General features: G+C 45.2%; 1 protein-coding gene across 1 annotated transcript; it reads right to left on the bottom strand.

The window, feature by feature from the left end:
- Positions 1–14,719: 14,719 nt before the first annotated feature.
- Positions 14,720–60,020, bottom strand: SLC25A37 (solute carrier family 25 member 37). Its single transcript, XM_082252721.1, has 4 exons — positions 59,711–60,020; positions 28,099–28,327; positions 27,733–27,789; positions 14,720–15,604 (listed from the first exon to the last, which is right to left on the bottom strand). The coding sequence occupies exons 1-4, from the start codon at positions 59,888–59,890 to the stop codon at positions 15,108–15,110; spliced, it is 963 nt and encodes a 320-aa protein (XP_082108847.1). The 5' UTR covers positions 59,891–60,020; the 3' UTR covers positions 14,720–15,107.
- Positions 60,021–72,089: the final 12,069 nt, after the last annotated feature.

The raw sequence follows: 72,089 nt of genomic DNA, 5'->3' as shown, positions 1-72,089 counted from the left end.
TGTCCCATGAAGGTACTGGCATAATGACTTCTTGGGCGAGAAGATCTTGTACCGCCCCCATGAGATCTCTGAAACGGTCGGGAGTCAGATGGATATTTGATGGAAAGAACCTGTCTGCAGGGTGTGGTCGAAACTCAATCTTGTACTCTGAATGAATCAGTTCGTGAACGCACCTGTCCTGAATTCTGGACAGACAGGGTTCCCAAAAACTGAAAGGGGTGAGGGCGTCCTTTCAGGAAGAGGTGGACTGGGCCGCCGAAACGGCCTGACCGGCCTTGAGCTTACCTTACCACGGCTTCTTGTGACCCCCGAGGTCATGAAGGATTTTCCTTTATCCTGTGCCCCGAAGGTACAAAAGGACCCACGATGAGCTTTAAAAGAAGGGCCCGGCCTAGCGCAGGGGGATTTTCCCTTAGAGGCCTGGGGCAAAAGGGTACTCCCCCGTAATCCCCTTGATCAACTCATCCAGAGTGTTGGGAAGAAATGGACTTTAAAGGCACCGTAATAAAAAACAACACTTTATTGTTAATAAGTATAAAAACAAAAAAATAGTACGTCGACCGACCAAAGGGGGCGGAGACCATTAATCAGAAAATACAGGTGGTCCGGTATACGAAAGAACCTCGCCACTTGGGACATACAATACAACATGAAAGTACAAGATTACAGTGGGGTATCAATAAACATAAATAAGGGCGCTATACGCTGCAGACAACCAGCACCAAGGGTGCAGGCAACGCAGAGCGTCCTACAAAGTACAATTACAACTTCCACAAGGAAATAAACTGATATATCCAATTGCTCTACATGTTTCGCCTGGTGTTCAGACTTCTTCCGGAGCTGTTTGGAATACAGATTCTGTGTGACAGGATACATCAAAGTTAATACAGTAACATAACATCAAAAATGGCATTCACATCACGAGTTGAGTATGTCCAGCTAGTTTACATGTGTACACCACATCAAACACACTGACAAACAATTGCCAGAGTGTTCACACATATTATAATCTATACTGGTCCAGCTGGCATAAAGGGAAGGAGAAGGGAAGGGAGATGATGTAACCCTCCACTCCAGTCATGGTCAGGCTGGATGGACCAGGAGTCACTAAATCGGGGGTCACAGGAGTAAAGGGGTCGCTGTGGGGAACAAAAGAGAAAATAGCAACACAGGGGAAAAAACATCAAAAGAGCAAGGTAACAATACCAACCCATAAGGAGGTGTCGCTGGGGCCAACCAGAGGGCACCAGAGGGGTAACCACACCGTAAAAGATAATTAGTAATCACGAGGGGTGACCTGCTGAAGCAACTAAAGGAGCACGCACTGCTTATGGCCGGTTAGGAGAGTATCAGGTAATCAAAGTGGAAAAACCACAATGAAATACACGCCTGTAGTAAGGGATAAAGTGTAGAATAACCAATTAAAATGCCAGGTAGCGCCACCTAGGCAATATGACACGTAGATAGCCACACCAAGATGTAGGGAGGACGACCGAACAACGGTGCAACCAAGCCAGGAAGATCCCGCAAGAAAGTACATTACATAAGGCATACATAGAGGCATAATCAAGAACCAACACCCAGAGAATTAACATGCCCTGATCAGGAGAGTTGGAGAAACGAGATAAAGGAAAAACAACACCTAGGAAGTGAAGCCAAGGAAAGAGTGCCAGAATCTATAGACAGAGGCCGTGGATACTGGCCAGTCTGAGTTTAAAGACAATGCATACTCACCTGTTGAATAGATAGCCGGGCATATGGCGCAGGGGTAAATCGTAGGCACTTCCTCCAATAGAAGGCAACTAGCAATGAATAAACAGTTTAGCAACTAAGTAGAGAGTTAAGTCACTAAGGAGTTGAGTAAGAGAGTGGAAGTTACCGTGCAGCGCGTGCTCCGAATGTTCCTCACAACCGCAGATCTGTACCCCCGGATGGGGAATGAACACTCGAGTGAGCCGCCGGCAGCGAGACAGCGCCACCCAGTGAGGCCAAGCGAGGTATACTGTGCGGCCGGGGAGCCACACGTGACGTCTCCCATCGGTGACGTTGCGTGTGGCAATGTGAGCCCATTGAACCTTCGGGTCCCCAGTGAGCTCCTCCCCTCCCGCGTCCTGTCAGCCCGGCGGATCCTGCCCCTGTGCGCACGGTTGGCTGGCGCATGCGCGGGGTGGACGGCCGGGGTCAGATTGAAGTCACATCCTGGTGACTCACTGACCCGGGAACATTTGAGCTATAAAGGAGGCGGCTACCTAGCCTCCTTTATGGTGGTCATTCCCCATCCGGGGGTACAGATCTGCGATTGTGAGGAACATTCGGAGCACGCGCTGCACGGTAACTTCCACTCTTTTACTCAACTCCTTAGTGACTTAGCTCTCTACTTAGTTGCTAAACTGTTTATTCATTGCTAGTTGCCTTCTATTGGAGGAAGTGCCTACGATTTACCCCTGCGCCATATGCCCGGCTATCTATTCAACAGGTGAGTATGCATTGTCTTTAAACTCAGACTGGCCAGTATCCACGGCCTCTGTCTATAGATTCTGGCACTCCTTCCTTGGCTTCACTTCCTAGGTGTTGTTTTTCCTTTATCTCGTTTCTCCAACTCTCCTGATCAGGGCATGTTAATTCTCTGGGTGTTGGTTCTTGATTATGCCTCTATGTATGCCTTATGTAATGTACTTTCTTGCGGGATCTTCCTGGCTTGGTTGCACCGTTGTTCGGTCGTCCTCCCTACATCTTGGTGTGGCTATCTACGTGTCATATTGCCTAGGTGGCGCTACCTGGCATTTTAATTGGTTATTCTACACTTTATCCCTTACCACAGGCGGGTATTTCATTGTGGTTTTTCCACTTTGATTACCTGATACTCTCCTAACCGGCCATAAGCAGTGCGTGCTCCTTTAGTTGCTTCAGCAGGTCACCCCTCGTGATTACTAATTATCTTTTATGGTGTGGTTACCCCTCTGGTGCCCTCTGGTTCCCTCTGGTTGGCCCCAGCGACACCTCCTTATGGGTAGGTATTGTTACCTTGCTCTTTTGATGTTTTTTCCCCTGTGTTGCTATTTTCTCTTTTGTTCCCCACAGCGACCCCTTTACTCCTGTGACCCCCGATTTAGTGACTCCTGGTCCATCCAGCCTGACCATGACTGGAGTGGAGGGTTACATCATCTCCCTTCCCTTCTCCTTCCCTTTATGCCAGCTGGACCAGTATAGATTATAATATATCAGTTTATTTCCTTGTGGAAGTTGTAATTGTACTTTGTAGGACGCTCTGCGTTGCCTGCACCCTTGGTGCTGGTTGTCTGCAGCGTATAGCGCCCTTATTTATGTTTATTGATACCCCACTGTAATCTTGTACTTTCATGTTGTATTGCATGTCCCAAGTGGCGAGGTTCTTTCCTATACTGGACCACCTGTATTTTCTGATTAATGGTCTCCGCCCCCTTTGGTCGGTCGACGTACTATTTTTTTGTTTTTATACTTATTACCAATAAAGTGTTGTTTTTTATTACGGTGCCTTTAAAGTCCATTTCTTCCCCCCCTTTTTCTCGCATTTATAGACATTTAGGACGTGGCACATGGTCCTTTACTCTACTACGCCCCTGGTTTTTGCTGCATCAGGGTTGGCGTAGTTACCCTATTCAATTGATTATCCAGAGTGTTCCCAAAAAGACGACTACCCACATAAGGGACATCAGACACAGTCTTTTTGGAAGCATGGTCAGCCGACCAGCTTTTCAGTCAAATAATGTGGCGGACCGCAACCCTGACCGCAGACAGCCATGCGACCAAGGGAGCCTCGTCCAAGGCCGCATCACACAGGTACATTACGGCCTGGGTCACTTGATCCACCATGTCAAGGGCAGTCGGAGAGGCACATTCTGCCACCAGGGTGCGCCGAAGCACCTTGGGCCATTTCGTGACAGCCTGAGAGACCATCACTGAAGCAAACACAGGTTTGAGCAGGGAGCCCACCACCAAGTACATGTGGCGGTAAAGCATCTCCACACGCCTATCTGCCGGATCCTTGAACACTGGGGAGTCCCCCACAGGCATCAAGGTGGATTTATTCAACCTAGAAACAGTGTGGTCCACCTTAGGTGACACCTTCCGACGCTTGTCCACAGAATCCGCAAAGGGATAATGGTAGTTGAACCGCTTAGGCACCACCAGCATATGTTTAATGTGACGCCATTGGTCGTTCACTATTTCTTGAAACTTCTCCGGTCAGGTGAAAACCTGACCAGACTTATGGGCTTTGCAGAACCCGAAGGGAGCTCGCTTACTTGAGTGAGAAGGCTCATCGTCAAGATTTAAAGTCTCCTTAAATGGAGCTAATAAGTGCATCCACTGCTGCGCGTTCTCGCGCCACCGTTGAGGAAGACTCTTCCTCCTCCCCATCGGAATGTGAGGACTCGGACCCCTCCAGGGGGATGTTGTCCGTGGCAACCAAATCAGGCTCTACGTCAGAAGACTGGGAGAGCATAGGCCGTTTTTGAGAGGTGCGTTCAAACATCAGCAGATCCACTTTGGATGCCAAAGTCGCAAGAGCAGCAGACAAGGAGGCCATGGAAGAGGATTCAGGGGTTCCTGAAGCACCAACCAGGTCTGTGGGGAATTTGCTATCCTGGGACTCCATTTTTGTGATAAAATTTTTTTTGGGAGTGCTGGCCCTTTAAAACGGGCTCCACTGCAAAACTGCACCACCTGTGGAGACCCCTTAGAAACAGCTATAGCCACAAGACGAAACAGTTTGTGCAGGAAAATGCCAGAGAAAACAGTTAAAATCACCCCACAGTGTCCCAGTGTACTTGCCACACACTGCTGCAGTGAAGAGAAAAGTGGAAGTGACCTCACACACTAGAGGCTTATGCCCGCCCAGAGCCACAAAAAAATGGTGCCTGATAGAAAACATAGGAGAAAGCACTGGCAAAATTGCCGCCGCCCTTACTAAGCGGTTGCCCACACCCAAGATGGCGCCAAAATGAGGAGCTAAAATGGCTGCTGTCCACACAAAGAGGCCAAAACAGCCTGCCCTCACCCAAAATGACGGCCGTGTGAACTGCGCCAAATAAGAGCAAAAAATACATGCGCTGGCCCCCACAGGGAACCCCCGAGAGCACCCCCAGGATGTATTAAGCCCCCACACCCCCCAGTTATGGCAGTATGCACCGCAGAGTGGCCCCAGCAGGGAGGAAGGTGGCCATACCTTACGGCCAGGAGGGAGGATAACACAGAAGCCACCATGTACTGCCATCCCCTAAGAGTGGGCCCACAGAACACCCCCACAGATAATTGCCCCCATTATGGGGACCCAGGGGTAGTAGCACTCACCAGTCCAACGAACGCAGGCACCCCTCTGATACGGAACACCTTCAACCCTGAGTGGGGGTGCCGTCAGCCAGGAAGGATGCTAGCAACTTACAGGCGTTCCAGAGTTTGCACATCCCGGCGAAGAAGACTCTGCAGCCTCGTCCCAATCTCAAAGGAAACTGTCGTTGCGAGGCCAGGGCGCACCAATGACCTGCGATACTCGGTGGCAGGCTGGGAATGCATAAGGATCTATATTATCCAGTGCGAGGCCCAGCTCTGCTGTCGCTTGTAGTCCTCCAGGAAATCCCTGAGTAGCTAGCGATGGTGAGAGAAATAAAAAGCTATTTTCAAAGAAAAAAACATTTTTTAAGAAAAAAAACAAAGAAACAGAGACACTAGGATCCAGCAGGGAAGACCTAGCCTACTCCTGACGCTAGGCAGCATAAAACTGAAGGACAGTGGTAACTGGGTCAGGATAATGGCTGAGGGACAGGCCCCTGGAGGTGTGCCTAAAGCCCCGTACACACGTACCGATCGTCGGCCGAACGATCGGCCGTCTTTTGTCCAAGGGCTGTCTTGTCTGTTGAAAAGTGCAAAAGACTGCACACGAATTTTGTCGGCCAACAACAGCCGACTGCAGAAGTGATGTCATGTGATGGTTAACTTTCCTTGTCTTTTTTCTTTTCTGAGCATGCCCAGTCTTGCTAATCTGCTGTCTGTCGGCCGAAATCTGTACTAACTGGCGAACAATCGGCCCTTCTGGTGTTGGCCAACAAAAATTTTAATGCTTGCACGACAGATTCTGTTCGGCCGAAAATGCGCTGTCGGCAGCATCATACTAACAAGCCTACAATCGGCCAAATCTTTACGGCCGACAATCGGTACGTGTGTACAGGCCTTAAGTGTAGAAAGTTTTTTAACATTTAGAACTGCCTAGCTTGTTCCTGCAGAGGGCGCCATTACCCACTCGTGAAGGCTGTATGAGGGGCGGCGACTGTCAGAGGACGTAAGAGAAATGTTAATAAACAAACATTAACATGTTCAGTAACAGATTTGTGTTGAAAAGTGTGTTCATTTTGCAAAACTTTAAGAGCCCATTCACACTAGCACGACTTGTGAGGTGACTTGTGTAGCCCCAGGTCGCTTGACATAACAAAAGCAATGTTAATCAATCAGTGCCGTCTTAATTGGCACTACTGAAGTTGCTCCGACTTCAGAAAAGGGTCCTGTACTACTTTGAGGCGACCTGTGATCCGACTGTCCCATATACTTCAATGGGAGTCGCCTTCTTATCTTAACTGACACGACTTGTTATCAGACTTTCCAGGAAGAAGAAAGAGATTAGCCAGGCATTCCCCACAGACAAAGTCGCCTGTCTCTTCAAAGTAGTGCACAAGTCTCTTCCAAGTCTCTAAACAAGTCTCTTCAAGTCACGGGGCGACTTTCTGGTCGTGGTAGTGTGAACCGGCTCTAAAAGTTTAAAATATCGGTCCATATCGGCAGATACCGATATGCAATGGCCAAAATATCGGTATTGGCAACGAAAAACCGATATCGGTTGATCCCTATTAGGCAAATGCTGCATCACTTTTAGAAAGCATGTGGGATACTTTCTATCTGGGTACCTGTTTATCTGTATACCAAAGGAGAGTTGGTCTTAAATGGGGCATTTAATGCAGCACAATGTAAAAGCAGCACACTTTAGAACTACCTGACTTTGGTGCACAAGTCATTGTCAGAACCAAAAGTGTCACAGATGCTTCATGAACTTGGCACAATATTTAAAAAAAAAATGCAGCAGCTTTATTCAACCCCCCAGAGTGTTTAATACTAATGGCGCTTTTCCACTGCATGGAACCATACCGGTTCGGCACCCTTTTGTGCTTTTCCACTGCTGGTACCGCATGGTATAGGGTCGGAACGGTTCGGTACAGGTTTGCTTTTCCACTGCATGGAACCGAACGGTACGGTACGGCTCTGAAAAAACAGTACCTACTCGATTGTGGTTCCAACAGGTACCAAACTGGTACCATATCCCACAATCCTTTGCATGCAGTCACTACTAGCCACTGATTGGTCAGAGAATCCCACCCACCCCGTTGTTATCCCACCCACTTAACTTAGTACTACTTTAGTGGAAAAGCAAACCTATACCGTACCGTACCGTACCGAACCGAACCGTTCCGACCCTATACCATGCGGTACCAGCAGTGGAAAAGCAAACCGGGCCAAGCAGGGCCGAGTAGAGCCGAGCCGGTACTTGCAGTGGAAAAGTGCCATATTTTAAACTAATTACGAAACTTTGGAAAATAATTATTGGACAAGAGATGGTTTGGTTGTGTCATATTAGAGGGAGGTGTATACCTATGCAGTCAATCATTTTGTATTTCTTTGTAAATAATTTTGAGATGCATTTTTACTTGACCCTAGCTTTAAGGGAAAGGAGATGCCACTCTTTGTAGGACACTATGTGGTCTACTCCAGACCCAACCTGTGTTTTACCAGTCAGCCATTCAGAAAAATGCAGCCTGTAGTGTTGAAGCTGCTATGTCCTTTGGATGTCCTCTGCATAACACTGGTATAGGAGCAGAGCTCAGTCACATGAGCTTCGCGGGTCTATTTCTGTGCTAGCAGGAGAGCTCAGTCATAGGAATGATAGGTCTATTTCCATTCTTTTCTATTGTTGTGTACATTGATCTTCAGAATAGTGTTTACCCGTGTAAAGTCTATACATTGCATGCTGCGGTCAATGTGCTACTGTCCTCCTCTATCAGAATACAAAGACTCAGCCAGGGTAATTACCCCATCCACACATCTAGGGTGTTAGGTCATTTTTTTTCCTTTAACCACTGGTTGAAAAAGAGGAAAAAAGGAAGGAAGGAGAGAGGGGAGGAGAGAAAAAGACAAAAACAAACAATGTATGGGCTGAAGTTCCAGCTGCCAGATTGGATGTTATTTCAGTATCTTCAGCTGCAGCACCCAGCTCGGTCCCAGTTTGATCATAGGCTTCTCCTACAGACTGATCCCATAGAGCAGGGGGCTCCAAACTATGGCCCTCCAGGTTTTCAGGAACTACAATTCCCATCTTGCCTAGTCATGTCTGTGAATGTCAGAGTTATACAATGGCCCATGGGATGTGTAGTTTCGCAACAGCAGGAGGGCCGTAGTTTAGAGATCCCTGCCTTAGGTGGCTTTTTCGCTAAAAGAAAGTGATCTTTCAAAGCCGCTCTCAGCCCTATATGGATCCCTTCTGTGCATGGACTCCCCTAAAAATGGATTGTGGGGCCTCTCGCCGTTTGATATCCTGTCTTTAGATGGCTGTCTCAAGCAATGTCCCAAATTAGTAATCTCCATTAAAGAGAAGTTAATTTAGACTAAATTCTTGAATAGAGTATATTAAACTCATGTGAGATTCCTTAAAATGTGTCCCGATCGGGACACTATATGCCATACGTTGTCAAATCTACCTAGACACCTACCTTCATGTTTTAGGACCACCCTAGAATGCCAGCTTTCTGGTCCAATGTTTTTGAACTTATTAGTTTTTAGACTAGTTAACTCTCCCAGTCGCCCTGAAATTGGTTTTACATGGGCTATAGAAGGATGTTCAGCAGCGTCACTGTCCCATTATTGATATCCTATTTTCTGTTTTATGCAAAGAAATACATTTTGTGTAAATGGACCTCTACTGCTTCTGCGACATCCTGAGAGTTAATAGTTAATGCTGCTTTGCCACTATACAAATTGACCTATATAAATTCTGGCTGCCCTTGGAAGTATAAGGTTTGGCTCCCATGGACTTCTCAGCAGATGAGTGTGATGGGCAGGGACCAGGTGATATCTTTTACGAAGTAGGAAAGTGGAGGTCCTGTGTGGCCCTCTTTCTCTCCAACACTGGCCCTGTATTTCTGTGTCTTTGCCCTATCCCCACCCCCCATCCTTTTCTCTGTCCTTAATGCCTTTCTTTCCTGAGCCCTACTGGAGGGGAATGTTTCCCCCTCACCCTGAAATTATTGGCAACCTTCCTGTTTGTCTTGAAGCTATTTTGCATGGTTGTGTTTCCTTGTACTGACCTTTTACCATGTCATGTACCATTTTTACTCCTTCAATAAAGCAATCCTGTTAAAAATGTATGGGTTGCATTAGCAATTAAAGAAATACCCGAATTGTGGAAGCTGTGCGATAAAGGACTAGTCATGAGCATTGCCTGTGGTCTCTCTGCAGCTGGTCTTTTACCCATTACCAACTTAGCATGCCTTATTCTGCACTGTCTCTCTAAAGTGGGGATAGGCACCTTGGGAGAGGAATAGTTTTACTTTATGTCAGACCTGACCCCTGCTAAATAGGCATAATAATCAAGATGCAGCCAGAAGGGAGGAGGAAGCGAAGATTCATAGAATAAATAAAAGCTAACTGCATCAACAAAAAGGAACAGGAAACAGGTTGCCAAAGCAAAACTGGTCAAGGCCATTGGCCACAGCATCTTTGTCTATTAAAAGCTTTAAAAAAAAAAAAAAAAAAACCACACACAAAACAGACACAATAATTCGCCATGAAGCACATTTATTATCAAGTGTCATTTTGTTTGGCGTATTCTTTTTATTCAATATTTACCTCCCTCAGGTCACAGCATGTCTTGGATTCTCTAAGGCATAGTAAAGTAACCAGCAGATGGCAGCAGCATCACAAGCAAAAAAATAATCAATAAAATCACACAAATATAAAATAGAAAAGATATAGGGAGGAGTTTACCACTTTTAGTGGAATGGAACTCTGTAACACCACTACTGTACACTGGCAAGTAGGGGCAAGACACTGTTCCCCCTTTACATTGGCATGGAACTGTACATACCAACATTGCAGTGCCCATAGGCATGGGTAGCCCGTTATAGTAGGCTTTAAAAGCCTAAATACTAGCACTACAATCAGCAGCATAGGGGACTTCTGGAAAGGGTGCAGTCCATGTTATTTTCTTAGAGGGGTAAGCTTTATGGATGGTGTGTTAAAAAAAGGAGGAATAAACATTTTTAACTGACGGGTGGGGTTGGGTTCACATGTATTTAAACACAATTCTGTACCTCCTTTTTAGCTCCTGATCTGGGCCAAAAGCTGCCCCATAAACAGGGCTATGGAAGTCAATCCTAAAGACTAGTGTTATCAAGCACGAGAATAGTGCTCAGTGATACAGTGCCTGTCCCTGTACTGCATTTCAAAAATGAACTCTACCCAAAAGCATCCCCCCCATTTTGATGTAATGCGGCTGCTAATCTCCTCCAACTCTCATACCTGCCGTAACAACCAAGTCTCCCTGTTCTACATTGTAGATCTTCTCCCTGCACATTATTCATCTATCCTTAGTACAATAAGGGCTACAGCAAAAGAAGGGGGAAGAGGCCGGGTTGTCATAGAATGCCTAATTGATCATTACCTGACAATTCCTCTCAATAGAGATTTTGGGGTAGTGTTTCAAATGAAAAGTGAACTGATCTGCTATTAAAATGTCCCTAAGCCCCTGTTCACATTGGTGCGACTTGTCATGCGATTGGGAACCATCAGATCATATGACAAGTCGCACCCTATTGTCAGCAATTGAACTGATCAAATCGGTGCAACTCCCACTTTGTGGTATCAGACCGATTTTGAAAAAAAAAAAGTTGCTGCACCATTTGCAATTTCAGGTGCAACTTGCATAGACATCTGTGTGTAAAGTCGCACAGATGTCAGGCAAATCGCACCTGAAACCACACTGACCTGCGGCATTAAAATAGTGCTTCTTCAAGTGAAGTAGCATGATTTTAAAGTCGTGTTCAGTGTGAACAGGAGCTAGGACCGCAGCATCTAGATGTGATCCACATGTCCCCAGAGGAGCTCAAAGTGGTGCACACAGCCTCAGATTTTGCACACCTTGAGGCTGGGTTTATGTATTGGATGCATCTTTTAACCACATCCAATTCTTATAACATGTGAGTGTGACCAGCTTTCAATACAGCCGGTTAACATATATATATCCGGGGCAGCTGAGGTGCGGTTTTGAAAAGGATCTTGTGTTTTTGGGTCAGGATCAGGTACGAATTCAAAAAAGAAAGAAAAAAATTCAGCTGAACCAGTGAACAGAAATGCACTGGACTGCAAACTGCATGCCAGCATTATGTGAACGCAGCCTAATTGTTTTCCAAGCCCCACTTTGTTGAATGCCAGAGCATTCGTTTGCAGTAAAAGCTCCGGCATTTACCCATTAAATGACAAAGGGTATTGTGTAGTTCCAAGAAACAGTGGGAGTTCGGTTCCCTAAGTGGCTCCAGAGACTTTAGACTGATCCAAGTCCATAACAGCGTCCCCTTCAGGCATCACACGCAGTGTTAACAGAAACATGTTAAGCGCACTGTAACACCTGAGACAAAGCAAATGATACACATCTAAAAACCTTTTGTTTCAGTGATATTTGGTGTAAAACATAGAAAGTTTGCAGAATTTGCCCACACTGTTTAAGCCCAAAAATAAATCTACATTGGCAGCGGCTGGAAAAAAAAATAAAAAATCTGGTGTGCGCGTTAAAGGCAAAAACTCAAGACTTTCACATACAAAACTCTTCACGATGTCCAACAAAACTTCCAGATAAAAGCGGAATCACCTTGTCTGCTTAATACGTTCTACATAGAAAAATATGCCATAAAACTATTTACATTCAATCTTCCTAATACATCCAAGTAAATAGAAACATTACAATATGAATATAATATATTATCTAAAATAAAGATTTATTACTTGTGCGTGGTCTTGACTGTTGTCCTGTATAGCAGTGATAATACCATAAATAAATAAAAGAATCTTGGAGAGAGTGACTGGGATCAGTACTTGAGCGAACCTCTCCATAATCATTTATCTATATGCTGCTACAGCAAAACTACTATCCAGCATTGCTGGGCTCCAATATACATTGCTCTCGCTCCAAGCGCTAAAGTCAAGCTCCACTTTGTGAAGCTTCTATAAATGTTCCATTGCAGAACAAATTGAAAAGGAAAGATTTTTTTTTTTTTGTTTTTGTAGTGCAGAGAGGTGTGTTTGCTCACTCCACCTCCTGTGAATGCTTCCCTTAACATCTGAATGGCATTTGATCTACATTGCTCAGTATAAAGACCTAGGGAGGACAGGATAGGAAGGCAGACCTAGTATTGTCAGATACACCCCTTCCTTCCCCCTGAAGACTGCATACAGATATGCCCTGTATATACGACACTAAAAAGTGCATACAAGAAAAAATACACACTTAAAAAATGGTTATCCTACCTAAAAATAGGTACTAAAGAATCAAAGACCTGTCATTTGTCACAAGGCAATATTGCAAGGATGGTAAACACTTTCCATGTTATTCTCAGTTATGAAAGCTTTAATGCGGTAATAAAGTGTGACAGCTAAGCAATGTCCAAGCCCTCTCTGTGCCTTAGGTCTGATACGATAATGATAGCTTACAGCAAAGATCTCCAAACTGCATACAGCAAAGATCTCCAAACTGCAGCCCTTTGGATGCTCTTCCTTCTGATATGAAGTTTTAAAAAGGATGGGAGCACCACACCAGCTTGTACAAAAACTTTTAAAAAAGATTTTTATTTTGGAACAGATAATGCGTTTCAGGGGCTGAGCACTCCCCCCTCATCAGGGATAAAAACAGGATGACGCAGGCACTTAGACTGGAAAGGCTTTTCCAATTCAAGTGCCTGCATCATCCTGTTTTTAGCTCTGATGAATGGGGATTGCTCAGCCCCCAAAAACACATTGGCTGTTCCAAAATAAAATATTTTAAAAGTGTGTGCAAGCTGGTGTGGTGCTCAAAACTTCAACGAACCCCTCTGGGGTCAAGCAGCCCCTAGGACCACAAACCACCTCTCCCATCAAAATGCATGTGCATAAGGTTCAGCGCTCCTACATCACAACAATTCCACTGATATGAGGCACTATTCCTCCCAATCGATTAACAATAAGGCACCATTCCTCCCACTCAAGCCTAGTACACACGTTAAAGTTTTCCTTTCGCTGTGCTAATATGCGATGTTAGTGCAGTAATCTCCCCTGCTGAGCTATTATGTCCCCCCCCCCCCCCCCTCCAGAGCACACTGATCAGCACTTGCAGCCTTCAACTGCAAGCACCGATCGGATGCTGGTTTTACAGCATGCTCGCTCGACAGAAACCAGTAGTGAGGCAAGCTTCTATCGGATGAAGAGCTGTACAAACAGGGCGAAAGTCGGACCGCTTTCGTGTGTACCCAGGATACGAATGAAGGGGAACTACCCCCCCACCCCTCATTAATAGGGCACTATTCTTCCTCCCACTGACCACAGGTGCCATTTAATTTACTTTACTCCCAATGACCTCCAAGCCTGAGACATTGTTCTCTCCCACTGGCCAGTCTGATCTCCTAAAGGCAGTAAACTGGCCATTTGATAAAGTTGGGAGAGACCTGGCTTAGAGGGAAACCATTTTGAGGTAGGGGTTGCTCAAAAGTATGGGTGAAAAAGCACAAACAGGGCCACCATCATCCTGGTGGAAAGGAATACAGCCAGTAAGCAGTTGTCCTAAACCTGCACATAGCATCAGGCCTTCCACAATACACAGCCCACTGACAACCCACAGGTGCCAGGTTAATTAGCTCTGAACGGTCAATTCCAAGGCACTTTGAGGAAGAGCTTGATCATCCACAAGGCAGCCTAGGCAGGACCCTAGGGCTCACTGGATGTCCAACTACAACTTTCATGCTTCTACAATAAACAAGAATAGTACAACTGGTCAAAACTGTGCACCTACCTGTAACTCACAAGGGGGAAAAAATTAACTTGTACTCTAATGGGGCTGGACATGCCAGTACATTCAATGCAAACTGAACAGCTTTTCAGTGCCTATTGCAATCCTTATCAATACCAATTAAAAATATTGTGGAGTGCAAAGAAGCTACCTCACCTACTGCCTGAATCCATCTCTGCTGGGAAAAGGCCAGAACCATCTGCCAAGAACCCAAATTTGCTATCAATCTGTAAAAGCCCTTATTGCAAACTTGAAAAGCTATTTCCTTTTTATACACTTAATGTTCTATCCTTTTAATTCTTTCATTTCATATAGAGATTTTGCATAACTCCTGTAGTTTCCTGTATAGCCAGGAATGTCATTAGCAAAAATGTGCCAATCGGCTGCTGAGATAAGCTTATTTATGTTTTATACAAAAGGGCTTTTTGTGTAATGAGCCCTATAGATTTACAAAGCCATCCTACACACAAAATTAAACACCATTACCCTCACTCAAACAAGGTGTGATGTTTTGCTTGGGAGTGTAGAGCAAGACTAGCTCCGTTATAAATCAGGACGGCTAAAGCTACTACACTTTAAAAACCAAACCTTCATGACTTTAGAAAAAAAAAAAAAAAAGTAAAGCATTTACTTTTTCCCATAGCCTGCTTACAGGAATGCCATTACAAAAGTCATTTAATTCTGTGTAAAAGTGAAACACTTTAAATACTAAAAAGGTAAATAGAAATAATCTCCAGTCAGATGCAATTGGGAAAGTCGATTTCCATGTGGCAACAAGTTTTCCCAAAATGAAAACGGAATTTAAATATGAATGGAATTTTCTGATTAAAAATAAGTTAGGATTTCCATGTAGCTTCAGGTCTTTGGTGAGGTCTCACACATAGCGGATTCCTCATGAGGGTTTACAAGGTGCCATATCATTGTTCTGAGTAACCCTAAGAGTAAAGGCTCTCCAAAGAGAAAGGTGCCACTGCCACAAGATTTGGCAGACTGTACACGCTCAACGATTGGAAAGAAAGTATTTGAAGAATTCATATACAGACCAGGCAATGGCTGTAGAAGGCATCTGATAAATGACTCTGGCCTGCACTCCTTTGAAGTAGCCTCCCAGGCCTCCAATTTGGTATACCGTCCTTATGGCATTGGCCATACCAGACAGGTGTCCACTGATGTTAGCAGAACTGAGAGCAGTGTTTTCTTGAGTGTTCAGTAAGGTTTTGCACACGTCCAGTGGTGTAGTGGCAGCGGCTGCCACTGCTCCAGCAATGGCACCTGAGATGATATGTGAGCCTGGATGATACTGACGCTGTGGGTTCAGCTGCTCCTGTGTGAACTCATAGGTGATGAAGTGAATGGCTTGGAAAGGGATGTTCATGAAAAGCTGAGTGGTGTAGCTGCGGTAGAAAGCGCCAATTCCTTCCGTCCGGCTTATAGTGTTAATGCAATGCAGCATGCTCCTGTAGGGGGAGTTGTACATTTGCATTCGCTGTTTGACCACTGTAGATGGAGAAAAATCAAACAAAGTGATAAGCAATAGTAAAAAAAAAAAATAAAATAAATAATAAGCATGCACTTATACATACATCTAATAAAATGAGAATATCAATAAGTTAAGTTAATTTTGGTAATTCTAGTCAACTAGTGAAGCTCATTTTATATAGATGCGTTAGCGTTACACCTAGAGTTTGCTGGCCAATCAAGCACAATGATACCATGATCATTAAACCAGGTATTGGTACTTTTGGCAGTGTGGGCAGATGCAAAGTCCTACTGGAAAATAAAATCAGCATCTCCATAAAGCTGGTCAGCAGAGGGAAGCATGAAGTGCTCTAGAAAATATCATGGCAGAGGGTTGTGCTGCCTTCTGACTTGATAAAGCACAATGGACCAACACCAGCAGATGACATGGCTCCCCAAAACGTCGCTGACTGTGGAAGCTTCACAAAGGACCTCATTCAACTTGGATTGTGTGCCTCTCCACTCTTCCTCTAAACTCTGGGACCTTGATTTCCAAATGAAATGCAAAATTTTCCACAGTCAGTGATGATTTGGGGAGCCATGTTTTCTGCTGGTATTGATCCACTGTTTTACCAAGTCCAAAGTCAGAGAAGCCCTCTACCAAGGAATTCTAGAGCACTTCATACTTCCCTCTGCTGTCCAGCTTTATGGAGATGCCGATTTCATTTTCCAGCAGGACTTGGCACCTGCCCACACAGCCAAAAGTACCAATACCTGGTTTGATGATCATGGTATCACTGTGCTTGATTGGCCAGCAAAGTCACCTGACCTAAACCCCATATAAAATCTGTAGGATATTGTCAAGAGGAAGAAGAGAGATACCAGACCCAACAATTCAGACAAGCTAAAGGCCGCTATCAAAGAAACCTGGGCTTCCACAACACCTCAGCAGTGTCACAGGCTGATCACCTCCATGCCACGCTGCATTGATGCAAATTAAAATTCAAGCATTAAAAATGTTTTTTTTTTTGGTCTATGTAATATTCCAAGTTTCTGAGATACGGACTTTTGTGTTTTCACTAGCTGTAAGCCACATATTTCAAGCATTTCTATTATTTTAATTTTGATGAATATCACTCCGTGTAACACATCTATATAAAAAATATACGAGTTTCACTTTAATTGAATTACTGAAATATAAATTTGGAATATCATTAAAAAGTTTGAGATTCACACGTGTACACACACACAATGTAAAGTATATGTAAACAACTCGTACAGTTTAAAGTGGTCGAAATTTTAAAAAAACGCTGACAGGCAGGGGTTTTTTAGAAAAAAGAAGAAAAAGAAAAAAAAAAAAAAAAAAAAAAAAAAAAAAAGACCGCAGAGGTCGCTAAAATTACCAGTTTTTAACATTTTGACTTCACTGCCACTTTAAACTGTATGAGTCGTTATACCAGGTGAGGGTTTACATATACCTTATATATACAGTACAGACCAAAAGTTTGGACACACCTTCACATTCAAAGCGTTTTCTTTACTATGAAAATTGTAGAGTCACACTTCAAGAGGAAGTCACCTGAAATGGTTTTCACTTCACAGGTGTGCCCTGTCAGGTTTAATAAGTGTGATTTCTTGCCTTATAAATGGGGTTGGGACCATCAGTTGTGTTGTGCAGAAGTCAGGTGGATACACAGCTGATAGTCCTACTGAATAGACTGTTCGAATTTGTATTATGGCAAGAAAAAAGCGTAAGTACAGGAAAACGAGTGGCCATCATTACTTTAAGAAATTAAGGTCAGTCAGTCCGAAAAATTGGGAAAACATTAAAAGTGTCCCCAAGTGCAGTCACAAAAATCATCAAGCGCTACAAAGAAACTGGCTCACATGCGGACCGCCCCAGGAAAGGAAGACCAAGAGTCACCTCTGCTGCGGAGGATAAGTTCATCCGCGTCACCAGCCTCAGAAATCGCAGGTTAACAGCAGCTCAGATTAGAGACCAGGTCAATGGCACACGGAGTTCTAGCAGCAGACACATCTCTAGAACAACTGTTAAGAGGAGACTGTGTGAATCAGGCCTTCATGGTAGAATTTCTGCTAGGAAACCACTGCTAAAGAAAGGCAACAAGCAGAAGAGACTTGTTTGGGCACAAGAACACAAGGAATGGACATTAGACCAGTGGAAATCTGGGCTTTGGTCTGATGAGTCCAAATTTGAGATCTTTGGTTCCAACCACCGTGTCTTTGTGCGACGCAGAAAAGGTGAACGGATGGACTCTACATGCCCGGTTCCCACCGTGAAGCATGGAGGAGGAGGTGCGATGGAGTGGGGTTGCTTTGCTGGTGACACTGTTGGGGATTTATTCAAAATTGAAGGCATACTGAACCAGCATGGTTACCACAGCATCTTGTAGCGGCATGCCATTCCATCCGGTTTGCGTTTAGTTGGGCCATCATTTATTTTTCAACAGGACATGACCCCAAACACCTCCAGGCTGTGTAAGGGCTATTTGACCAAGAAGGAGAGTTATGGGGTGCTGCGCCAGATGACCTGGCCTCCACAGTCACCGGACCTGAACCCAATCGAGATGGTTTGGGGTGAGCTGTACCACAGAGTGAAGGCAAAAGGGCTAACAAGTGCTAAGCATCTCTGGCAACTCCTTCAAGATGTTGGAAGACCATTTCGGGTGACTACCTCTTGAAGTGTGACTCTACAATTTTCATAGTCATTAAAGAAAACTCTTTGAATGAGAAGGTGTGTCCAAACTTTTGGTCTGAGAGATATATATATATATATATATATATATATATATATATATATATATATATATATATATATATATATATATATATATATATATATATATATATATATATATATATATATATAATGCACCGAATGTTCGGCGGCCGAACATTATTCGGCCGAAAATAGAAAGAATAGCACTTTCGGTGTTCGGACGAATAATTTTGTGCCGAACAATAGGGCTGAACGATAGTCGATATGGTATCAACTATCGTTCTGTGGCCATAGGCGATATTCATATCGCTGAGGTCACGATATTTACATAGGCAGGGGGAAGGGACTCGGAGGAGGACAGGAGGACTCACAGACTTCCGTGAAGCCGGGACACTTCAGCGGTGAGCATACATACATTACTCACTCGTGCACTGCAGCCCGCCCCACACATTCAGTGAGTCTTACTCTCCTCCCTTGTTTTTTCAATGGCACATTCAGGGAGCCAATCACGCCGTGATTAGCTGCACAGCGAACCAATCATGCGTGCCTGCACACCTGATTGGTTGCGCTGTGCCGCTACTCATGGCGTGATTGGCTTCCTGAATGTGCCATTGAAAAAACTAGGGAGGAGAGTAAGACTCACTGAATGTGTGGGGCGGGCTGCAGTGCACGAGTGAGTAATGTATGTATGCGGCTGTGCTCCTTTTCAGGCTCCTACTAGTCCACCTCCAGCCTCCTACTACCACCACTATGAGAGACTGTCTGTCACTGTATAATCTGATCGAGTCCACACTGACACTGACTGGCTGTCACTGAATAATTGATGTTACCATATTAACCCTGACCTGCAATTAAAATTTACAAGGCTGCCTGCATGCTTCCTGATTTCCATTCCCAGCATCCTTCCCAATCCCTACAGTGTCACTAACATTAACCCTATGGTACAAGGCTGCAGTGTGCACTGAATCCCGAGAGAGAGAGGAGAGATTAGAGAGGAGAGAGGAGAGAGGAGGAGAGAGAACAAAAAAATTGGCAAAATAAATGGAAAAAAATGCGAAACACCGCGTTCGGCATTCGGCCAAGCATTTCATTATTATTCGGCTTCGGCCAAGAATTTCATTTCGGTGCATCCCTAATATATATATTATATTATATACACATACACACACACGTATATTACACACATATATACATACTTTGTCACATTTTTACTTGCTGCCCTTTATACTGAATATTGTATTTCATATACAGGTTTGAAACAGCTTCTTCCACTGGGCATCCATTTATAAGTGAATATGAATAGTGACTCTTGTGATAAACTCATTCATCCTTTGAGAGTGCCTGTCTCCATTCAGGTCAGACCTGACCCCGCAGACCAGCACAAAGATATGACTGGTGAAGGACAGTCACTGCCAAGCGGAAATGAGAGCCTGCTTGACTTAGCCCTGGTTCACACTGAATGCGGCTTTGAAATCGTGCGACTTCAGGTGCAGCTTGGCTGACATCTGTGCGACTTTATGCACTGAAGTCTATGCAAGTCACACCTAAAAATCACTAAAAGTCACACCGGTGTGAACGAAGACTAAAAACTAACCATAAAAAAAAAAGAAAATAAAATTCCCCGTTATTCAATAGAGCACCTCTCTATTGAAATGAATAGGAAGCGCCTCAAAATGGTTCTTGAAGAAGTTTGAGTCACGTGTCCAAAAAAAAAAAAAAAAAGCGCACCACTAACGCCTTAAATGCACCACAAAAGTGCTCAGCTTTTTATGGGCTGTTTTCAAGCGCCTCAGTGTGAAAGGGCTTTTAATTGAGACTACAGATGGGTGTTCGAGACCCTGCCATGTACCAGTTTTTTTTTTTGTTTTTTTTTTAACTTCAAGCTAGCTGGTTAGTGTGCTGGAAAATATATTGTATTGTCCTGTGAACTGCCCTATCCATGTGCACCCTACTTTAAATTTGAACTTGAAGCATACGAGCAAAAGAACCCATATTTAAAAGCTAGGATACCTTTGGAAAAAAAAAAAAAAAAAAAGCATATCTAAAAGAAAAAAGTGTTTTTGATCTTTCCTACAGGAGGCTACAAAGCATTGCAGCCACGATCAGGAGATCATGGGTGAAATGTCAGGCTCCTGCAAACTCTTCCTTCCTTCCGTTTCTTATACAAAAGGCCACGTTTCATGCTGGAAATATGTACAGATCTGGAAGAAATATACAATGGACACAATAATATACATGCCTCCTATATTTAGATAGTCTAAATAGAGGAGCTTGTTTAAACCAGAGTAGAGCATTAAAAGTATTAAATGGACTTGAGAATTGTCATTTGTGTTTTGATCAAAAAAAAAAAAAACAATACGTGTATGTCTGCATGGGCTCAAGATGATGCAGTGGAATCCTTTAGCTGCATAGACTAAGCCAAATTAAAAAAAAAAAAAAAAAACTGGATTTTTGACTTACCGTAAAATTATTTTCTCCATCGCTCATTGATGGACGCAGTTTCTGATGCATATCAGTAGGGACGTCCCAAAGCAGTGCCATAAAATGAGGGGTGGGAACAGCAGAAAAAAAAAAAAAAAAAAAAAGTCCCCAATGCTAAAACATTCCCAACCAGGCTATATAGGACTCATCAGAAATACAAGATGAGGCCCACCTGAAACAGTAAACACCCTCAAGGAAGGCCAAAAAGCCCCCTAAACAGCAGCCTGCAAAACTTTGCAGCCAAAAGAGGCATCAGCAGATGCCAGCACATCCACCTTATAAAATTTGGTAAAGGTGTGAACAGACGACCAGGTAGCCGCCTTGCAAACCTGAACCCAGGAAGCACTAAGCGCTCGAGTAGAATGCGCCTCAACAGGGAAAGGTGGAACATGACCCTCAATTGAATAAGCCTGCACAACCGTCTGTCTGATCCATCTGGAAATAGTTGCAGCAGACTCAGGCAGCCCTTCCTTTGGACCATCCATGAGTACAAAGAGTGAATCTGACTTTTGAAAAGACTCAGTAGTCACCAAGTACACCCTGATTGCCTGAAGCACATCCAAAGTAAGCAGTGCAAATCCCTTGGATGTTTTGGCTTAGGACACAAAGAAGGTAACACGATGTCCTCATTTAAGTCAAAACTGAAAACCACCTTCGGAAGGAAGGACAGATCCGGACGAAGTACCACTTCATCCCTGTGAACCACCAGATAGGGAGAATGACAGGACAACACCGCCAGTTCTGACACCCTGCACACAGAAGTAATAGCAACCAGGAAGGCCACCTTCCGGGATAAGGTAAGCAGGGGAATCTCCCGAATACTTTCAAAGGAGGTTTCTGAAGAACCGACAGCACTAAATTAAAGGTCCCAAGGTGGCAACGGAGGTCGCACCGGAGGTACCAAGTGTCGCACCCCTGGATGAAATTACGCACCACGGAACGGGTGGCCGACGAAAAACACACACAAGGGCGCACCAGCCTAGTGCATTATCCTCCACAAAGGTTTTATTAAATAAAAAAGGTATAAAAATACTCAAACGAGTTCTTGGTACATGCATATGAAATGAATATATTACTATCAGCATCAGAACCTAAGGGTGTACTGTCCTTTAATGCTTGAAAAGGCTTACATGTTTTGAGGCTTAGCCTCTTCCTCAGAGCCTCTGGGCCGGTGCGCCCTTGTGTTTGTTTTTCGGTTTTAGTGGTCCCAGACTGCCCTGGTCTTGAAAGGGGCTGCAAGGGCGAAGCATCCAAGAGAAGCCAAAGAGAAGGTCTTTGGTAGCTGCATGAGTGTGGCTTGATGTGGTTAGAAGATAACCTCTTCAGTGCGCAGGAGATAGGTGCTTTGCACTATTTTTTTTGGAATGGGTGGCCAACGGCCTTTGGAAAAAAAAAATTGCCAAGGCCGAAACTTGACCCTTGATGGTACTTAAGGCCAACTTTTGATCAACTTTTGATTGAAAGAAAGCCAATATCCAAGCCACCGAGTAAGAGCCCCAAAAGACTCACCATGCAATATACGACTTCCACGTACGATGATAAATCTTACTAGAAGTCGCTTTCCTCGCTTTAGGCAGAGTGGGAATCACTTTCAATAGCCAAGCCGTTAAAGCCAGCGACCGTAAAGCAGGATGGAAGATTGGCCCTTGAGACAGTAAATCCTCCCTGAGAGGAAGTCTCAAGGAGCGTCTTCGACTAGCTTGACCAGGTCGGCATTCTAAGCTCAGCGAGGCCAGTCCGGAACCACACGAATGACCGGAATCCCTTCCGCCTCGATCCTGCGAAGAAGTCTTGGCAGCAACTTGAGAAGAGGAAAGGCATACATCAGCTGATACTGACCTCACGGGGCCGTCAGCGCATCTGCCAGAGGTTCCTGGGAGCAAGCAATAACCTCTGAACTTTTCTGTTGACCCGAGACACCAACAGATCTACATCTAGCATGCCCCAACTAAGGCACAACTGCTGGAACACCTCCCGGGTGGAGGGACCATTCCCCTGAATCCAAGGCCTGTCGACTGAGGTAATCCGCCTGCCAAATTTCCACTCCTGGAATGTGAACAGCGGAGAGAGCTGGTACAAAAGCATTCCGCCCAACAAAGGATGCCTGCGACTTCCAAGGACACTTGATGCCCCCTTGGTGATTGACATAAGCCACGTCGTGGCATTGTCCAATTGCATGTGCACTAGGCAACCCTGCAGGCACCCGGTCCAGTGGACTAGGCAAAGACGGATCGCTTTCAGCTCCAGAACATTGACCGGTAACCTGGATTCCTTCAGGGATCAGAATACCTGAGCAGATAAGCTGCCGAGAACTCCCCCACCCCCCCCCCCCCCCCCCGGACAGACTTGCATCCATGGTGACAATTGTCCAATATAAAAAGGAAGGATTTAACTTGCTTCAGCACTGGGAACCAAAGCCACCAGATCCTGGACTCCCTGGTCACTCAGCTCAGCTGGATCCGAGTGTCCCAGGAATTTGGATTCTTGTGCCATTTAAGAAGGATTTCCTTCTGGAGGATCCTCGTGTGGAATTAAACGAAGGGGACCGCCTCAAAAGGATGGCACCATCAGTCCCAGAACTCTCATACAGATCCAAAAGGGACAACCATTTGCTGGATAGCAACAGCTGAATCGCAGTCTGGAGTTTTTACGGAGGAAGAAACACCCTGGCTGTGGAGGAGTCCAAAGTCAGGCCCAGGTAGTCCAGTCTCAGTCTCATGGAAGGGACAAAAGGATGACTTCTGAAGGTTCAGAATCCACCCAAACTCCTCCAGAGTTCTCATGGTGATTTCCAAATTGGTTTCAAGCACCATAGGAGACTCTGCACGGAGAAGCAGGTCATCCAGGTAACCCAGGATCAATATCCCCCGCTGCCGCAACAGCGCCAGGATCGGAGCAAACACCTTTGTGAAGACCCGAGGAGCAGAGGCGAGACCAAAGGGCAACGCCAAAAATGGATAGTGATCCTCTCCCATGGCAAAAAACAGAGAAACCGTTGGTGTGCTGCACAAATTGGGATGTGAAGGTAGGCATCTTTGATGTCTATGGAGGCCAGGAAATTCCCCTGATGTAGGGAGGCCACCACCGTGCGAACCAATTCTATCTTGAATTTTTGAACTTGTACTAAGCAATTTAATGCTTTCAGGTCCAGGATTGGACGCACCTTGCCTTCCTTCCTGGAAACCGTGAACAGGTGTGAACCCCAGAGAGCACCAGCAAGCGATCCAGGAACTGTCGCACATTGGAAGGTAAAAACCTTACCGGAGGGACAGATCGAAACCCAATCTTGTAACCTGACTGTATGGCCTCTTGAACCCATTTGTCTGGTATTCGGGATAGTCACAGGTCCGGGAACCGGCAAAGACATCCTCCCACCCCAGATACGGATGAGGGCGCACCTTCAGGCCGAGGAGGTCTTGTCCGCAGGTCTGGAGAAACCAGAATTTTGTTTGCCAGACCAGGGTCGATTGGAACCGCCCGAGGGTAGTCCTAAAGGGCTTTTGCCTTATCGACTGACCCTGAGGGACGCAAAAAAACTTTGTGTGCTGAAAAGGAGGGACCCCGGCTGGGACGAGGGTCCTTACTCTTGTTAGTCTGGAAGAAAGGTACTCTACCCCCCTGTGAGACCCGTAATTAAGTCATCCAGGGTAGCTCCAAACAGGCGAACTCCTTGAAAAGGCAGATCAGTCAAGGCCTTCTTTGAAGTCTCATCCTCAGACCAGGACTTCAGCCAGCCAAAGGATAGCCAGAAGACCAATGCCGAAACAGACAGTCAGCCCAATATGGGAGCAGTATCCAGTGCGACATCGCAAACAAATTGTACCCCCTGCACCAGCTGGACCAACTTGTTGCCCAAACCCCCCGCCCCCCCCCCCCCCCCAAGGTCACAGGGTAGTAACTTAGCCCATTCAGTCAACGTTTGCATGACAAGGGCAACTGTAAACACCGGTCTCAGTGTAGACCCTGCCAGGGAGTACATATTGCTGGCCTCCGCCTCCCTATCCTCCAGATCCTTAAAAGACGGGGAATCCTCCACTTTGATAACATTAGCCTTAATCAGTCTTCAGACAGGAGGGTCCACCGTAGATGGCACAGTCCACTTCTTTTTCAGGGACTCCTCAAAAGGGTAGCATCTAGCAATCCGCTTAGGCACCCCAAGGGAACACTTTGGACTAGGCCTGCACGATATTGGAAAAAAAATATATTGCGATATTTTTTTTCCAACGATATATATTGCGATATTGTGGGACCCGTCCTTTATATGGAGAAATATAAAGGAGGTTGGCTGCAGCCCACTTCAGAATATAACCCTGGAAGGGGTTATATAATAGATTATAAAAAGGAAGAGGAAGTGATTGGCGCTGCCAGTATATATGTGAAATAATCTAAATAATCTATATTGACATGGTGTGTATACAAAAAGGGAAAAGTAGATGGATGTATGTATATGTAGAGGAAAATAAATTAATATATAAATCACCTCTGAATGATTAATAATTTATTTTCCTCTACATATACATACATCCATCTACTTTTCCCTTTTTGTATGCACACCATGTCAATATAAATTATTTATTGTATTTCACATATATACTGCTACTGGCAGTGGTGGTAGGAGGCTGGAGCGGTGGATTAGAAAGGAGCACAGCCGCATACATTACATTACTCACTCGTGCACTGCAGCCCGGCCCCACACGTTCAGTGAGTCTCACTCTCCGCCCTAGTTTTCTCAATGGCACATTCAGGGAGCCAATCACGCCGTGTGTAGCGGCACAGCGAACCAATCAGGCGTGCAGGAACGCCTGATTGGTTAGCTGTGCAGCTGTTCAAGGCGTGATTGGTTGGTTCGCTGCTCCATTGAGAAATTCATCCATTGAGAACTAGCTGGGGGCGGAGCCGGAGACTGAACGTGTGGGCTGCAGGAAGTGGAGTGAGTCACTCACTGTATGCGGCTGTGTGTTTTTCTACTGTTCAAGGGGCGCTGCTCACCGATGTGTCGGCTGCTACAAGAATAACTGCGAGTCCTCCCCCCGCCGAGTCCCGACTTCCTGCCTATGCTAATATCGTGTCCTCGGCGATATGAATATCGCCCACGGACACAGAACGATAGTCGATATCATATCGACTATCGTTCAGCCCTACTTTGGACGGTCCCATTCTTTTTTGAGCATGTTGTGAAAATACGTGGGAAAAGGGAGATTACCGCTCTGGATGGCTTGAGTGCCAAACGTAACCTGCGCCCCAGTCGCAGCAGCTTCCTCCAAATTTTAGGGTCTCACGCACAGATACAACCAGTGCATCCACCAGCGCCTTATCTTGCGCGGCAGTGGAGGTAGAAATGTCATACTGATTGTCAGAGGAGACAGGGAGCGAGGTAGCGGACCCGGCAGGGAGACCTGCGTCCACGGTGGCTGAGTCAGACTCAGAATATGAGACATCGGATGAGGCAGGGCAGAGGTCATGTCTTAGCACCTCGCCCTTTAAAAAAGCCACCTCCACCTGGGACACAAAATAAAGAGAAAAAGAGAGACACCAGGAGGCCCAGAACGGCTGCACAGCACGTGTCAGCAGCAATCTCGATCCAAAGGGGGGAGGATCTGAAGAGCAGCCCAGGGTATAGGGAGGGGCTCCGCCCACAAAAAAACACCTCCAGGAACTTCATCCTGATTCGTATTCGGAAAAAAAAAAAACACCCCAAAACGGTCATACCAGGTGTACCAAGATGGCCGCTGATCTCCTCAGCACATGAGGCTACAAGAAAATGGCGGCCTGCAGAGCAACCGAGGACCCTCACGGGGACCCCCCCAGACTCCAGAACATGATCGATTGGAAGGTGGGCCCTAAAGAAGTGACAGGTAGAGGCACCCCCCCCCCACACGATCGTTACACCCCCCCCCCCCCCCCCGCCGGAGGCACAAGCTGATTGGCTACAGGGGGAGCCAATCAGCGGGTCTGGCAGCCGCAATGTTAGCCGAACAGCTGCCGTTGTAAACACGGTAGACCGATGTTTCAGGATCCTGTGTTCCTCTTATTTAGGAACACAGGTCTCTGTTCATGCAGTAAGCCCATCCCCCACACAGTTAGAAAGCATCCCTAGGGACACATTTAACACTTTGATCGCCCCTGGTGTTAACCCCTTCCCTGCCACTGTCATTGTAGTACTAGTGCATATTTTTAGCACTGATTACTGTAGTAAAAAAATATTTTTTATTCCCCAGAAAAATGTTTTGGTTTATGGCGAAAAAAAAATTGCAGAGGTGATCAAGCACCAGCAAAATAAAGCTCTATTTGTAGGGGAAAAAAAAAAAAGGGACATCAATTTTATTTGGGTACAGCGTCGCACGGCCGCGCAATAGTCAGTTAAAGAGGTTGTAAACCTCAGAATTTTTTTTTTCTTCAAAAAAGTTCACCTGAAAGACAAACATAATGAGCTAGTATGCATACTAGCTCATTATGATATACTTACCTTAGAACGAAGCCCCGAAGCGCAGACCGCTCACTTCTCCCATGGGTGACATGTTCGGTCACCCTTCTTCTGGGTTCGCGGCAACCGGCCATCTGATTGGCTGGACCCGCGATTACGTCACTTCAGCGCAAGCGCGCGGGAGGCGACAGTCACGGCACGGGGCTCTGAAGGAACGGCACCATCGGCCGTTCCTTCAGAGCGCATGCGCCAGTGATGTCACTGGCTGCATTTAAGGTAAATATCTCCTAAACGGTTCATGTTTAGGAGATATTTACAGTACCTATAGGTAAGCCTTATCATAGGCTTACCTATAGGTACAACTTGCAGAGGAGGGTTTACTTCCTCTTTAAAGTAATGCATTGCAGTATCGCCAAAAATGGACTGGTCATTAGGGTGTAAAACCTTTCCGTTCCAGAAGTGGTTAAGAATGAGTAGCATTAATGGAAGACCAATAAGATGAGAGAGTGAAAAATAAATTACCTTCAGCTGGGTTCATGACGGCATCATGCAGCACTGTTGCCAGACTTCCTGCCACCCCTGCAGGCAAACAAAATGTTAATCACAGTTCTGAATGAATGCATTAAGAGAGTGTCACCGTTATAAAGGACCGTCAGAAGAAATCAGAAGAAATAAATAAGCAAGTTAGCAAAATCTCAATTGTTGCTGTTCGATTCCAATCAGGTCTAAACACATACACAGATTGTATAAACAGGTTTGTGGTATGTGCGTTATGCTGATACAGTGCAAAGCCAGTGACCAATGAGCTTGGCCTACAAAAACTAAAATCTGGATGGGGTCAGCAGTTTTAGATCTAAGATTTCAGCCATGCAACAATTTAGAAATTACCATTAGCCAAGTGACTGTTGCCGACATGGTTAATCATGGATCCTACAGTGGTTTTCATCTTCTCATAGCATGCAAAGTAGAGTGCATGTGCCGGTCCAGCTCCCAGCATTGTCACGTTAATTCCTCTCAATGGGGTGAATAGGCCCTCTGTCCGCATCATCCTCTTCAGAGCCTCCATGACGCCTCTGTACTGAGCCTTGGGGTCTGGCTGCAAACTCTGCATTCTGGTCTGAAACAAGGATATTAATAAAATTAGTAAAACCTCTTTAAACCACTCCAGTTCTGCATTAATTCAAGTTTTTATCATGCAGGCACTGGAAGTCAGGAAGGCTGTTCGTGCCAATAGACACTGAGGTCCAGCCAGGGCAAACATACATACACCTTTGACCAAGTAAACATTTTCATGCAATGAACACTTGTGAGGTTCTCTCTTGGAAGCAGGATTGTATAAAGTGATTTTCCTGACCATGCCATATCCCCCCCCCCAAAAGCAGACAATTTAGGGAGTATCTGCAAGGGTCACATACTGGTGTCCATAGATATTTTAAAAAGGCATACTTCACCTTTACCAAAAAAAAAAAAAACACTTAAGGGGCATCTGTAGACAAAAACAAACTGTGCAGCTTTGACCAAGGTTAAATAACGCCCTTGCTATAGATGTAAACCATTTATGTACCTCCCGAAGCATGACTGAAAAACTCCCAGAGATGGCGTCCCTCTGCCCTGCCTTATTGCTAAGGAGTCTCTAAGACACTACCAGCTTTTACTGTTCACCTCCATCATAGTAGCGAGGTATTTCTCGGATTCCAACCCGAGCCCATGAGCTCTCTGGTGCACACCGCTAGCAAGGACACTACCCTACCATTGTCAAAGTTGCAGTTTTGCTTTTATCTACAGACACCCCTTACCTGCATAGGTGTTTTTTTTTAAAGATGAGCTATGCCTTTAACAGGGTTCATACACATTTTTACCAATACAATTCCATGACTTTTTCATGACTTTTCCATGACTTCACGTAAAAATTCATGATCTAAAGTTTCATGAAATGTCTATGTATACATGTTAAATAAGAAGAAAATCCATGTCACACCCAGCATATTTTTACTAAAATAAATGACAATCTTTGTAGTGTACAGTACCTCTGCAGTTAGGGTTTCGTTTCTGGATACAGCGCAACTCAAAATGGTCCCTTGTTTTACAGTGGATGAGATGGAAGCACCGCTGCCGCAGCTGGGAACCGGTATCACTTCAGGCGCACGGGTGAAAAAGCCAGCGATTGCATTGGAAGCGGTCGAGCACGCAGCTGCAGACTGTGCTTTGCACCTTTAGCGTGGCTAGACAGTGCTGCCTCTCCCATGTTCGAAATGTCAAACGTTTTACGACACAGTGTACATTTACCACGTCCTGGGTCCTGATCTTTCTCCAGCCACCTCTCATACTTTTCATCATGAAGCCATACATTTTAAAGCTGTATTTCCCTGGCATTGCTACCCTGTGAACACACCAACTTTAGCTTTTGTGTTACCCCCCATAAAGTTAACTTGTAATTTGACCAATATACTGTAACTGGAGAAAGAAGATTAATGGCCGCTCCTGCTTGGGGATAAAGCTTCAGTTCAGGCAGTCATGATGGAGGTGCACCCGGACTGGTATGGATGACACAGTCAGATGCACAAAATGCGGCGCTTACTCTTTAGGCCCAAGCCACAGTCATGATGGAGGTGCAGGTGGACTGGTATGGATGGCACAGATGCACAAATGCGGCGCTTACTCTTGTCTATACTCAGGGGTCAAGTCCTGGGAAAAAAAGTGTGGGGCCGTGGACATGATACAGGAGGTGGTCAGGGGCTGCGGACATGGTACAGAAGATGGTCAAAGGCTGTAGACATGGTACAGGAGATGGTCAGACTGCGGACATGATACAGGAGATGGTCAGAGACTGCGGACATGATACAGGAGATGGTCAGAGACTGCGGACATGATACAAGAGATGGTCAGAGACTGCGGACATGATACAAGAGATGGTCAGAGACTGCGGACATGATACAAGAGATGGTCAGAGACTGCGGACATGATACAAGAGATGGTCATAGACTGCGGACATGATACAAGAGATGGCCAGAGACTGCCGACATGATACAAGAGATGGCCAGAGACTGCCGACATGATACAAGAGATGGCCAGAGACTGCCGACATGATACAAGAGATGGTCAGAGACTGCCGACATGATACAAGAGATGGTCAGAGACTGCCGACACGATACAAGAGATGGTCAGAGACTGCCGACACGATACAAGAGATGGTCAGAGACTGCCGACACGATACAAGAGATGGTCAGAGACTGCCGACATGATACAAGAGAAGGTAAAGAACTGCGGACATGATAGAAGATAGAAGAGCACTAGGGGGGCCAGAGAGCAGAGGGGAAGCAGAGAGCACTGGAGGAGCTGAATGGCACGGAGGGGGGGGGACTGGAGAGAATTAAGGGGGGGTTTGGAAAGCATTGCAGGGGAGTTGGGAGGCACAGGAGGGTGGAGAGCACTGGGGGGGGGGGGGAGCAGGAAAAACCAGGGGGATGGAGAGCACAGGGGGAGGGGGGTGAACTGGAGAGCACTGTCTGGGGGGGAACTGGAAATCACTGAGGGGGGAGCCAGGGAGGTGGAGAGCACTGGGGGAGCCAGAGAGCATGGGGGGGGGGGGATGAAAAGCACTGTGGGGAGCTGAAGAGCATGGGGGGGGGCTAAGAGCACGGGGGGGCTAATAGCACTGAGAGGGGAGGGTTAATAGCACTGGGGGGGTTATTAGCACTGAGGGGCTAAAGAGCACTGAGGGGGCCAGCAAAGGAAGTTGTATAGGAGGGGGATGGGGCAGCTGCATATAGATCAATTGAACTTTTCATATTCCTCCTGCAGCCGCTGAGAGGAGTAACAAGCATTCAGCGACAGCAGGAGGAATATGAAAAGTTCAATTCATCTCTATGCAGCTGTCCCATCCCATCCCCCTCCTATCCAGTACACAAAACAAGGCTGCTCAGACACTCTCACTGACCTTCTTCCTGCCGCTGCAGCTGCCTTCTTCACACGGAGATGCGGGCGGCCCGACGGACACCGGCCTGACATCCCCCAGTGCGGCGATGCGGGCGGCCCGGCTGACACCTCCCAGTGCGCGCCCCCCCTCCCTCCCCGCTGGTACGCCCCTGGGAGCGGGGACAGTAAGTGCACTATTTCTTGGTTTCAGGTTTAGGCAGATCAATCCGCTGCAGAGTTCCTCACCTGTCACGTCTATTCATATTGAAGAGGCTGGTGACCAGGCTTCAGCTGTGCAGCACGCTGCGGCTGATTAATCCGCCTAAACCCAAAACAGAGAAAATAGTCCACTTACTATCCCCCGCTCCCACAGAATACAGGGGGCCCGGAGACATTTTCTAAATTAAATAGTTGCACAAAATTCCATGACTTTTCCAAAACTTAGTGGGGTTTACTAATTTTCCATACCTTTTCCAGGCCTGGAAAGTGTCATGTCAAAATCCCATGACTTTTCCAGGATTTTCATGACCGTATGAACCCTGCTTTAAAGTAATAGGCTGAATCAAGCAATGACCACAATGCCACGAAACTAAAGAAATATATTTATTCATCAAACTAGATTTGACCAACTAAAGGACTTGGTTTATTTCTTTTACACATCCTTAAGCTGGTCATGGATGATTCGAAACTATCTATGAAGCAGGCTAATTGCACCCAAGGCAATCCACTGATCAACTTGGGCACAGCCAGATTTTTACATGTGATTATTGCCAGCGGCTACAGCCACTAGCAATAATCACTGTGTTCTCCTGGCAGGGACAGCTACCGTACCCCACAATATCAACCCTGACTGTGCTGATGGGGGAAATTAAGCAATTTTCTTTCCTAAATCATGTATGGCCAGCTTTACATTTTCCGTTATGTCCATTCTTTTCTTTGTGTATTATTCCTCTATTCCTCTCTCTTTTTCCTGAACATTTTATAATGGATGTTACCTAATATTATTATTAATAATATTATTAGCTGTATGGAACCCCGACTGCATTGGCAATGATCTCCAGCAATTTCTTGTAACATGTCCCTAGTGTGCGTTTCTTACATCCTGCCCCTAGACTCCAGCCATACTTAAGCCTAGGGACCTCTCCTATGGCATGCTCACAGTCTGACCATGCTCAGCAGTATTACATACACTGTACATTATGAGCCACCCTTTAGATCCCTTGTATCAGGTGAGCTGACCACCACTGTGTTAGGCAGTAAATTAAAAATGGTACAAAAACGCAAAAACAGAGAATAGACTGTGGATGGTCAAACACAGAACCTGTAAAACTTGCTAAGTGTGCAAACAAGAGTACACCAAGCGGAGCCAGGAACCCTGTGTACCTAAATAAACTTGCATTTGGAAGCAATTCATTTCATGTTCTGGACACATTCCAAGAGCCTTTGCAGCCGTTCCTCCTCCTCCTCCTTACTTGACAAAGAACACAAAAGAGCTCAGCGGCCATAATTAGCTGTCCTGTCAGTCAATAAGTGAGGCAGTGGGACATTTCATCAGGTTGTTGGATCCAGTACTACAGATCAGGATCACCCTCTACAAAAGTAGGGAAGATACTCTCATTTACAAACATTATCCCGGCTTTCCATTTGCTTGGAAGACTTTCAGCAGCTCATAAATCTGTTCAGTATGGAAAGAATACGAGCTTTAGGACATCAACACCATCCAGAGACACGTGACACATCAAACAAAAACAGCAGCAGGAAAGACTTCCTGTTGGGTTTGCCCATTCTAAGCAAGCATACTGCTACTGAATTACGTAACCCAAAAGAGTAGAATGACTCCATTTATTACAGAAAGCTTCTTCAGTCTCAACTCACTGAAAACACAGAATGCAACAGTAGAGAAGACCCACCTGAAACACTTAAAGAGATGGCCTTTATTGCTCTGCATAGCCACTGGCGTGTCATTTTGGGGGGGGGGGGGGGGGGGGGGGGAACACCTACATACACATCTTATTTTTGTCCATGGTTCCTATTTGGAGTTGTACTAAGGCTGAGTTGCAGGCACCTTTTCAAAGTCGCACTGATCTGAACAATTTCCATTGAAAACCATGGGCTGTAACCTGTCCTGCGACTTTATGGGATTGATTTACTAAGACTAGAGAGTGCAAAATCTGATGCAGCTGTGCATGGTAGCCAGCCAGCTTCTAACTTCAGCTTGTTCAATTGAACTTTGACAAACAAACCTGGAAGCTGATTGGTTTCTATGTAGAGCTGCACCAGATTTTGTAGTCTTCAGTTTTAAAAAAATTGACCCCATAGTGTCAAAAGTTGCATGATAAGTCGCATAAGTGTGAATGGAGCCTAAAACACCTTCTGAGACATACAATATAAAACAAGACACTTTCTGCACTTTAAAGCCCACCTTCAGACTCCTCAGCAGTATTTTTTTTTTTTTTTACACATATGGGAGTGTCTTAAAGGTTGAATAATGCTCATCGGCACAAGAAAGGGCCCCGTTAAGAAGTTATTTTTTTTTTTTTTTTTTTTTTAAATGTGCACGGTTTTTCTAAAAGCAGTGGTCTCCAAACTGTCCCAAAGACCAGATGTGGCCCTTTACAAGCTTTTTTTCTGGGTCTTTGGGCACTAGCCCTCCTACTTCTAATACAAGAATGGCAGAACTAAGGTTTCCCAGCAGAACACTGCCCCGAAAAAGCCATTCATGTAGCTGCGGCTCATGCACAGAATGACCTCAGCCAATCCGACTGAAGGCCGAGGTAATTTTGTACATGAACTGCCGCAAGGACTCATTTTGGGGATATGTAATCAATAGTGTGTAATCAGCGGTCCTGCTGGCTACACACAAAGCTGAAATTAACCCTGCCCTGAGCAGAAGCGGTAGCCAATAGGGCACAAACATTTACATGCATACAGAATAAAATACGGGCCATATGCAAGATCATCAATCCTGACTTAAAGTTTTGGTTTACATAGCTAAATGTAGTGCACCAGTGTGCATGGGCCCACAGCATACAAGTTTGCTATATTCAGATCTGTATGCAGCAAATTATACCCCTGTGTGCACATAAAACAGGATGGAGCATGTACTGGTCTGTTGTGCAATTTATCCGGTATTTGTAGCTATACTTTGTTATGCAAGCAACCGATCAACAAACTGATAAGATTGCAGCAGCTCCTTCCTTATTTAGGCCTATTGCAAAAAAAAAAAAAAAAAAAAAATCCTAAAAACATAGCCAACCAGGTACCTTGGAGCTCAACTGTCAACAACTGAAGCTCACCTGGGTTTAAAAAAAAAAAAAAAAAAAATACCCATAAAGGAGGACAAGTCCTCTAAACAGCAGCCTGGAAAACTTTGCAGCCAAAAGAAGCATTCGCAGATGCAAACACATCCACTTCGTAAAACTTTGAACATGCGTACAGATGACCAGGTAGCCACCTGCAAACCTACATCACCAAGTGCCCAAGTAGAGTGCGCCTTGACAGGGAAAAGAGGAACCTGACCCTTAATAGAATAAGCCTGAACCACAGTCTGTCTGATCCACCTAGAAATGGTCACAGCAGAAGCAGCCAGCCCCTTGCAAGGTCCATCCATAAGGACAAATTGCGAGTCTGACTTCCGAAACGACTCTGGAGCAGGGGAATCTCCCGAATGTTTTCAAAGGGAGATTTCTGGAGAACGGACACCAAATTGAGGTCCCACGGCGGCAATGGAGATCACACTGGAGGAACCAAGCGTCTAGCTCCCTGGGGAAAAGGTACGCACCAAGGAGTGTGTGACCAACAGAGGTTGAAAGAAAAATCGCCAAGGCCGAGACTTGGCCTTTGATGGCCAGACGCTTAACCGCTCGCTGGAGGAAAGCCAAGATCCGAGTCACCGAAAAGGAGCGAGGGTGAACCCATAGGGCAGTGATGGCGAACCTTGGCACCCCAGATGTTTTGGAACTACATTTCCCATGATGCTCATGCACTCTGCAGTGTAGTTGAGTATCTGGGAAATGTAGTTCCAAAACATCTGGGGTGCCAAGGTTCACCGTCACTGCCATAGGGATTCACACCATGCAATGTAGGTCTTCCTAGAAGTAGATTTTCTAGCTTTTAAAAGCATAGAAATCACCAATTCAGACAGCCCTCTATCCTTCAGCACCTGGCTTTCAACAGCCAAGCCATCAAAGCCAGCAACTGTACAGCAGGATGGAAGATCGGTCCTTGGGACAGCAGATCTTCCCTGAGAGGAAGTCTCCAAGGCAACCAGCCGTACCAGACCAGCGTACCAAGTCTGGAGCCACTAGGATGACCAGAATCCCTTCCACCTCGATCCTCCGCAGGAGTCTCAGCAGAAGCTTGAGAGGAGGAAAGGTGTATATCAGATGATACTGACTCTAGGGAGCCACTAAGGCATCATCGGCTAGAGGATTCTGAGACCGTGCCACAAACCTCTGCACTTTCCTGTTGAGGCAAGAGGCCAACAGATCCACCTCGGGAGTCTCCCACTGCAGACACAACGGATGGAACACCACCGGATGAAGTGACCATTCTCCTTGGTCTAATGCCTGTCAACTGAGATAGTCCGCCCGCCAATTTTCCACTCCTGGAATTTGCACAGCAGAGGGCTGGAATGAACCGTTCTGCCCACCTAAGAATGCCGACTACTTCCCGAGCAGCCAGGACACTTCTTGTGCCCCCTTGGTGGTTGACATAAGCCACGGCCGTCGCATTGTCCAATTTCTGCACCAGACACCCCTGGAGACAACTTGTTCAATGATCCAGACAAAGTCTGATCACTCGGAGCTCCAGTACATTGATCGGTAGTCTGGACTCTTCCCGAGACCAGACCCCCTGAGCAAAATCTGTGCTCAGGACATCTCCCCACCCGGACAGGTGCATCTAAGTTCAAAAAGATGACCGTCTGCTGGTCAGCAAAAGCAGAATTGCCTCCTGCACCTTTTGAAGTTTCTCCCAAGGAAGAAACACTCTGGCTGAGGATAAGTTCAGAGTCAGACCCAGACTAGGATTGTGGATGGAACCAGGGCAGACTTCTGTTCTGAAGATTCAGAATCCATCCAAACTCCCTCTGCGTTTGCAGAGTAATCTCCAAGTTGTCTAACAAGGACAAAATCTCTGCTCGTAAAAGCAGAACGTTCAGGTACCCCAGTACCGCGATCCCCCGCTGACGCAGTAATGCTAGAACAGGGGCAAACACTTTCTTGAAGACCGGAGGAGCGAAAGCGAGACAAAAAAGGTAACACCACAAATTGATAATGCTCCTCGCCCACAGCAAAGCGGAGGAAACTCTGATGGGCAACACATTTTGGGATGTGAAGGCAAGCATCCTTGATGTAGATGGAGGCGAGGCAATCCACCTGATGTAGGGACGCCACTACCGTGCGCATGGACTCCAGGCGGAACTTCTGTACCCGCACAAAGCGGTTTAGCGCCTTGAGGTCCAGTATTGGGCGCACCTTGCCCTCCTTCCTGGGAACTGTAAACAGGTTTGAGTAAAAACCTAGAAAACGTTCCGACTTTGGAGCCAGAACAATCACCCCTTGAAGTAACAAATCTTGCATCGCCCCATTGAGATCCTTTAAGCGATCTGGGGATAAGTGCAGGTTGAAAGGGAAGAACCTTTCCAGAAGATATGATTGAAACCTGATCTTGAAACCGGGGTAAAGACTTGGTGGACCCACTTTTCCTGGATCAGGGAGGTCCACGGACCTGGAAAGCACCGAAGACGCCCCCCACCCCAGATACGGGTGAGGGCACCCCTTCATGCGGAGGAATTTTTGTCTGCAGGTCTGGCAGCACCTGCTCATGGTTTGCCCGAAAACACTTTTGAGAACACCCAGCGGAGGCCAGAAAGAGCTTGGATCCCTTGTCTTGAGATCCTGAGGGATGAAAATGCCGCTTGTGAGCCAAAAAGCAGGGCTCTGTCTGTGACGGGACTCTTTACCTCTGAAAGCCTGAAGAAGAGTACTCTTCCCCCCCCTGGGAGGCCCTTGATGAGGTCATCCAAGAAAGTTCCAAAAAAAGGCGATCTCCCACGAATAGAAGATCAGACAAGGCCTTCTTAGAAGCCTGGTCCGCAGACCAGCATTTCAGCCAGATAATGTGCTGCAGGACCACTGCTGAGACAGACAGTCTAGAAAGCAGGGGAGCGGCATCCAAAGAGGCGTCACAGACAAACTGTAGCCCTTAGACCAACTGACCGCCAGCTTCACGAAAGAAAGGGGGAGCTGCTTCTTCTCCAGGTCCCGGCGTAAAAGCTTAGCCCACTCGGTCAGTTTGCGACACCAGGGCAATAGTAATTACCGGCCTAATCACCGAACCAGCCACAGCCCACATATGACGGGCCAGAGCCTCCACCCTCTTATTAGCTGGACCTGTAAAGCCCAGGGACTCAACCAAAATGAACGTAGCTCAATTTGACCTGGAAACCAGCGAGCCCACTACAGATGAACGGTCCACCTGTAACGCAGTTAATCCTTATAAGGATACCGCAAACAAAAACGCTTAGCAACCACTGGGTTTTGGACAACCCCACTGTTTTGTGATAATGTTGCCAAGGTAAGCTGAAAGAATAACACCTTTGCCACTTTGGAGGGTCTGTGGGTGCCAAAAGGAACCAATGCCTCCGAAGCAGCATCAGCTGCAACCTCCATTTTTAAAGTTTCCCGCACTGACACAAACAGTGCATCCACCAGCGCCTATTTAAGCACGGCAAAAGGGGCAGATGAATCATCCTAACTATCTGAGCACTCAGGGTGCGTGGATGCAGACCCAGTAGGGTCGCTATATACTAAACTCACCCCGAGAAAAAAAAAAAAAAAAATCAGGGAAGGCCACCAACTGTGATCCTGCAAAGGGGACGCCGGCCAAGAGCCCACAATGGGCAACCTATCGGACCCCACAAAAAAAAAAAAAAAAAAAAAAAAAAGGGGGGTTGCCCTCCATAGAGGACACAATAGGACATTGCCCCCTTAAAAAGAGGGCCGCCTGCAATGACATGGAAGCCCAAGCAGGATACCCTCACTAAAACAGGGCAGGTTTTCCATACAATAATGGCTGCAAGGCTGTCAAAGAAAAAAGAAGATATATGAAATAGGAAAATATGAAGCGCCCCCACAGCTCTACCCCTTACGAGGGAGGTGTCAAGCTGACCACATGGCCTAGCAGGCTGCAATCTGCGGCTTAAATTTTTGTGGAAGCACAGATCCTCAGCCCGGCAGGTGCCCAGCTACACACACTGAGCCGCCCCCAAACAGCTGCGCCTGACTCGGCTGCATGGCATGCTGAAGCCGACCCCCCAGTGGCAGCGGAGGGGGAAGGCTGATGCCCAAACGGGAGGCAGTGGCATCAGCCACCCTCACAGGGGCCGCCACACAATTAGTTTCCAGAAAATGGGTCGCAAAGCGGCAGCCTAAATTTTGGGCCGGAGACGGCTGCGTGAGGCGCGTACCCACGGATGAAATAAAAAATTCGCTCCCCCAGCCCAACAACGGCCGCAAGGAGCCCAGAGTAAATACCTGCCCTAGTCACCAACCCCCAGGGTGGTAGGGAACCCTGCTCAACCCCTGTTGCGCCCCAGGAAAACCCGGTCAGCAGCAACTTAAATCAGCCCCCCTTAAGAGCATGTGGCAACAGCCAGCTTATAACCTTACCCGGGGAGGTGGAGCCCAAAGACCCACAGTGACTGAAATTTTAGAGGGACTGTGGGGGGGGGGGGGGGGTAGGGAGGGGCCTACGTCCACCCCAAAACTCTCCAGGGGTAGCGGGGGGCTACTTACCACACCAGGAAAAGGGTGGACACCGCACCATCGTAATGTGGGTACTGTTGGTCAGGAGGAAAAGCTGCGACTCAGGCCGAAGCCAGTTCGTATGCGACTCGTAAAAAAAAAAAACACAGGGGTGATTCAATACTACCAAAAGGAAAGCTCTACTTGTGGGAAAAAAGGACTATTTGGGTACAGCGTTGTACGACTATGCAATTAGGGTTGCCACGTCACCCCTTTAAAGCAGGACACATTAATTACACAGATTCTGAGGCTAATATAATGCACATGAGGCACCAAGTGAGTTTAATTACCACCCTAATCAGCCCCAGAACCTGTGTAATTAATGTGTGTCCTGGACTGGTTTAAAGGGATGAGGTGGCAACCCTATACGCAATTGTTAGTTAGAGTGCCGAATCGCAAAAAATGGCCTGGTCATTAAGGGGTAAAACCTTCCGAGGCTGAAGTGGTTAAACCCAATAAACAAACATGGCCTTTGTGCCCTTTACTTTCACCTGGTGATCGAGCCAGTTATACATTTCCTGTCTTAGGCCTTATTCGCACGGATGTACTGATCTGAATACCTGTGTGAAGGGTCGTCTTCAGTTACCCGGGATTAAAAAGGCTGCCTGTACTAATAAAATCAATGACACAGACCTGCACATGCATCCCAGGGCATGTATGCATCATTTTAGCACAATGCAGCAGATGGGAGTGAACAGCAATTGCTGCCAATGTGATTTCCCTCTATGTTGTGTTGAGCAATGCCGCTTATTGTGCCACAATTTCTCTGAAGTAAAATCGGCCCTAAAGGGGGATGTCTGCAAATGGGGGGCACTAGTGTTCTGGTGACAACTAGGGATTCTCTCACTTTGGAGGTTTCCTCTCATCCTGGTTTGGCTAAGGGAGAGGAAGTGAAGGGAGATCTCCCCAAATGCACACAGAAGGAAAAAACCTGACAGAGGTTAGAATCCTCCCTTTCTCTGGTCAAAATGGAAAAAAGCACATCACAAACCCCATTCTGGTGTGGGATTTAAAATCTCTACTAGTTTTTATTGGTTGAACGCCAATTCACTTATTTACAATAATGAGAAATGTGAGCAGGAAAGGGCAGGCTCCCAACTACAGCAGCTGGTAAAGCTTTGAATCATGCACCATGTTTTAAAGGGGCTTCCAGAGCAAGCAAAAAAGGTACGCTTAGCCATGCACAAGGTACCTTTTAATAAAAAATAGTTTCTACTCGTTATTACCATTTTAAAAAAAAAAAAAAAAAAAAAAGAGGGTTTTTTTTCTTGTCAAAGTGGATGTAAATTCAGAGATTAGATGCACTTCTAAACAATTGTTGAAGCACAATGGGACGGTTAGAATCACCACGCAGAAATTACACGAAATGGAGCCCTGGTTGTGGAGCACATGACCCAATACCATGACAGCCAAGCACTGGGGTGCCAAGATCAGGAGATCCATCATTTAATGCGATTAAAAGCTCTGTTGACGTTAGCATTCAGAATGTTTAACTGAAGGCCATGTGACCCAATGATGGGTGTTGGTCATGTGACATGAAAAGCAGGCGACTTCAGACTTCCTTCACGGGGCCGTCAAGTCATTTTTACAACGATCCCCTAACCACTCTTTCAACTCCTATAAGGCTCATGACAGACCAACACCTCTGCCGTGAATGATCCAGCTGCTGGAATTTTGTCAAAATCCCCTAAGAGGCTTTCTGTACCAATAGAATCTCTCCCTCTGTAACTGAGATGGCAAGATGCCATCGCTACTGAATGAGAATCAGCAGTGTTCAGCCCAGTGACAGGAGTGGCCAAAGAGAGCAGGAAGCCTCTAATGAACAGCAGAATCAGCCATCTGACAGTCTAAAGACAGGGCTAAAAGCTTGAGGTTAGGGACAGTCAAAATGGCAATATGGCAGCAACCGGACTTCAAGTCATACCACCTAGTGGGTACGGTCAGTGACCAAGTCAGCTTTCACAGGGGTGTCAGTCCATTTTTGACCCGTGATTACACAGATCAAAAATGAATTTCAATGTATTACTACAGGTGGCCAGATGTAAGCAGACATGTGTCCACCTATATCTGCCCACATCTCGGTCTGTTGGGCCCAGGTCTACTTTTACTGACCTGACCATTTGTGGGTGGAGATTTATGAATGAAAATCTGCTAACATCCAGCCACCCATAGGGATTATATAGGTCAGCCCTTACCAAAAACAGTCGGAACATGCAACATTGGTTTCGGTTCTGATTCTGATCAGACTCGGTAGGGGATCAGTCTAGGATCCCCTGCTGAGATGGAACAGCCCATGTGAAAGGGGCCAAAAAAGTCCCGGTCTGAGAAAAAGGGAGTGGAAAAAAAGCACTCCAAAATTAGTGAAAAACCCACCTATCACAGTTGTAATCAGATCAAATGTCCCCATTGGTAGATATCCCCTCTGCTTCAGTGCTAGTGATAATTGTCCAAATATTGAGGGTGGATCCCCCAGCCTGAGCTAAAAGTAATAGAAACCCTTTCACACAATTTTCATAAAATTCTGGCTGAAGTATAGTTAAGCACTGAAGGACGAACAGGAATGGCATTCTGCACCTTCAATACACAGCAACAATGGCTGCCACCATATTTCAATCCTGATGGGTTTCTTTTAATGAATAACCTTGGAGAGCTTCCATCTGACATTCTTGCAGATCAGTAGAAGGTGCAATACTCAATCTAGCTAGAGCAGCAGCAACCTGTCCTGCTGCCCCCGGTCTATATCATTTCACAACACACATCAGCACATAACAGCTATGACAAGGCATTTTTACATCGAGCGTTCAGCCAGAAAGATTGGGTGGGGAATTAAATAGGCATTTAGCGAGATCACAGCGATACTGAAGTACTTATGAAAACAAAGTGCAGTCTTGAGAATGCCGCTAAGCCATTTATCTCCTGCATAAACTCAGCGTTTTATGAACTCGCTGTAAATACATCTAACCACTAACAAAGGCGCTAGCCAAGAGGAATTTCTTCTAACCATGCCAGACACATGCTCGCTGCTTTGTAAGCCAATCTAGACTGTAATTTGGGAAATCCTCTCGGTTTCAAAACAGGAGCTGCTTACAATATTCCTGCAGTTGGAATTTCAGGGATTTTGTAAGACCCTTTTGTTGGCTTTTTTTTTTTTTTTTTTTTTTTTTTTTTTATTACTACTACTGAACAAGGAATTCACTTTGGCAAGCCAAGGTATTCCAGCATGCTTAAAGGGCCACTATTAGAATACTGCTAAAATGTATGCAATTAATTCACATACTGTAGTTTAGAACGAATATTAACATTATCAGGTGACCCATTAGGATACAAATGGGTCCGTAAAAATACCATTTGCTGTCCAAGGAGTCTGAGTGTGAAAATCTCGTCATCCGTCTCTTCCCTCCCCTGAATTTGTCAATGGATGCCGATAACATGACGGACCGTAGCACTGTGAGAATAGGTAAGAATAAGCATCTTCCTTCTACAGTGTAGTTAGGAGATTAGGAAGGGGCATGGGAGCAGATTTATGCTTAGTAATAGTCTGGACTTCCACTATCCCAAGGCCCCTTTCACATGGGGCAGACTCTGTTCTGATCAGCATTGACCTGTCTGCTGACCAGAGCAGAGGGGCAGATGACAGGTCCATGTCCACTCAGAACAGAACAGAGTCCGGACTCCGCTGTCAGTTTACACCCAACTGCCTTCCAATACGCCTAGCGTTGGATGGATGGATCCCCTTCCACTTGTCTTTAGTGGACCAGATCAGATCGAAGGTATAAAAACAGACAAGTCTCGGTCCATAGAGGTGAATTGACCATTCGATCAGGTCCGCCTGAAAAACTGTCAGGCAGACCTGATCAGAACGGTCCTGTGGAAGGGGCCCAACAGTGGGTGCACTGACATAAGCACTGAGCCTGGGTGCCCAATGTAAGAGTAAAATAAAACTGGAAGGGGGAGGAGGGGGATTAAAACAAGCCTGCATCACTTCTAGGCTTAAATAAAAATGTAATAAATAAGCAGATGGGTTCTTGTGAATTAGAAGCCATCAGTTCTTTGTTCTGCTGTGTGTTACAGGCAGCACCAAGAACTGAGAACTGGAGCTGTATGCTCTGATCACTCTGCTGTCCCTGCTTGAAAAAGGTCCAATATGCTTAGTTAAAAGTAGAAAACTATAGGCAAAACTTTTTTTTTCCATTTTGGATAGAGGAAGGGAGGGTTATTACCTCTGTAGGGTGTATTTTTGCCATCTTTGTCCCCCTGGAGGAGATTTACCTTCACTTCCTGACCCATAGCTAAACAGGAAGTGAGAGGGATTTCCAGCAAACAGCAACCACTAGGGAGCCCCAGGTCACCTGAAGGACATTGGAAGATTTTCCCTCACTTTTCTGGGGACAACCGAAAATTTGGAATTTTCTTTTACTTTTCAATGATCACTGTAAACAGGACAAATAGAGAGGCTAAATCTGAACAAAACGCACACAGACATCAAAAACAAAAAACCTGACAGGTGTTCTAATCCCTCTCAACTCTCCCAAAAAAAAAAAAGTTTTGCATTTAGTTATACTTTAATGTGGCGCTCGCCAGTCCTTAGTCTCCTGCACCATTATTATAGTTCAGGTCCTGGGATGACAAATTCTTTAGCCAAAACTTCGGAATGGTTAGTTACAGTTAGAGAGGCTGAGAAAAAAAAAAAAAAAAAAAAAACACGACACCAGTCCATCCAGGTCAACCTATGATGAGTGTGTGTGATAAGTGTTTATGTCAATAGTACATTGTATACCCCTGTATGTTGTGGTCTTTAAGGTGCCCATCTAATCGTTTTTTGAAACTATCAGTGCTCCTCGCTGATACCACTGCTTGTGGAAGAGAATTCCACATCCTTACTGCTCTGACTGTATAGAACCCTTTACATAGTTTACGGTTAAACCACATTTCTTCTAATTTTAGGGAATGGCCGTGAGTCCTTTTATATTCCCTTTCACTGAATAGTCTGTTCCCTATTCTAGCGTCACCAGTATGGTATTTGTAGTTGTACATTGATCTCATATCCCCTCTCAGTTAGAATCCATCCATTTTTTCCCCCCCCTTTGCCCTCTTGTGGATATTTCACCCCAACTTCTTGTACTACAGAAATGACGGGACGAAAGTGGAAAACTGTACAATGTGAGGCAATATCGCCGTTTATACAGTTGGCATTAGAACAGGGGGTGTCCATTGCAAGATTCCCCTCAAAAGACAATTTTTAGGACAAAGAGTGAATATTTCCAGTGGACACAGAAAAAAAAAAAAAAAAGTTGAATCGAAATAAAAAAGGGAGAAGCTCTGTTTCCTCTCCCCCTCCACTGCCACATTTGGCACTATTTATTTTTTTTTGGGGGGGGGGGGGGGGTTTGACAGGTAACATTCCCCACTTTCGGGAGACCTCACCCCCCTCACCTGTGCCATTCACAAAGCACAGCGCGCTTTGCGCATGCGCAGTAGGGAGCAGGCTGTGAAGCCGCAAGGCTTTACTGCCAGTCTCCCTTACAATGAATGGTGGCGGCAGCACCAGGGAGCCGATTGAATAAATCGGCTGGAGTGCCAACATCACGGGGTCCCTGGACAGGCAAGAGTCCTAATATTAAAAAAAAAAAGTCAGCAGCTACAGTATTTGTAGATGCAGGTTTTTAATTTTTTTTGTTGGAGGGGCTGGAGCGTCTCTTGAAGAAGTCAAGTTTAAAGGATGAGGGTGGCATTATGCCAACAGGAACCCATATGTTTGAAATATGAAGATTCCCAGTGCTGGTACATTTCTAAAAAAGGTGCAGGTACCAGGGGTATTCCCCCCGATCCCTACCTCATTGCCAGGCATCATTCATTGCTTAGGGTCACCTAGGCCTCTTGCACACTGCAGCTTAAAAAATCAGTACAGCCATTTTTTTTTCTGAGCTAAAATACAGCCCATTAATTGTAATGTGTGTATGCACAAAGGCACGCAAACAAGTGCCTATGCATTCTTCAGTAAGAACAAAATAGAGAAATCTGCATTTTTGGGCAGTAATTTTATGCCTCATGCAAGCGAATGTGCACAAATGGCCATTTACAAAATGCACGAAACAAGAACATGAGAATAAGTTTCCGCAAAATTGCGCGAACGCATATGCGCAAAAAAAAAAAAAAAATGATGAAAAATTTGCTTAAATCGTGTGCAAGAGGCATTAAAGTACTGAAATCAACATCTTGGCAGGGACCATCTGAGAAGTCAGCCCCTGCGGGAGATGCTGTAATGACACGATACCACAAAGCAGCCCCTGAAAGAAAAGCAGGCCTGGTAGTCAGTGCCGGTTCACACTTGTGCGGCTGCGGAGATCGCATGTAATTCGGAGCGCACTGCTCCTTCATTACATGCGATCTCATGTGCGGTGCCAATTTCAGCCATACACTTTGTATGGCTGCATCCACACCAAAGACGCACAGGAGGAATTTTTTGAGCTGCATCAAAATCGGATCGCACAGTGGTTCACACTTGTGCGATCCGATCCTGTGCGTACTTGCAGATTGCACTGCGATATGCAATCAAACTGGGGGTGTCGTTAACTTTTAATTGACACCCCCTGCGTATCGCATATGGCAGTGTGAACTGTCAGATGTGCTGCGGGAACACGCTGCATATTCGCAGCGTTCCTGCATCGCACAAGTGTGAACCGAGCCTCAGACTGAATGTACAGAACAGAACCTTCCAGGCCGACAAGAAGCAACACTACAATTTGTTTTGTGTTTTTTTTAACTGCTGAAACGAACGGACAGATTTTTAAGAATATGTGGTCCCATCTGCTTAGGTGGCAATCTAAAGACCTTTACCAGCAGAATCTCAGGGCCCCGGCCACCTATATTGTAATTTAGGATGGTGAGAAGTGTCACAGGGTGTGGTACAAGCTGCTTTCATTTAAGCTCCATGACCCTGCACACTTTTACAAGATTTCTGTACATACAAGTCACGCACGTCACAGCACAAGGCTCTACACTAAGGATTACCATTGCTGGCATGAATATAGAGGCCGGCACTAATGACTTCCTTCTGAAAGCACAGCAATTATATAGCCTCTGAAATCAAATTACTAACCTGCATGAAAGCCAGGCAACCAGCATTTTCAGAAGATAAGCGCAACAATGACAGTCTAACAGGCAATGAATTTTTCTTTAAATGCAAGCAATGTACATAAGTAGCTATAAAAAAATAAAATAAAGGTAACCTTGTATCAGCTTCTTGCAATCCCCTGTACAGCAGAGCTCAGACTAGGAAAGAAGAGGTTGAAGCAGCACAAGGTGCCTATCAGATGTGTTGTTCTGCTCGGTACTTCTGTGGATCACAGCAGTGAAGTTCATTCTGCACTCTTATGACCCATTTTCAGCTGAAAGTTGGCCAGCATCAAAGAGCCGGTTCAGGCTGGGGAAAAATTGCAATCATATGGTCGGGATCCATCCAGGAACTAGGCCCAGCCTTTCAGGGTGTCCCCTAAACAGGCCAGCGCTCCATTGACTGGAGGGGATGGCGGGGAGCAGAGCAGACAGCAATCAGCTCTCTGCTCATGAAGCACAGAGAACTGAGCAATCAGCAGTCTTTTGATCACTTCGTTCTCAGCCCCGTACACACGAGTAGAAATTCGGCCAGGAAATTTCATCCGACGACCGATCTGCCGATTTTCAGCTTGTTAGTATGATGCTTCCGACAACCGACTCTGACTTTTTGGCCAAAAAAATCCTGGTGTGCAGGCTATAAAATTTGTCGACTGTCAAAACACATCTGATTTTCGTCTCATTAGTACAGATGTCGCTGGGGAAAAATCTTATGAGCAAGACTAGGCATGCTCAGAGATGAAAGAAAAGAACACAAAGAAAGCAAATTCAACACATGACATCACTTCTGAAGAAGAATTCTGTCGTGTGAGAAAATTTGTGTGCAGTCTAGAGCACATTCCAACCAACAAAACACAACTCTGGACAAAAGACGGGCAACCGGTCGGCGGAATATCGTTGCGTGTGTACGAGGCTATAGAGGCGGCAGAGGACAGATGCAGCAACTGGCCAGTGCTGCATCAACCCAGCATACACAGTATGTATTTCTTCTGTGCATGTTTCAGTCTTCAGGTAATTTTAAGACATGTCCCCACACTTCTAAAAAAAAAAAAAAAAAAAAAAAAAAAAACTACATTAGTGAAAGCAGTGGGATAGGTACTACTTCTATATTTTAAAATCAAAGCCAGGATTTAAATCTTACAAAATAGCCCCAGTTTTCCTGTCAATTCACTTTAACAGCTTGCTGGCCGGACCAACTTTTGACATTTTTCACATTCACATACATGTTAAAAACAGCCCCCCCTAGAAGATTTCCCAGTACCCTCAAAAACTAATTATATAGGTGTGTATATTATATACACACAATTTTTTTTTTCTGAAATCAGAAGCCCTGGAAAACAAAATGGTTGTTTTTCACGCCACACAATAATTGCGCAAATTTTCAGAGGGAAAAAAAAAAAAAAAACAACACTATTGGATTTTAGTGCAGACAAATAAAATATAGTACCCGATTTTTTGGTAAAATATAAAAAAAACATAATGTTGGGCCAAAAAAATAGATGGAAAACATGCCCATGAAATAGTGACAAATTAAAGTATCTAAACATCTCTATGGGCAAAGCTTTAAAAGCCTTTACAGGTTAACAGTTTGGAATTAAATGTGATCTCTGGTGCTAAAATGAGTGCTCACTCCGATGTTTGCCACGACACCTCACATGTGTAGGCCAATCACTGTTTACATATGCATGCAGGACCCACATTTGAATTTGCGCATGAACATGGAGGGGGGGGGGGGGAGGGGGGGGGCTGCTTACATTTATTAGTTTTTTCTTTGCACTTCTAAAATTCGTATTTTCATTTTACTTTATTGCTATCACAAGGGATGAATAAACATCGCTCGATCAAACAGATTGGTTTGAAGGACTTGCTGTCTTGACCAGTACCAGCAAAGGAAAAAGCACTGAAAAAGGTGACAAAATCCTTTTTGCTTCTGCCTTATTCGTAACAGAGACAGCCTGATGGCTTGCAGCGGCCGCAGGCTCCCCAGTAAAAGGGGAGAGCCCAGAAACATCATCAGGAGGGGGCAGACCCCTTACAAAGGTTGGGCAGCTGTAAGCTGCTCAGATAACTTTTTTTTACCAAAAAGCCGGTCATCCAAAATGTAACCGCTAGTTCCTAAAGCTGTATTATGAAATGCCCAAGGATGGCAAGTGGACTTCTAATGATACAGGAAAGCACACAGAATTACACAAGATTAGGAGACTATTTTAAAAAGATAAAAGATTTAGATTTCTAAAGCTCTAAAAAGCAAAAAGGCAAAGAAAGACTACATAGCTGTGTTGTGTCATATGCATGGTAATAATGAAGTAAAGGACAGTTAAGGACAAAGGTCGGACGCACAAAGCTGCCAACTATGACCGTGACCTATTACCTGAAAAGCCATCTCTACAGACAGCACAGAGAAAGGCAGGGATACAGAGTACAGCTCCACAATCAGATATGACCGCGCTCTGCAATAGAAAACTTTATATCTGTATAGCACAGGTGACAGAAGTTCAGACGCTAGAATGTCCACATACACAGATGTAACCTGTATCCAGAGTCCATGATTTATTCCAATATCAATCATAATAGAGCATAGAGAAGTGTGTTGGAGAATTATTAAAGTGATATTAAACCACAGAGCAAAAATGCAATATTATGAAGCTTACCAATGGCTGCATAAGTTTTTATTTTTGTTTTTTAAAGCCCCTCCCCTCATTTTTACCTAGTGATCTGGCCAGTAAGTTGGCTACTTTTCATCTTCCTTTAACAGACCAAGTTGTTCACCAAAGTACCAATATACCACTGACAGGGGTGCTTACAATGATCAGCTTTGATTTATGTAAATCCAAAAAAGGAAAAAAAAAATAAAAAACACATTGCTGTTTTCCTTAAAATAGTGTTAGCTGGAGTCTGGATTTAATTATGGTAATCAAGGCGATCCAAATCAGCTAGTACAAGGATGCCTATAGGCCAGGGGTGTCCAAACTATGGCCCTCGAACTGTTGTAAATCTCTGACAATCACAGACATAACTAGGCATGATAGGAATTGTAATTCCTGAACAGCTGGAGGGCCATTGTTTGGACATAGCTGCTATAGGCCATTTATTTTACATTTTTCTCAATCGGCTAGCAGGTTGAATGAAAAAAAACGGACTCTATACCACACATTTGAGGTGGAAGGGGGGGAATCCTCCTGCTGAGCCATTGTATTCTGACTGTGGGGAGAGTTCCATGCTATAAAAATACACGGATCACTGCTGCTGGCTATAGCTTGCAGTGCTGATTGGCTAACAATCAGACAGGGCAGTTGTACAGAAGTGGATTAGTAGACTGACTTCTGTTCAGCCACAGTGCCCATACATGGACTGAAATTTAGTTGGTCCCTGCTGAACTTCAATCCATGTATGGCCAGCCAGCTTTACACCAACCTCCCCACAGACTGACAATCCAGCTGATGAAGGGCGACTCTACTGCACCCCCATCCAGAATGAACACACCCTAAAGCTGGCTATACAGCCCCCCCCCCCCTTCACCCAGCAGGCTAGGCCAAATGTGACCCTTTGGTACTTGTGCAGCCCTCAGTACTGGGAGCATTGATGCATTGATCGGTGAAGAAACTAATGACAGTGATCTCTGGAAGTCTCCTATAACATTTCATGGACCAGGTCCCCAACCACACACGGATCATGTTTACAGTCTCTCCATAGTCCCTGAGCATTCCCTATGGCAAGTCCACAAACAGTCTTCTGTAGTGAAACCTCCACTGAACATTACGTGTGGCCCTTTGGGAATGTCAGGGGCTGTAGTTGTGGCCCCCTACACCTGGTAAGATGATCACACCAGCTACAAAATAAAGCTATGCTTAGAAAGTGAGAAACATTCCTTCCGCACACGCAGGGAGGATATAACAGCCAAGACCAGGATTGCTACATGTAACCGTTTCTTCAACAGCCACTGAAGCTTCTGCATTTGTCAGGGAGGTGCTGACATCTATAGTGACAGCTGTGATGTGGTACATTTCCTGGGGGGGGGGGTGGACATTACCTCCACATGACATTGATCTGTGATCTCTCAGAGCCTAACCCGTTCATCAGAACTTTCCTTTACACCAAGTCTGTACACAAAATCCACCAGACTAACCCCAACTCTGCTTTATGAAACCATCCTCATTTAACACTTCAGACACATTAAAAAAACGAGACTCATTTAAATATGACATACATCTCCAGCCTAATCCAACGTGTCCAGACACTTCCACAAGACTGCATTGCAAAAGACATAATTAAAGGCCTCTTGGCTATAAAAGCAATAAACACATAAATAAACTTGGCTTGCTGAGCTCAGTAAATGAAGAAAATGGTTTTGTGTGATTTACAGACGCGACAGAAAACACTGAGCAAAATGCAAGGTTTGAATTGATAAAAGTGTGAATATAAAATAAAGAAAAATAAATAAAGGGGGGGGGGGAAGAGGAAGCAGAAGACCTCTGCAGTGGGTAACAAATCCAGCAACTAACACAGTTAGGCTCGGTTCACACTGCTGTGACCCCAAAAGGCGTGTGACTTTCATGCGACTGATGTTTTGTGACTTTGGCAAATCATATCAATACAGAGTGTGACACACATTACTGAATTAGCAGCCAAAGTTGCAAAGACAAGACAAAAAGGATTTCCTTGTGACTTTTCTGATTTTATCATTGCAGTCTTATTTAGTGGTGCACCTAAATGAAAATTCTGGTACCAAAACCGAAAGTTTAGGACGCATCCGGCAAACAAAAATGGACGGTTTTTTAAAATACATTTGCATTGTATTTGACTTTTTAATTAAGATCATGAATTTAAAATGACATTTAATTTATAGGCGGCCATTATCAGCACTTTTTGTAACAGTGGTAAAAATCCTGCTTTCTGTATTTTTGGTGCATCTTTGGTCAGCACCTCCCCACTGAAAACACAGCAAAAAAGCATCAGAAATGTACCCGTGTTGTGTTTCTGATGCATTTTTGAGTCACATGACCCATAAGCACAATAATGTCAGGGGTGGTTTCGGCAGCCATTACCAACACCTTTTTTTGTTTCTGTACAATGCTCAAAACCCTATTTTTCGCTGATAATTTTTGGCAGCTGAAATTTTGGTGCATCTCTAGTCTATGAAACTCGTGTCACAAGGAAGGCGCAGGAAAATAAACAGTGGAGCTTTTTTTTTTTTGGCGCCTGAGACTTGAGTTGCAGCAATTAAGACAGAACACATTGAAATGACAAGTGTCCGTGTCCTGACTTGTCATGCAACTGTCGCATGTTGCAGCATGAGAAGTCGCAGACGTGGCTTAGTCACTAGGTGTGCTCGTTATGTACATTGACGGATTATAAAAGTTATCCTTAAAGAGAGAGGCAAATTAGATATAAAGAGAACTTTTTGTTCTAGTTCCTGGTACAGCAAGGATTAGAATCTGTCAGGTTTGTATTGGCTAAAAATGCAAAGAAAGCCAGTTCTAATAAAACGTTTACTATTGTAAAAAAAAAAAAAAAAAAAAAAGGGTGAAGGCCAACCTAGAAGTCTGTCACCTTGATAAAGGAGGGCCTCACTGATATAGTAAACTTTCCACTTACACTGTATCTGGAGTGCTGGCTTCTTCTGCACTGTGCAGTCTCCACGCTACCACCTTTCCACCTTTGAGCCGTATCACTATCATTTAGGATTTTATGGTGCACAGCACTCGGGGATGGGATAGTTTTTGGACATTTTAAGTTACCACTTCTGACCTGTGCCCTATGTATGGGTTCTGCTGCATTTGTTAAAACCAGTAAGCGATGAACATCCAACCCTGAACCCGCCAGTTCCAGCTTTAACAGTTTTCATTCATAAAAAGGTCTATCTACACTGAATGCAAGGAGTTTTCTGTGAATGGAGGAGGTTAGGGGTTAAGGTCAAAATTTTTCCCCTTCTCTAAATCACAGAATGCCTTGCACTCATTGAAAAGAATACAAGCCCTTTTATGAATAGAGGAGGTGGAGTGTAAGAGGCCTGCTATGAGAATTGTACTACAGAAGCAGTTGTCCAGCACTTACTGTGGTGCCTGGGAGTAATGAAACCGTTTTAGCAAATGCAGCAGCCACACACTTTTTGTCCAAAAATAGTTTTCCATGGAGTTTGGCTTTACATAGTCTGCGTGGTATATTCAGATTTTTATTGTCATCTGTGTTCCCTCCAGGGGGCTTCACCTTTTTCCTGGAACAGAAAGTGATGGAAAAATCCAAATATGTCAGAACTGTCAATCTTCCAATCCTCCTGTGCTGTGCCAACTGATAATCCATTAAAATAATTACTGTCGGGCGCTACGATAAGATTTGTTTAGCCAAACTACCTGCTCATAGAAAGCACTACATATACAATGCTCTCACTGCACATGGTCTTAGATTAGAAAACCTTTGGCACACATTGAATATCCCTATTTGATGCGAGACTGATGCTGGTGTTTGTTTTGCACCTGCCCCCTCCATTGTGAATGCTGGTGCAGTGCACACATTTATAGTCCAATTCCAGTAAAACAAAGTCCTCCCATGCAATGCGGCTGCACCAACACTGCAAGGCTTAACTGTCCGTTTATGTCTAGGGAACGGTAGAAGCATTTTACTTACCAGATTCTCCGCTACCTCAGCAGAAAGCACTCCCCCCCCATGATCCAGTGGAATGTTCCTCAGCGTCCTATGCAAGGCTATGGACCCTGCATCAATCTTGATGTCAGAGAACCTTATGCATCGTATGGGAAGGCAGCATCAATGATCTACCACAGTGTAACAGTTGTGATGGTTCATTGAGAACTACAAGCCAACAGCTGCAAAGGCTGTCAGACCTTGTTGTTTTCTGATTCCAATATCACTGGGAATGGATGACCTGGCCAGCGGGCGAAGACCTGCACGGCCATGTCTTTTACAGATTGTGACAGCTAGAGAGAAGAACACACCAATTTAAATAGATTTTTGGCACTGCTTCACAAACAGTATTCACACCTACAGGTTATTGGTGCTGTAATGCGCTTCTGGCTACTGTATATGTGCTCTAGGGTGCTACTCAGCACTGCAACACATACACACCCATCTGTTTTACCACTTTCCCTAAGCATAGATGCAAGTACACCTTAGGGATCAAAGTACTAGTAGACACATACAGACTTTACAAAATGCTAAACAACCAATGACCAAGTCAGTAATAAAAAACAAAAACTATGGATGATGAAGCCATTGAAGATAAGCCGGTACTTGTCACTGACGGACTCTGCCATATGACAAACGAATATTTCCCAACGCTGGGAAATCATGAAATTCTCCCATGCAGTGGGTATGTGCCCGCACCACAAGGATTAACCACTCATTTAATCTACAGGAGAGCAATGCTGGCCATACACTAGAAAAATCGTTCAAAAATCTGTCATTTGGTTCAATCATTCGTTTTTCGTCCAGTTAATGGGCACAAATAGAAAATTTGTTTAACATTTCAGAGCTGAAAAATCAAAGGAACAGTTTGGAAAATTCTGTCGAACGAACGATAAATTGAAAGGTTAAAGCGGAGTTCCGGGCACAAAATCGATATTTTTTTTTTGTGCCCGTCCGCTTCTTCCCCTTAACCTGAAACAGAATTGGATAGTTAGATTTTTTTTTTTTTATTCACTCACCTTGTAATTGAAGATCGAAGATACTCACCTAGTCTTCACTTCCTCCCTCAGCGCCGCAGCTCACCAGTCACTTCCTGGCTTGCACTGATTCCTGGGAGCTGAACGTCATCGCTCCCAGGAATCAATGCGACGGCACCGGCCCCGCTCGTCATTTCCGGGCGACGCCGCATTCCCCTGCTAAACAGCTTCTGGGCATGCCCAGAAGCTGTGGAGGAATGCGGCGCCGCACCGGAAGTGACGAGAGGGGCCGGTGCAGGCACATTCTGGGACAAGAAGACGCGGAAGAAGACACAGAAGAGGACCGCGCCGGCTTCAGCTGCCCACAAAAGAGATGGCAACGCTGTGGAAGAAATTTTATAAGTAAGTATTCTTCTTGCAGGTAAGTGCGAACCGGGACAGATCAGAGGCTAGCCATAGTGGAATGTACTAGCCCTGACTGTCCCGGGGGTATGTTTGTTGAAAAATGATTTCTGCGCCCGGAACTCCGCTTTAATGTGCTTCTCGGCCGAACTGTTTGCATTAGGAATATGTGACAAACTGAACGAAAAACGTCCATTGAAGGATTTATCGTTCGAAATTGGGTCATTACATGATGGCACGATGGTCTGCTCTCACGGCCGATTTTTTGTTTCAAAAATGAGTTTGAACGATTTTTCGCTAGTGTATGGCCAGCTTAATAGAATTTTTTCTTACCTTTTCCTCGGTTTCCCCATGCTCCAACAGTGGACTTTCCCTTGGTGTCATCCTGTCCAAAGCAGGCTATAGTAATGCAAGAGTGACCAATAGATACAAACTGAATGGTTTACAGTTATTCCTGATGCCATTGTTTTGGTGAATTTAAAGACGAATGTACAGTCACATTGTACAACCACCTGTAGATCTAGAGCCAACTACGTAATATTAAGGGTCTGCACCACAGATACAAACTAATGTATTAGGGCTTGTTCACACACAAAAAAGTGCCCAAGAAAATGCCTCAACTTAAGTGCAGCCACACTGGTTGCTATGGGCACTAAGATAAACTCAGACAGTTTATTCCCCCTCCATGTCAGTATATCTGTGCTGATCTGCATAGAACATTGCAGGCTCCAATGAAGGGCATATAGAAGACAAATGTTCTCCATGTGCCCTGGTCAGGTGTGGTCTTGTAACCCATCGCACCGCTTCTATCACAACACCAGCACATAGGTTTTGTAGCATGCAGGATGGTATGAATGAACACCTCGATTTCTCCTTATATTACATGGTTTTGGTAAATTGTAAAGTCACATTGTAACATGTTTGGACACCATGTGGTCAAGGAGGTGGTAAAAATAGGCGGTTGAGCAGCATGCTTACAGCCCTCTCAAAGTGGAGGATAAACTCCATGATACGTACCTCCCTTCAACAGTCTGACTTCTCTCGTTGGCATCTTCTGAAGGGTTCTGGGCAGAGGCCATTCTCATTGGTCAGCGCGAGATGACATCACTCCTGCACATGCAAGAGTGCAGTTACCCTGGCACACAGACGCATTTCCAGAATGTAGACTGAGCTGTGCTTGCTCAATGTATATCCCATAGAAGGCTGAGCAGGTAGGTCGGCTTCTTTTATTTCAGAAGAGAGATTGCATGGCTGGAAGAGCCTGCCTGCTCAGTTTTCAAGCAGCCATACAATGACTTCAGCAATAAAGGAAACCTACCTACCTGCTCTCAGTCTTCTTTGGAATGCAGTGAGAATTTTACATTCCGGCACAGCGCCTGTGTGGTGTGATGACGGCCTTCCTCGAGATGCACAGAAGTAGCATCATAGTGCGCCAGCCAATGAGGATTGACACCAGGAAGAAGCTGGGTAGAAGATATCAGTATTAGCGAGGGGCAATGGACCGCTGAAGGCTAAAAATCTAACATCCAGCTAGAAGGGGCTGAACACCAGTTTAGGCCCAATTCCCACCTAGTGATTTCTAAATGTGCACAATTTTTCCACTACACGCATAGGGCGGCCCATTTATTCCAATAGGCGGCTCTACACCCGACAAAGTAGCTCATGTAGCTCTTTGCCATGTTGAGCCTTGTGCTTTTTCCAGCATTCGTTGCTTATTTTTCCACATGGAGAAAAAGCACATCTGCCTGCTGCATTTGGGGTGCCATTAACAATAAATGGCACCAAAATGCAGCACTCGTTTTTAGTGTTATGTAAACGCATGCAGCACATGCAATTTTGAGAGCGTTTATAAAATCTCACGTGTGAACAGATCCTTAAAGTAATTATAAAGTCTTGTTTTTTCTCCAATAAAAACACACACATGTAATACTTACCTGCTCTATGCAGTTAGCCATGCACAGAGTGGCACGGATCCTCCTCTTCTGAGCTCCTGGAATCTCCCTCCTGTTGAATGCCCCCACAGCAAGCAGCTTGCTGTGGGGGCACCCGAGCCAAGTCACAGCTCCCTGTGTCCATTCAGACACTGAGCTGCAGCCCGACCCAATCCCCTTGCTCTCCTGATTGGGTGACTGACTTTGACAGCAGCAGGAGCCAATGGCACCGCTGCTGTGTCTCAGCCAATCAGGAGGGAGAGAGTCTCAGATAGCTGAGACACTTGTGGACATCGCTGGGGAGAGGTGTGGCTCAGGTAAGTATTAGGGGGTGCTGAGGAGGCTGCTTCACACAGGTTTTTCTTTATCCTAATGCATTAAGATAAAAAAAACCTCCTGACTTTACAATTCCTTTAAAGTGGTTGTAAAGCGTAAACATTACTTTAATGCATTCCTTGCATTAAGGTAAAAAAATGTTTAGGCATCAGTATCCCCCTCACTTACCTGAGCCCTTATTCAATCCAGTGCTGTGCACGTCTGGAGCTCTTCTCACCCCTCACTTTCGGGTCTCACTGGCTTTGCTGGGGCACCGGGAGCCATTGGCTCCCAGTGCTGTCAATCAAAGCCAGCGACAAGGGAGCAGGGGGCTGCTGTGTCAATGGACATAGCAGCAGGGCTCAGGAGCAAGCATGGGAAGCGGCTTCCCATGGGGGCACTGTACAGAGAGGGGCCAGGAGCACCGGCAGGGAACCAGAGAAGAGGAGGTTTGTGGCCGCTCTGTGCAATTCCATTGCACAGAGCAGGTAAGTATAATCATACTTTTTTTTAACCTTTACAAGGACTTTAAAACGCAGCTTGTTTCGTTGACAGGCCACTACGCCTGTCAAATTCGCCTCATCAACTCAACGGGTCGTGCTGCAACTGCATTCACCAGCTGGCAGAACCACCTCCTGATTGGAGTGCCTGGAAGCCACCCTGTGAAAAGCAATCCACAACGGCTATCTTTTCAGAGTGTGCTGCAGTGCAAGCTTAACCTTGGGGTTTCCATTCTTGTATCCATCCAGTACATCCTCCCCTTGAAGGATTAGCTCATCTCCTGCAGAGGTCAGAGGGTCAGTGTACAGTTCTTTGTCTGAGTATTTTTAGCCACATGCAGCCCCCATGCATTTCCTCCACCGGTACAGTATAACAATGTAAAGCGCTATTAAAGAGGTTGTAAACCCATGAAACTTTTTTTTTTTTTTGCAACCTGAAAGAGAAACCCATAATGAGCTCGTATGCATTGCATACTAGCTCATTATGAAATACTTACCTTAGAATGAGCCCCCGCCGTGCCGCCCGCTTACCTTTATGACGGGCGACATGTCCAGTCGCCCGTCTTCCAGGATCGTGGCATTCGGCCATCTGATTGCGCGTGCGCGGGAGCCGACGGTCACGGCATGGGGCTCTGAAGGAATGGCACCAGCGGCCGTTCCTTCAGAGTGCATACGCCAGTGACGTCACTGGCTGCATGTAAGGTACATATCTCCTAAACGGTACATGTTTAGGAGATATTTACACTACCTATAGGTAAGTCTATGATAAGGCTTACCTATTAGGTACAACTTGCAGAGGAGGGTTTACTTCCTCTTTAAACCCAAAAGCAAGCTATTATATTGCAGCCTAACAATTCTTAAATGTGATGGCTATTTTATTTATTTATTTTCAGGCCGTGTTCACACTAGCATTAGAAACAAGCGTTTGAAGGTACATTTTTTCTCCTCCCCGAACACCCAATAAAGCAGCCTCTAATGGATAATAAGGACAGATCTGTCTACATTTAGAAAATATGCAGCATGTGTCATTTTGCGGCAAACGTTAAGCTACACAAGGAATCTGGGAGGAGCTGAATCTCGTCAATTCCTTCCATTCAAGACTACAGTAATTTGTTGTAAACGTATCCGTAGTGTTTACAACGGTTTATTACATATCAGTGAAGTGGGGGGGAACTTTCCCCTCAATTAAACAAGAAAAAGCCACTTGGAGGGGTCTGGGTGTATTTTTTACATGCTTTAAACATGCGTTAATGCTATAGTTGTACTGGCTCACTTTAGTGTCACCCTTAGGAGTTTTTGTAAGTGTGAAAGCTTGCTTTCCTTTATTTTAGTCTGGTGATCTTGCCAGTAAGTCTGTTGTCTGCTATCATGCAGATGCAGCAGTTAGAGTGATGAGCCCAACCATTCAAGGGGTGCTTATAATTATTATATAGGATTTATATAGCGCCGACAGTTTACGCAGCACTTTATAACTTGAGGGTAGACAGTACAAATACAATACATTTTAATACAGTAGGGGTCAGAGGGCCCTGCTCATTAGAGCTTACAATCTAATGTTTAGCGTGTGTAAAACCTCCACCCCCCCCCCCAAAGAAATCTGCTGCTGTAACTGCTTATAAAGTATTAGCTGGAGGTTGGCTTCATTTGTTAGCCTGGGTTCTCACTAGTGCATGGAAAACACTGCATGTGATGTGTACAGGAATCGCACCGCACATACATCACATGTGATGTGTACAGGAATGCAGCAGTGTTAATTTTGGCAGCAAATTTCAATTTAGTTTTAGTCTTAGGACTAAAATGGCATTTTAGTTTTAGTCCCATTTTAGTCTTCTGCAAGTGTTTTAGTTTTATTTAGTCGACTAAAACTCCAGTACATTTTAGTCGACTAAAATGTCCTACATTTTAGTAGACTATAACTCATTTTAGTCATCTATAATCGAATGGGTGTAGTTCAATTGTAATTTGTAATGCATTATTTAGGCATTTCTCTACAATTTCCAAACTCATTATATACTACTGCTGGTCCTGGAGTGAAAAATCTAATATGTTATTATTAATGGTATTAAGCTTTGAGCATGCACCAGTGTTAATTTTGGCAGCAAAATTTTGATTTAGTTTTAGTTATAGTCTTTTGACTAAAATGCCATTTTAGTTTTAGTCGTATTTTAGTCATCTGAATTATTTTAGTTTTAGTTGTATTTTAGTCGACGAAAACGTTTTAGTCGGTTTTAGTCGACGAAATTAACACTGGAATGCAGTGCAAATCACATGCAGTATTTGCAATTCCTGTGCAAATCACATGCAGCGTTTATTAACGCCCAAAATCGCATTCACACCAAAAGGGTGCAGTACCCTTTTTTTCTTCCCGCAACTGAATCGCATTGCTTTTTGCAATTTGTTTCGAGGTGACGTTAATCTAACATGGACACCCGCAGATGATCACGTGGACGCAGTGCGATTGTCAAACAGTGCAATGCAGGGAAACGCATCAAATCTTGGATGTTTTCTGCATCGCATCAGTGTGAACCAGGGCTTAGTGTATTTAAAGCATAACCACCCCCCTCCCCCACAGACTGACAATGCTGCTGCACCTCCTGTTCTCATTCCTCCAGAGTTGTACCTCACTATTAGAGGTTTGTTGCTGGTCAGATCACCAGGTGAAAAGCATTAAAAACAGAAAACGAATGCAGCCACCTGATCTAATGATTGGCAAGTTGCGACATATCAGGTTTTGGGTTTGATAGCACTTAGTCCCGGGCTGTACCATATTCCAGGCTGCCCCTCTCTGGCTCTGATGATGACACACACCCACACAGAGGAGCCATGCCTATGCCATGCCCGGGCTGTGCACAGCGCCATGACACCTGTCAGCAGGCCCCGCCCCCCTCCACAGCTCTCACCTTGACAGAGTCCACCGGATACATGACTGTGTGCTCCAGGATACCAGCCACGGCCCCAGCCATCATGTGGGTGCGCGGGGAGACTCCTGGCGGCAGGCTCTCGTAGTCCTCCCCCTCGCCGGGAGGGGCGGCCACCCCGTCCCTCGCCTCCATTGCAAGCCCGGCGCTTCGTAGCTCCATGGAGCAGCCGGGACGCGCGGCGATAACACGCCTTCCTTCACTGTAACGAGCAGGCCACGCTCTGCCCGCTGAATGAAGCCAAGTCGCCGCACACCATCCCTACACAGTCCTTGGTGACGTCAGGACAAGAGGCGGGCCCTCCTTACACAACACGGCAGCAACCACGGCGTCCCTTCTACCTTGGAGACAAGAGAAGGCGATGATTGGTTGATCACAAAAAAAACTCACTGAGGCCACGCCCGTTGTAGATTTAGCGCTTGGCTTCAATGGGTCACGTGGCTCCAGGGCGGGAAAGCGGTGGGATGGGAAGCTGGAGAGTTCAGAAAAGTTTCAGTGACGTCCTTGTTGTAGTAAAGGAAAGTCAGATAAGCCTGCAATGCATAGGGGACTGTGAGGGCCTGAGCTCCCAGAGGTCACTTCTACCATGGCTTCCAGTGTAGTTATAGATAAGCCAAAAATATATGGCACTTCCTATACAAATCACCTCATAATTTCATGTATGAATGAACGCCAACACTTGGTACCATCTGGCCAAAAAAATCAAGGCATACTTTACCTCATGTAAAGATAAAAGCGTTTTAATCCTCACAAAGGCATAATGAGCTAGTATGCATCACATACTAGCTCATTATGAAATACCTTAGAACGAAGCCCCGACACGGTCGCCCGGACACCGCTGAGGGAGCCGTCATGTTCCCTCGGCATCTCTTCCGGGTTCGGCGGCTCCAGCACTCTGAGTGGGAGGTCATTTTCCAGCAAGGAGAAGCCGGACCTTCAGAGCGCATGCGCTTCTGGTGTCAGCGGCTGCATTCAGGGCGAATATCTCCTAATGCAGGTTTAGGAGATATTCATTTTACCTACAGGTAACCTTATTATAGGCTTACCTGTAGGTAACAAAGCGGAGTTCCGGACTTTAAAATAAAAAAAAATTGATTTTGGGCCATCCGCTTGCTGAGGGCCACCTGAAAAAGAAATGGAAGCTCCCAATTTTTTTTTTGGTCGCTTACCTTGATATTGAAGAAAATATACTCACCTTCCTTCCACTTCCTCCCTCTGGGGCCCGCGCCGTCACTTCCAGTTTGCGATGACTCCTGGGAGCTGAACGTCATCACTCCCAGGAGTCAATGCGCCTGCACCGGCCCCGATGTCAGTTCCAGTGCAGGTGCGGCATTCCCTGCTAAACGGCTTCTGGGCATGCCCAGAAGCTGTGCAGGGAGAAGCCATGCCATTGGGCATGGAGGAGGAGGGAGGAGACGCAGAAGACAGGAGGAAGAAGCCGCCTGCAGCTGCAGATATCCAGGCAGGGTGAGTGTCCTGTCCCCTGTCCTGTCCCCTGTGTCCTGTCCTGTCCCCTGTGTCCTGTCCCCTATGTCCTGTCCCCTGTGTCCTGTCCCCTGTGTCCTGTCCTGTCCCCTGTGTCCTGTCCCCTGTGTCCTGTCCCCTGTGTCCTGTCCTGTCCCCTGTGTCCTGTCCCCTGTGTCCTGTCCTGTGTCCTGTCCTGTCCCCTGTGTCCTGTCCCCTGTGTCCTGTCCCCTGTGTCCTGTCCCCTGTGTCCTGTCCTGTCCCCTGTGTCCTGTCCCCTGTGTCCTGTCCTGTCCCCTGTGTCCTGTCCCCTGTGTCCTGTCCTATCCCCTGTGTCCTGTCCTGTCCCCTGTGTCCTGTCCTGTCCCCTGTGTCCTGTCCCCTGTGTCCTGTCCCCTGTGTCCTGTCCTATCCCCTGTGTCCTGTCCCCTGTGTCCTGTCCCCTGTGTCCTGTCCCCTGTGTCCTGTCCCCTGTGTCCTGTCCCCTGTGTCCTGTGTCCTGTCCCCTGTGTCCTGTCCCCTGTGTCCTGTCCCCTGTGTCCTGTCCCCTGTGTCCTGTCCCCTGTCCTGCTGTGGTCCTGGGGGGGGGGGGGGGTATGGTGCACGACCTGGTGTGGTTCGAGGGGGGGGGGGGGGTATGGTGAGGTCCTTCTGCCGCCCCCCAGCCCATGGATCACCAGCCGCCACTGATCGGGACACCACCAGTGCAGAGCTTGCTCAGGAATGGCAGCAGGCAGGTATGAGTACATCTGCATGCACAGAGCGGCAAAGATTTTTGGAGGACAACCTGGTGTCAAGAAGGGCAGAAAAGAAGCCACTTCTCTCCAGGAAAAACATCAGGCACAGACTGATATTCTGCAAAAGGTACAGGGATTGGACTGCTGAGGACTGGGGTAAAGTCATTTTCTTTGATAAATCCCCTTTTCGATTGTTTGGGGAATCTGGAAAAAACGTGTCTGGAGGAGAAAAGGCGAGCGCTACCATCAGTCCAAGATACATTAAGCCTGGGCTAATTTGCAGGCTAATCAGTTTATTAAATATTATTTTGAAGGTAAGTTTTTGGAGTATGTGCAGTGACTATGTTGGGTGGTTACATGTTCTACGTATATTAGAACCATATGGTGACTTTGTCAGATTGGAGTATTGTATTTAGAAACTTCCTTATAAACAAGTCACTGATACATAATGAATGAAGGGGAACTCTGCTCCAGTCTGTCCCCAGAGACCCAGTTATTTCTGCATGGGTTGCCACCATCTTGTCTCTCACCCAGCACAGAGAATGTGAAACCAGTATGTCAGTCACATCCCTCATGTCAAAGATGAGGGCTTAACTGGCGACTTTTGGCAAAAAATGTAACTGTGCATACCATTAACAGTGCTGTTTAGCCTGCTTATGTTGTGTGTTTTGGGAAAAGAAGAAGAGTATTTAGAACAACTCATGGCACAAATTATGAAGGTACAACTATGTTTTCATTGAAGATGATGGACAACTTTACTGTAATAAAATACTTACATTATTGTTTCCATTTTCACATTTCGTAATAAAAAGTTCTTCCTGGAAATTATGCACTAAATAGCTGATAGAAGTTCCAGTCAGGATCTGACATCAATCTTTCCATTTCCCAATACTCTACTACTTTCACTTTTCTTTTTCCATACTTTCAGTTATTGTAGACACACAGTTATAAACACCCTGAGGTAAAGCTGAACTCAAGTCAGATATATAAGTCCCAAGTGAATGTAGCTTTGTATTCATTAATATTATTATACATTATTATACAGGATTTATATAGCGCCGACAGTTTGCGCAGCACTTTACAATATTAATACATCCTTAAAGCGAAACAAAATGGGAAGTTCCGCTTTAAGGACTCGTCCTCTTGCACAATTGGCACCTTATGAGCGGGGGGGGGGGGGGGGAAGGCACTTGAGTTTGCGGCGGCGCTTGGCAACGGAAGTTCTCCTTTCTTCCTCCCCCTGCAGTCTTCTGGAACACTGACAGGTCCAAAGATAGTCAGTGATAGGCAGCACTGATATGCGGCAATGCTGGGCACTGATAGGCGGCAATGATGGGCACTGATAGGCAGCACTGATGTGCAGCAATGATGGGCACTGATAGGCAGCACTGATATTTGGCAATGATGGGCACTGATAGGCAGAAAACATGGGCACTGATAAGCAGCACTGATATGCAGGAATGCTGGACACTGATTGGCAGCACTGATTTTGGCAATAATGGGCACTGATAGGCAGCACTGATCTGCGACAATGATGGGCACTAATAGGCAGCAATGCTGGGCAATAATAGGCAGCATTGATGGGAAATGATAGGCAGCACTGATAGGCGGCAACGATGGGCACTGATAGTCAGCACTGATATGCGGCATTGATGGAAACTGATAGGTGGCAAAAGTGGGCACTGATAAGTGGCACTGACAGGCATTACTGATAAAGAAGGGAGGGGGGGCACTGATATAAGGGGACTGTGAGCTAATGAGGGACTCTAATGGGGGTGCTGCTGATCTAACTGTTAATCACCAACCATTAGATAAGCAGTCAGTACCCCCTCTTAGAGACACCCATTAGCTCACAGTCCCCTTATTTCAGCGTCCCCCCACCCCCTTCCTCAGAGACCTCTAGAAATCAGAGAGACCCCCCCCCCCCCCCCTATATCAGTGCCCCCTGCATCCGTTCAGATTGCCTTACCATTGGGTCCCGGGAGCTACTGCAACCAAGGAGGGAAATGTGAGAGCCAAGCTGGGAGGCGGAGCTTGGAGTTGGAGCTACTCTAGAGCTATAGAGCTGTACCACCTACTATGCAGTGTGAAAAGCAGAAAAAGCATGTTATTGGTTGCTAGGACAGCAACCAATGACTGCAAAGGAGATCCTAGAGGTGGCGGCAGTGGGGGGGGGGGGGTGAGAGAGGTACCGGGCGGTGGAGGAAGAGAGGCGCAGCCGACAGCAATCTCATTGTTTTTGTTTTTACCCTATTTGGGAAAGATTCTGTGTACTTCTAGTCGTGCAGGTATATATTCACATGAGTTCTCCTCCTACTAGTAGTCCTTCCCTCTCTTACCTCCCCTATCCTCTTTCTATTCTTGGATAGTGGCCATATATCGGACCCCATTTGAGTCCTTAGAGACACATACCATGATCTTTTCAGAAGAACATTATGTTTCGTATTGGCTTTCACCCACTAGTTACTGTTCACCGTTTTCTCGTTAAGGCAGCCTGGTTATCTATTTATTTATCCACTTATGTCGACCGCTGTCTTTATATATAAATATATATATATATATATATATATATATATATATATACACATACACAGTATCTCACAAAAGTGAATAAACCCCTTACATTTTTGTAAATTTTTTTTTATATCTTTTCATGTGACAACACTGAAGAAATTACACTTTTCTACAATATAAAAGTAGTGAGTGTACAGCTTGTATAACAGTGTAAATTTGCTGTCCCCTCAAAATAAAAAAAGACACAGCCATGAATGTCTAAACCGCTGGCAACAAAAGTGAGTACACCCCTAAGTCAAAATGTCCAAATTGGGCCCAAAGTGTCAATATTTTGTGTGGCCAACATTATTTTCCAGCACTGCCTTAACTCTCTTGGAGTTCACCAGAGCTTCACAGGTTGCCACTGGAGTCCTCTTCCACTCTTCCATGATGGCATCTCAAAGCTGGTGGATGTTAGAGACCTTGCGCTCTTCCACCTTCCGTTTGAGGATGCCCCACAGATGCTCAATAGGGTTTAGGTCTAGAGACATGCTTGGCCAGTCCATTACCTTTACCCTCAGCTTCTTTAGCAAGGCAGTGGTCCTCTTTGAGGTGTGTTTGGGGGTCGGTATCTTGTCGGAGTACTGCCCTGTGGCTCAGTCTCCGAAGGGAGAGGATCATGCTCTGCTTCAGTATGTTACAGTACATGTTGGCATTCATGGTTCCCTCAATGAACTGTAGCTCCCCAGTGCCGGCAGCACTCATGCAGCCCCAGACCATGACACTCCCACCACCATGCTTGACTGTAGGCAAGACACACTTGTCTTTGTACTCCTCACCTGGTTGTTTCCACACACGCTTGACACCATCTGAACCAAATAGGTTTATCTTGGTCCCAGCAGACCACAGGACATGGTTCTAGTAATCAATGTCCTTATTCTGCTTGTCTTCAGCAAACTGTTTACCGTCTTACTTGTGCTTCATCTTTAGAAGAGGCTTCCTTCTGGGACAACAGCCATCATGCAGACCAATTTTTTGATGCAGTGGGCGGCGTATGGTCTGAGCACTGACAGGCTGACCCCCCATCCCCTTCAAACACTGCAGCAATGCTGGCAGCACTCATACATCTATTTTCCAAAGACAACCTCTGGATATGACGCTGAGCACAAGCACTCAACTTCTTTGGTCAACTATGGTGAGGCCTGTTCAGAGTGGAACCTGTCCTGTTAAGCCGCTGTATGGTCTTGGCCACCGTGCTGCAGCTCAGTTTTAGGGTCTTGCCAATCTTCTTATATGTAGAACAACAATTCTTTTTTTCAAACCCTCAGAGAGTTCTTTGCCGTGAGGTGCCATGTTGAACTTCCAGTGACCAGCATGAGAGAGTGAGAGCAATTATACCAAATTTAGTACGCCTGCTCCCCATTCACACCTGAGACCTTGTATCACTAAGGAGTCACATGACACTGGGGAGGGAAAATGGCTAATTGGGCCCAATTTGGACATTTTCACTTAGGGGTGTACTCACTTTTGTTGCCAGCAGTTTAGACATTAATGGCTGTGTGTTGAGGTATTTTGAGGGGACAGAAAATTATTCACTGTTATGCAAGCTGTACACTCGCTACTTTACATTGTAGCAAAGTGTCATTTCTTCAGTGTTGTCACATGAAAAGATATAATAAAATATTTACAAAAAGTTGAGGAGTGTACTCACTTTTGTGGGATACTGTATATATATATATGGTTTAGTAATTAGGTTTTAGTACTTATTGCACTTTCTAAATGCTTTTCTGAAGTACTCCTGGGAAAAGTGGACAATTGCCCGTTTTTGGGGTTGTCAGTGTCGACACACCATGTTAGACCCCCCTCCCCACTTTTTTTCTTTTATATATATAGATATAGATACATATATAAATATATAAATGTATATATATATATATATATAGATATATATATCTATAGATATATATATCTATCTATATATATATATATATATATATATACAGTGCCTTGCGAAAGTATTCGGCCCCCTTGAACTTTTCGACCTTTTGCCACATTTCAGGCTTCAAACATAAAGATATAAAACTGTAATTTTTTGTGCAGAATCAACAACAAGTGGGACACAATCAGGAAGTGGAACGAAATTTATTGGATATTTCAAACTTTGTTAACAAATAAAAAACTGAAAAATTGGGCGTGCAAAATTATTCAGCCCCCTTACTTTCAGTGCAGCAAACTCTCTCCAGAAGTTCAGTGAGGATCTCTGAATGATCCAATGTTGACCTAAATGACTAATGATGATAAATAGAATCCACCTGTGTGTAATCAAGTCTCCATATAAATGCACCTGCACTGTGATAGTCTCAGAGGTCCGTTTAAAGCGCAGAGAGCATCATGAAGAACAAGGAACACACCAGGCAGGTCTGAGATACTGTTGTGGAGAAGTTTAAAGCCGGATTTGAATACAAAAAGATTTCCCAAGCTTTAAACATCCCAAGGAGCACTGTGCAAGCGATAATATTGAAATGGAAGGAGTATCAGACCACAGCAAATCTACGAAGACCTGGCCGTCCCTCTAAACTTTCAGCTCATACAAGGAGAAGACTGATCAGAGATGCAGCCAAGAGGCCCATGATCACTCTGGATGAACTGCAGAGATCTACAGCTGAGGTGGGAGACTCTGTCCATAGGACAACAATCAGTCGTATACTGCACAAATCTGGCCTTTATGGAAGAGTGGCAAGAAGAAAGCCATTTCTTAAAGATATCCATAAAAAGTGTTGTTTAAAGTTTGCCACAAGCCACCTGGGAGACACACCAAACATGTGGAAGAAGGTGCTCTGGTCAGATGAAACCAAAATCAAACTTTTTGGCAACAATGCAAAACGTTATGTTTGGCGTAAAAGCAACACAGCTCATCACCCTGAACACACCATCCCCACTGTCAAACATGGTGGTGGCAGCATCATGGTTTGGGCTTGCTTTTCTTCAGCAGGGACAGGGAAGATGGTTAAAATTGATGGGAAGATGGATGGAGCCAAATACAGGACCATTCTGGAAGAAAACCTGATGGAGTCTGCAAAAGACCTGAGACTGGGACAGAGATTTGTCTTCCAACAAGACAATGATCCAAAACATAAAGCAAAATCTACAATGGAATGGTTCACAAATAAACATATCCAGGTGTTAGAATGGCCAAGTCTAAGTCCAGACCTGAATCCAATCGAGAATCTGTGGAAAGAACTGAAAACTGCTGTTCACAAACGCTCTCCATCCAACCTCACTGAGCTCGAGCTGTTTTGCAAGGAGGAGCAAAAATTTCAGTTTTTCGATGTGCAAAACTGATAGAGACATACCCCAAGCGACTTACAGTTGTAATCACAGCAAAAGGTGGCGCTACAAAGTATTAACTTAAGGGGGCTGAATAATTTTGCACGCCCAATTTTTCAGTTTTTTATTTGTTAAAAAAGTTTGAAATATCCAATAAATTTCGTTCCACTTCATGATTGTGTCCCACTTGTTGATTCTTCACAAAAAATTACAGTTTTATATCTTTATGTTTGAAGCCTGAAATGTGGCAAAAGGTTGCAAAGTTCAAGGGGCCGAATACTTTCGCAAAGGCACTGTATATATATCTATATACATATATATATCTATCTATATCTATCTATATCTATCTATATATATATATATATATATATATATATATATATATATATATATATATGTGTGTGTGATGTTTTGGAGTGGCTTTGTATCTAGCTATAGATACGAAGCCACTCCCCCTCTCTTAGGCTTTCCCAATAAGGAAGCAGCTAAAGCAAGGGCCAATGGCAACTGATTTCTCCCTTGCTGGTTGCAGCCCACTCCTTTCATCGCGTCCGTGTTCCTTGATGGGACCAGATGTGACGACCTCAGCCGCTAGAGGTGATGTAAAGGCTAGTGGAACGCACACTAGCCCGCACTTTCGGGTTCACTAGTAGCGTGCGTTCCAACAATGTGTGGAGCGGCCATAGATGGCGGTTGGGGTGGCCCCACTTTGCTCAATATACAAGTAATACAGGGGAATACTGGCAAACAGTGTGACTATACCGCCTATATGAATCCACTCCTTAAAGGAACAGAGTCAAGGTCCAGAGGAAAATTAACGGTGGGTACACTGATGGGGGTTCTGTAGTCCTGTATACAAATGGATATGAGCTATGACCTAACATGCCATATATATATCTATATATATCTATATATAAATATATATAATATATATATCGTATTGCAATGATTATGCTCATGATATACTGTATTGCACAGTATTTCTCACGATAGATCAGGGGTGTCAAACTTGTATTCCCTGCGGGCCGCATCAGCAGTGTGGTTGTCCTCAAAGGGCCGGTTGTATCTGGGGTGTGCTATGTACACAGTGCAGGGTTCAGGAGTGCATTACATGCAGAGTTCAGGACTATGCCATGTACAGTGCGCTACATACAAAGTGCAGGGTTCACGGGGGTGTTACGTACAGAGTGCAGGGTCCAGGGGTGCGTTATGTACAGAGTGCACAGTTCAAGGGTGTGCTGTGTATGGAGCGCAGGTTTTAGGGTTGCACTAAGTTTGTAACCCCAACCCCCCCCCCTATGAAGTTTTCTTGCATCTCTTTTACCTACCTGGCCTGGCTCTAGTACCTCCCTGTGTAAGCAGCTCCACTACCTGTGTATATGCAGGGAAATCATTCTTTCTCTTAGATTCTGGAGATCTGTCCCTGCTGCGCCCTACCGTTAGTGCGTCCAGAAATCTGTTAGATCCAGGAACCACTGAGGACAAATCTGTCTCTTTTAAACACAGAAGGCTTCTGTATTTACAAGTGACAGCAGGGGGTGGGAGCAAAAGTGGCAGAATTGAGTTCCGACCATGTTCTGACTGCAAAACTGGGTGTAAGGGCCACATGACAAGGCCTGGAGGGCCGCATTCCGCCTGCGGGCCTTGTGTTTGACATACCTGCTCTAGATGATGCTTGTTGCCTTCAGCTAGTATACATTACTAAGGATATGTGAGGGGCAGGACTAAATAATGAGGGCTGTCCCACTTGTAGGTATATATGTGTGTAGTGGGTCATTTGTGTCTTTGGCTCTGAGGAAGAGGGTTCTCCCTTGAAATGTGTCAGCCAACCTATATAGATGCCACCTCACTTGCAGCATTGAAAACAGTCCATGTCCTGGAGAAGATCTATCCATACAGTGCTTTCACATGCGTATATTGATTACATGCTTTTGTGAGTATGATGTATGACACCGTTGGTTTTATCTTTCAATAAATGTTTAATGGAATTGCACTAGGTTGGTGCGCTCATCTCTTGTTTTTGTTATTTTTCTAGTTCTTGCGGACACCCATCGCTCTGAGAGGGCAGCAAGACTGTAGGCTCTACCAATGACGTATAATATATACTTCCTTCTCTTAAAAGCATAACACCTGAGCGTAGGAGAGTAACTTTTGGGATTTTGTGCTATTTAATATGTATATTTAGTTAATACAAATGGAGCAAGAAAACACTCGGCACAATGGACCACAAATCTTACTCACCCAGCGCTAAATGATAGTAATATTAGGTTGTGTTAAAATTACCTCCTAACAGGTGACAGCTGCTGCTATTAATCAAATCAATATACCAAAAGGTGCAATAGAGTCACTCTTAAAATTGAATAAATCTATAACACTAGCAGCGCTATATTAAGCAAATCAAATATAAATGCTTATAGTGGACCAATGTAAAAGGCCGCTTGCAAAACATAAAAGTCCCAAACATAAGAAAGTTCACAGTCCAGTCTGTATATACAACCAACGGCAGGGAGGGTGTGAAGCTCTGGACGCTACGGTACCTAGCCTCAAAGGCAGCGGCGGTGGATGTTCAGCGTGTCCCATGCGTTTGCTATGCCTCCATTACATGCACTTTTGTAAGTAGGGTTTTGATGGAAGCGGGGCACATTTGTTTTATCTGTGTGACATCCAATAAATTGTACGGAGTTACGCTATGTGTCCCCGCTCTATTCTTATGTGTTCCATGACACGGCACTTGTGAGTGGAATGTATATGGAGGTTGGATTAAGATTGGAACCGCAGTACAGCTGACATGATGCCCATGGAAAGAGGATTTTTCTGAAAGTTACATGCGTGTATTGTGCAACAGTCTGGTGAGTGCCCAGTTTGATGCGGAGCACTGGTGGTGGTGATTTAAGAAGAGGTTTCTGGGAATCCTTCACACCCTCCCTGCTGTTGGTTGTATATCCAGACTGGACTGTGAACTTTCTTATGTTTGGGACTTTTATGTTTTGCAAGCAGTCCTTTTACATTGGTCCATTATAAGCATTTATATTTGATTTGCTTAACATAGTGCTGCTAGTGTTATAGATTTATTAAATTTTAAGAGTGACTCTATTGCACCTTTTGGTATGTATATTTAGTTGTTTGCTAATAAATTAAAGTGAAAATACAGTACTTGATTTAATAGTTTTTGTTTTATGCTATCATGGTAATAAATGGGTAATAAATAGGCCAAAGTCTTTAATCTCCTGTGCTCTGTGGCTATTGCTCCCTTGTATAATACTGTTCTCCATCCAATAGATACTGCACAATGCACATCCTTCATCTGAACTGTATCTGGCAGGTAATGTGTTTTTATGGCAGAAGGAAATAACAAATATTTCCCACCAGCGTTATGTGTTGGATGTCTGTACTATATAACGATTACAATGTCATGTTTTATAAAAGACTACATGATTTATATAACATACAAACAGCAGCTGTGCCTGAAAACCTGTTTTCCTCTTACATGGTAATAGTTCATTCTGCCTGAATGCGTGTGTAATCCAGTCGATTGGAAGGCCACTCCTAGATGCAGAGGTGTGCAAATTAGATTATGATGTTATACAAGCAGGCATTTTTCAGATGAATTTATTGATGCTGATATGACCACAAGATGCACTCCACCTAAAATCTGCACTTCAGTTATGAGTGGATGGTGGTCGGAAAACACTCACTGGTTTCTTTTATCTCCAGAAGGTTAGCTATTATTGGTAAAATCCCCTCCTACCAACTGCTCTTGCATACTTACTACCTCTATGACAATGTTTTATGTATTTAGGGTCCCAATCCCACCTATAAAGTTCATAGATCTTCCTCTTGGATGCAGCAGGGCCAATGTCATTGCTACAGCTGCATATGAGTTAAAGTGTTACTAAACCCACGACAGTAAAATCAGTGTTTATATGCAGTAAAGCATGCTTGTTATACTCACGTGGAAGGGGTTAATCCTCTGCATTGTTTAAAAAGGCTGTTTGATCCTATCTTCTCTTATCCTCCCTTCTTCCACTGTCTCCAAAAATAACCTGACATTTACAGAGCTAGGAGACAGGCTGCACATGGTCAGTTTGGTGTGTATTGCTAGAGAGGTTTTTTTTTTTTTTGGGGAGAGTGCATGTGATTAGCACAGGGCCAATTAGCACTGTCCAGACAGAGGGTCAGGGGTTCTGCATTCTCTTCGGACAACCGTGGGAGAATAAAAACTCCTTCTACAAGCTTTAACCAGACACTCATAGAAGTCACAAGACTGAGCTAACTGCTGATGAGAAAAGGTATTTAGCAGTTTATATTTACAAAAATAATTGCATTTCCATGTTCTGTGT

The sequence above is a fragment of the Pelophylax lessonae genome (genome assembly GCF_965119305.1).
Source record: "Pelophylax lessonae genome assembly, chromosome: 4".
NCBI classification, from domain to species: Eukaryota; Metazoa; Chordata; class Amphibia; order Anura; family Ranidae; genus Pelophylax; species Pelophylax lessonae.
Note: the sequence above shows the minus strand (reverse complement) of the source record. Positions and strands in the feature narration are given on the sequence as shown.

What these genes read in the sequence shown, in the direction of transcription:
- SLC25A37 (XM_082252721.1), bottom strand. Translation starts at nt 59,890, where the DNA reads ATGGAGCTACGAAGCGCCGGGCTTGCAATGGAGGCGAGGGACGGGGTG. An exon ending in ATCCGGTGGACTCTGTCAAG is followed by an intron (nt 28,328 to 59,710) that starts GTGAGAGCTGTG and finishes TCCTTGTTTCAG; the next exon opens with ACCAGAATGCAGAGTTTGCA. An exon ending in CGTCATGAACCCAGCTGAAG is followed by an intron (nt 15,605 to 27,732) that starts GTAATTTATTTT and finishes CTCCATCTACAG; the next exon opens with TGGTCAAACAGCGAATGCAA.